The sequence below is a fragment of the Schistocerca gregaria genome, chromosome 8 (assembly GCF_023897955.1).
Source record: "Schistocerca gregaria isolate iqSchGreg1 chromosome 8, iqSchGreg1.2, whole genome shotgun sequence".
Lineage (NCBI taxonomy): Eukaryota > Metazoa > Arthropoda > Insecta > Orthoptera > Acrididae > Schistocerca > Schistocerca gregaria.
This window is the reverse complement of record NC_064927.1, coordinates 458,326,142-458,398,230: the sequence shown is the minus strand read 5'-3', so window position 1 is coordinate 458,398,230 and position 72,089 is coordinate 458,326,142. Positions and strand designations below refer to the sequence as shown.

Sequence of the window (72,089 nt, the reverse complement as noted above, 5' to 3'; positions counted from 1 at the left end):
CAGACGATATGATCTTAACGACAGACCTGAATTGCAGCACAACTGGCGGGATTCAAACAGAGCAGGACCCTCTCGACAAGGTGAATTTGTAGAAGTTAGGTCTCCAAATCCCAATAACGACGCGCGTCAACAAAGACACAATAGGCAATGACTCATACCACTGGCAGCCACAAAACGTACTTATGAAACTGACGACGCAGCTGCCGTAGCTAGTAATTACGTAAAAATGGAAGGCATTAGGGACATATTACTCCAGGAACACGACGTAAAACATAACAACATTGCATATCCTGTGATTCACATTACTGTAAATGACGTAAAATTTACGGCAGTACTTGACTCAGGCAGTCCCATTTCTGTAATTAGTGAAACAGTTTTTAGCAAATGCAACAAATCGAACGATTGCCCCACACTTCCGTTACGTAAGATTAAATTACAAGGTGCATTCGTTGGAAAAAGTGTAGATGTACGCCAACAAACCAACTTAGAATTCTTTTGTCAAAGCCACAGCTTCTCTCTGAACTTTCTTATTGTTCCATTATTATCGACGGAAATTATACTGGGAGTAGACTTTGTGAATGAATACAAAGCAATGTTAAACTTTCACGATGCTGAACTAAGTTTAGAGAAAGGAGGTAAGTCAATAGCTTTGAAATTTGAAGAATGGCTCTCAAACCATGACGAGGAAATTAATCGGCTGTACCTTCTGTTAGACAACAGTACGGAATTTTCTACGGAACTAGACACTAACAATCACTCTGCAAGTACTGACAGGGATGATATCGACGGCATATTTGAAACTAATGAGTTAATTCAGAATAAAATTCAAACAATTGAGAATTGTAATGACACTGATAGGCAGGACCTTTTTGAGATTTTACAAGCACATTCCACAGTTTTTACCCACAAAACAGGAACAATCAAGGGATTTCAATACCAATTTCGTGTTCGTGAGCATACTAAATTTTGTGTTAGACCATACGTAATTCCAGCACATTATAGGGACCGTGTTAGAACGGAAATACAATCTATACTTGACGAGGGCATTATTGAGCCTGCAGTAAGCTCATACAACAATCCATTACATGATGTTGAGAAGAAAAATGGATCGATCAGGCTTGTCTTAGATTCGAGACAAATCAATGCTATCATTATTCCTGAAACAGACTGGCCGCAAACGTTGGAAGAACTTCTCCAAAATTTTAATGGTGTATAAGTGTTGTCTTCCATTGATCTCAGATTCATCTTTTATCAGATCGAACTTCATCCAGAATGTAGAAAATATACAGCTTTCCTTTGTTTCGGCGTTTGTTATCAGTTTCGGAAACTTCCTTTTGGTTTGAACATTTCCTCGGCAGCATTCATTCGTGGGCTAAATTCCATATTACCTGAGCTCTTAAAACGTCACATCACCTTATATGTGGACGATATTCTGATAGCAGAAGCCTCATGGGAACAACATAATCGTATCCTCAACAGCGTGTTACATATTTTTGCAGAATCTGGAATTACAGTTAACTTGGAAAAGTCGGAATTCGGTAGAACAAAGGTGAAATTTTTGGGACATATTATTTCTTCTGAAGGCATTCAGCCGGATCCTGAAAAGTTAGAAGCAATCAGAGCCATTCCAGTTCCATCCCCAAAAAGCAAGTCCGCAGTTTTCTAGGTATCGTAAATTTTTACCGTCGTTTTCTGAATATGCAAATTCTAGTTACACCAAAACTTTGTACTCTCACTGGAAAAAATACTATTTGGAACTGGGACGAACAAGCACAGTTGGAATTCAATTCTTTGAAAGAATTGTTACTTAACGCGCCAATACTAGCTCATCCAGATCTCTCACAAGATTTTTGCCTTAGCAAGGATTCTTCTAAAGTCGGTCTTGATGCCCATTTATTTCAAGAAGCCACAGAAAATGACATTACTGTTCAGAAAACCATTGCTTTTGCTAGCCGAGTGCTAACAAAATCTGAAAAATAAAATATTCCGTTACTGAATTAGAAGCTTTAGCTATCGTTTGGGCATTTAACAAATTCCGTTTCTTTCTTTATGGTAAGCACGTAAAAGTATACAGTGATCATCGTGCATTACAATTTCTTATGTCTTCAAAATTAAATCATGACAGGTTAAAACGTTGGGCATTGATTCTGCAAGAATTCCACTTCACAATAGTCTACATTCCCGGCAAGGAGAACATTGTTGCGGACGCACTGTCTCGCGCACCGGCTGGGCTTGAGAAAAGTAACACAGAAGGTAACCTCGAGAAAAATTTCAGTATTCTTTACGTTCAGAAAGTCGCCTTTGAAAACTTCATCACCACATCTTTAAAGGACATTGCTCATGAACAAGATAAAGATCCGATCTGGAAAGACATCAAAAGCAAATGGCATGAAAAGACACACACCGATTCGGCATTATTATTTGGTTAGAAACAACATACTGTTCAAACGCTGCACTGTTGATGACAAGCTATGGGTACTTTGCATTCCTGACGATTTTGTTAATAAGCTCATTTGGTACATTCATTTCAGCTATGCACATTTTGGTCCACGAAAATGTTATCATATTCTTCGAACGACTTGTTATTTTAACAATATGGAAAAGAGAATTCGAGAGTCTTGTCTATTTGTAAACTTTGTCAAATGGCGAAACCATCTACTGTCTCGCATCGTGCTCCATTGTTTCCTATCATTCCTTCTAAATTAAAAGAATTTGCTGCTGTTGATCTCTTGGGACCGCTTGTCAGAACATCTAATGTATTTTCGTATGTTCTAGTCGCTGTTGAACTTACTTCAAAATTTGTTTCTTTCACTCCGTTACGTAAAGCCACTGGACGGTCTGTATCCAACGCCTTTGTTAAAAATTTCTTACGTGAAGTTGGACACGTTAGTAAAGTCATTTCAGATAACGGTCCGCAACTCAGATCTGATGTTTGGTCACGCATGCTTCGTAACCATAAAATCAAATCTGTTTTTATTTCATTGTACTCACCACATTGTAACCCGTCTGAACGGATTATGAAAGAAATCAATAAGCTTTGCGGACTTTATTGTCACAGAAAGCATCAGTATTGGGACAGATATTTACACTTATTTCAAAACGTGCTGAATGAAATGCCTCATGACTTCACTGCTTTACCACCTGTTCTTGTACTGAAGAATAAAGAACCACCGAACAGAATCAGAGAGTTTGTACCTTTTCCAAATACACGTAAACTTCGACACAAAGACGTAATTGATTTGGCTATTAAAAATATAAATTCTGCTGCAGACAAAAGGAGAAAATTACACGGTAAAGCAAACGCAAAGAAATTATATATTGGTCAGAAAGTTCTCATTAAAGCTCATTCATTGTCACATAAGAAGAAACACTTGAGTCACAAATTCTTTCTAGTTGACAATGGACCTTACAGAATCCGACGTATACCACGTGATAATTGCGTTGAAGTTGAAACTCTGCGTACTAGGAAGAGTAAAGGTTTACACCACACTTCACATGTAAAACCGATTATTGAAAGTTAATCTGCTTTTTGACTTTGTATTTGCCATATAACTTTTCACTTCACATTACTAGTATGCTTTGTCAGACTTATAATCTGTTAACATGCAACAATGTTTGAAGTTAAATATCCAATCAAGGACCAAGAGAACTTATTTAAACAGAAATTACGAATGCATTGTTATAGTGAACAGACGACACAGTGTTATTGTGTGTGTGTACGTTCTTGCTTGTTAGTGGCACGATTACGTAACGACTATAAGGCTCACATACGTAGAACATTTACCAGTACTGCTAATGAGATTTTAATACAACATTTTGGTTTACTTGAAAATACATTCTGGATTTAAAGTACTTTCTGTGAGATACCAGATGACACAATGGTTAGTTTATGTGACAGCTACACGATTTTATCACGACGCTATTAATGAGTGACTATTTACAATGTTGCTTTTGCGGTTTATGTATTTTATATCTGCACAGTTTTTCTGAATTCTTCTGGAAAGTAAAACATGTTTTAGTAGTAACTTTTGTGGTATACCTACAAGGAGACAGCCTTTTCCGTAGCACAACAATACGTTATAGTACAGTACTTTCTTCATCATGGCAATAAGCGTAGTAACTACGATACCTATACGCAAAGCATTTCACTTTTGTTTATCATGAGGTAAGTACATTGACTTCTGCAGAACTTAGCTTTCGGAGGACGATAACTACGACACTTCCACAGAGATTATCTTACATCAAAACGCACAGTTTAGCGCTACAGTACACGTATTTGAGTGATTAATTTTGTACTTAAAACATTTATTTTTAAAGATATTTGAAGTACAATGATACAAAGGTTTTCCGTGATACACTTCATTCCATTGCTGTAATCTGTAACACCTGAGGATATAATTACATTAATCCTCAGGGGGGGGGGGGGGGGGGGGGGGTACACGCCTACTTTGTGTACCATGTGTTTGGCAAGCACAAGGAGCCCTAGCTAATATGGTATTTACTTATACAACTTTACACATCGATACCATATTTCTCTAACACAGAATTACACAGCTATCTGATCATCTAACTGGGAGAGACAAACATTTATTTTACTACATCAGTGACAGATGTTTACCTAATTACACTGTTGGATAACTTCACACTTATGAAATTGTATTTTGTCCTTTGTGAAATGTTCATATTTTTTTGGAACCATTGGGATACTATGAGAGCTTTGAATGATCTATTTGGTATGGGATCATGATTTTAAAGTACGTTTGAGGTAGATGACACTTCTGACATGAGCAGAGAATTTTTTTAGGTTTTGAAATTATTGGAGGAAGCTATGACGTTTTTGAGATTTGACTGAGGTGTTATGATGTTATTATTACGATGACGATGTGTATTATGCTGTTGCGGTATGTTTATGATCAATATGCTGATGCTATATGAGTTATTTGATTATGCTACATATCTGTTATGATGAAATATTGAAGACGTGTCTACGAATAAGGTAAGGAATAATGAGTAGTGGTTAGGGACTCTGGTTCGTGAAAAAGGTTGTTGGAAACCAAGAATCGTACTTTAAGAGTTATGAAATGTATGTAAATGCGTGAATGTATTACAATGCCAACGAAAATTTTTTGGACACTGTTATATTTATAGGATTTTATTTTCTACACATTTGTAACGCAAATTCTTGACCTGTGAAATATTTTATATGAGACTGCCACTGTAGCGGAAACTGCTGTCGTAAATATTTCGGTAAGAAAGTTAAGTGACCACCTTCACGTAATGCGTCGTGGGCACCCAGCTGCATGACAGACGCCTGGAAAAAAGCCATTAGTGTGTGCCTTTCTGAGCCACAGGTGGAGAAAAAAAAAGGCCATTATCCTCGCTATTGACATTCCTTTGTAGAAAGCATCGTAAATACGACACCCTCAAACTTGAAAACATGATTACACTGTAGAGTTCTTAATTTATGATATTTACTAAAATGCCTAATGAAAAGTTGTGAAACATTTCACACCTATTGTCTTGCTAGTTGAAAAATTGTTTACTGCATTATGAAATGCCATATGGCTAGTGAATGACGTTTCACGCCTTGCTTTGCCTATTTTGTTTAATATCTAGTCTCTAGCTGCACTGCAGCATTGGTTAAAATAAGATATTATAGATGTACTAATATAAATATTTTCTGTCCACAGATCCAGTTTATAATAATAATAATGTGACATACTTCCAAAAAAATGAGGGAGCACAAAAAGACATTTCCCTTCACAGGAACTTCATGTATAATTTTCTTTTCAAGTACTTGGTAATTTCTTTTGTAGAATAACTTCTGGTGCACCACTTTAGTAACATAGACATTAAGATGTGAATATACATTTCCATTATATGCATTGTTACCTTTAGTGTAAAATTTTTTCTGCTTGAGCTTTGTCATGTTTAGGTATAAGTTATAGCATTTGCTGCTGGTATTTGCCAATCATAGTGCTACTAAATTTCACTTTGTATTACTCTGTTAAGCTATTTTTACTACTGATCTATTTTTCTTGTTGCTATTCATTGCTTCATATTAGTTGTAATGTTGCATTTGCTTTTCTAAGTCCTATATTGCTGTTTTTTTGCCAATTTGCATTTTTTGTCATTGGTGTTTGTGTTAATTGTTTTGTGCTGCTGCATTGCGTCGTCCCTTAGTTTAGCATCTGAGCTCAGTAGATTTAAGTTAGCTTAAGAGGGGGTAGACTATATAAGAGAATGAGTTGCGATGTTGGAAGAAGTGCATTGAGAAATTAGACGAAAAAAGTACAGAAAGCAGGTATAGGTAGGATTTTCTTGGAAATAAATGATGAGGTAAGATAATGAAAAATAAATAATGAGGTAAGAAATATGTCAACATATAAATACACAAAGCATGCTTGGATAAGATTTTTTTGGTAGAAACAAATGTTGAAATAAGACGCAAGATCTATGGAATGAAGTTTTGGGGTACCAAATGTTACACTGAAAACAAACCCTGCCCTTTCTTCTTGTGTTATCCCACTGTGTGTGTGTACCCTTGGGCATTTCTGTTCTTCCTATCTTCATGTATTTATCTGATGTGAGTTACGTTGTAGAATTTTTCTGATAATATGTTGTTTACTTCGTAAGGATGCTTAGACATTATTTATTATGTTTTGTTTTAATGCTCATGTGTGAAGTTGATGTTTCAAAAGTTATTCTGATCGTTTATGTATTTACTTATGTCATAATTCCTGTAACACTGATGTATATGTTAATTTCTATTGTTTTGTAAAGCCTGTATTACTACAAATGTTATCTGTATTGTTATGTTCTTTAATGATGTATTTCGTACCTTTGTTATTGTATTCTCATGTTATAAAATTGTAATTGACACCAGTTCATTAAATTAAGTAACTTATTAATTACATTTCACTGCTCAAGTTTCTGTTGGTCATACTATATGAACAATATGTGAGACAGGGACTAATAATGTTTGCACGTGTGTTAATAATTCAGCAAGGTACTGGATAACAGCATTGCTGATTCTAAGGACATTTCAAACAAATTCTTTGGGAGTGGACAAGTGGTGGTTTATGGACTTCCTATATTCTCTGCAAGACTCTTCAATAGTGATTGTGCACCTGCACAGTTGCAAAAGATGGCTGCTGGCCGTCTCTACAAGGATTACGGTGGGTCTGCACCTTTGATGACCCACCAATACCATTATTTCTACAAGGACTGCAGTGGGTCAGCATCTTTGATGAGCCACCAATACCATTATTTTCACAAGGACTGCAATGGGTCTGCACCTCTGGTGGCCCACCAGTAACATAATCTCTACCAGGACTACAATGGGTCTACTCTGTGTTGACCTACCTACCAATATTCTTCAAAACTTCGACTGACTCTGCTGTGAGTTTGCTCTGTTGTGGCCCATTACCTGTTTGCACGTCAACAGTCAGCACTGTCTTTCTGTTGGAAGGACAACACTACTTCTTCCGGACTGCATGGAAATCCACTACTTCTGTGTGCATTTTCTTTTACTACTCAGACTTTGAGAAAACACTGCAATTTTACTTTGATGAATGATCAGGACTGTGAGAAAATTTTAGCTTTTGACCAACATTGTATCGATAAATGTGTGCATTTCATTTCTTTGTTATTGTAATTATGAAAAAAAATTTCAAATCTGTATTGGCCACTGCCCAAAAATATTTGTAAATTTTTTGTGGGGAGCATGGGCGCTATGAAAGTAGGCTGTTTAGGTTTTTTATTGGTAACGCCGCCGCCACATAGCGCTCTTATGAAAATCACTGGCTGTGCCGTGTGCAGTCTGTGGCTGGTTTGCATTGTTGTCTGCCATTGTAGTGTTGGGCAGCAGCAGCTGGACACTAACAGCGCGTAGCGTTGCGCAGTTGGAGGGATTTTTGATAGTCAGATTGCGTTGCGCTATAAAAATAATATGTGCCAGTTTAAGCACAGTCTTGCACATTTTTTCTAAGGGGACGTTTCACATGAATACGTAATAAAAAATGGGGGTTGTTTGTTCTTGTGGTCTTCAGTCCTGAGACTGGTTTGATGCAGCTCTCCATGCTACTCTATCCTGCGCAAGCTTCTTCATCTCCCAGTATCTACTGCAACCTACATCCTTCTGAATCTGCTTAGTGTATTCATCTCTTGGTCTCCCTCTACGACTTTTACCCTGCTCGCTGCCCTCCAATGTTAAATTGGAGATCCCTTGATGCCTCAGAACATGTCCTATCAACCGATCCCTTCTTCTGGTCAAGTTGTGCCACAAACTTCTCTTCTCCCCAATCCTATTCAATACTTCCTAATTAATTATGTGATCTACCCATCTAATCTTCAGCATTCTTCTGTAGCACCACATTTCGAAAGCTTCTATTCTCTTCTTGTCCAAACGATTTGTAATCCATGTTTCACTTCCATACATGGCTACACTCCATACAAATACTTTCAGAAATGACTTCCTGACACTTAAATCTATACTCGATGTGAACAAATTTCTCTTTTTCAGAAACGCTTTCCTTGCCATTACCAGTCTACATTTTATATCCTCTCTACTGCGACCATCATCAGTTATTTTGCTCCCCAAATAGCAAAACTCCTCTACTATTTCCTAATCTAATTCCCTCAGCATCACCCGACTTAATTCGACTACATTCCATTATCCTCGTTTTGATTTTGTTGATGTTCATCTTATATCCTCCTTTCAAGACACTGTCCATTCCATTCAACTGCTCTTGCAAGTCCTTTGTTGTCTCTGACAGAATTACAATGTCATCAGCGAACCTCAAAGTTTATATTTCTTCTCCATGGATTTTAATGCCTACTCCGAATTTTTCTTTTGTTTCCTCTACTACTTGCTCAAAATACAGATTGAATAACGTCGAGGAGAGGCTACAACCCTGTCTTGCTCCCTTCCCAACCACTGCTTCCCTTGCATGTCCCTCGACTCTTATAACTGCCATCTGGTTTTTGTACAAATTGTAAACAGCCTTTTGCTGCCTGTATTTTACCCCTGAAAGAGAGTATTCCAGTCAACATTGTCAATAGCTTTCTCTAAGTCTACAAATGCTAGAAACGAATTTTGCCTTTCCTTAATCTTTCTTCTAAGATAAGTCGTAAGGTCAGTATTGCCTCACATGTTCCAGTGTTTCTACGGAATTCAAACTGATCTCCCCCGAGGTCGGATTCTACTAGTTTTTCCATTCGTCTGTAAAGAAGTCGTGTTAGTATTTTGCAGCTGTGGCTTATTAAACTGATTGTTTGGTAATTTTCACACCTGTCAACATCTGCTTTCTTTGAGATTGGAATTATTATATTCTTCTTGAAGTCCATAATATTGTCCTCAAATACATCGCCCTTGTACAGACCCTCTATATACTCCTTCCACCTTTCTGCTTTCCCTTCTTTGCTTAGAACTGGGTTTCCATCTGAGCCCTTGTTGTTCATACAAGTGGTTCTCTTCTCTCCAAAGGTCTCTTTAATTTTCCTGTAGGCAGTATCTATCTTACCCCTTGTGAGATAAGCCTCTACATCCTTACATTTGTTCTCTAACCATCCCTGCTTAGCCATTTTGCACTTCCTGTCGATCTCATTTTTGAGACGTTTGTATTCCTTTTTGCCTGCTTCAGTTACTGCATTCTAATATTTTCTCCTTTCATCAATTAAATTCAGTATTTCTTCCGTTACCCAAGGATTTCTACTAGCCCTCGTCTTTTTACCTACTTGATCCTCTGCTGCCTTCACTACTTCATCCCTCAAAGCTACTCATTCTTTTTCTACTGTATTTCTTTGCCCCATTCCTGTCAATTGTTCCCTTATGCCCCCGCCCTGAAACTCTATAAAACCTCTGGTCCTTTCAGTTTATCCAGGTCCCATCTCCTTAATTTCCCACCTTTTTGCAGTTTCTTCAGTTTTAATCTACACAATAGATTGTGGTCAGAGTCCACATCTGCCCTGGAAATGTCTTACAATTTAAAACCTGGTTCCTAAATCTTTGTCTTACCATTATATAATCTATCTGATACCTTTTAGTATCTCCAGGGTTCTTCCATGTATGCAACCTTCTTTCATGATTCTTAAACCAAGTGTTAGCTATGACTAAGTTGTGCTCCATGCAAAATTCTACCAAACGGCTTCCTCTTTCGTTTCTTAGCTCCAATCCATATTCACCTACTATGTTTCCCTCTCTCCCTTTTCCTACACTCGAATTCCAGTCACCCATGACTATTAAACTTTCGTCTCCCTTCACTATCTGAATAATTTCTTTAATTTCATCATACTTTTCTGCAATTTCTTCGTCATCTTCAGAGCTAGTTGGCATATAAACTTGTACTAGTGTATAGGTGTGGGCTTCGTATCTATCTTGGCCACAATAATGCGTTCACTATGCTGTTTTTAGTAGCTTACCCGCATTCCTATATTCCTATTCATTATTAAACCTACTCCTGCATTACCCCTATTTGATTTTGTGTTTATAACCCTGTAGTCACCTGACCAGAAGTCTTGTTCCTCCTGCCACCGAACTTCACTAATTGCGTTTGACCTATGGCAGCGCCATCTAGCGGGCCAACGATAGCGCCATCTTGTTACCCCCTTCAAGCTACACGAGTTTCGTTTTTTGTAGTTTTTTCGTTTGATGTTTATTTCGTGAAATATTTGGCCTGGTCACTATAATTGGATCACCCAGTGTATGAGTAAAACAAGGTGCTAATCCATAAAATTTCTGGAATGCAGTCGCATGAACTTCATTTGCTCTTTTTCTAGTATTTATGCCACATATCTTCCACCGATCTTCCGAGAGAGTGGACTGAAACCAGAGTACATCACAACACTTTTCCCTCGTTTTAAACCATAGAAAACACAAGTGCCAGAGACATTCATCGGCGACAAAAAGTATGAGGCAACTGAATCTATGCAGTTCGATCCGTGTTGGGATATCGATATTTCATTATCAGCTGCATTGTCGTTACGTCTTTGCGTATTTATTAGGGGAAAGGTCGTAAACCATGATTTGTCTCGCTTAAAAACGCTATCTTCGTTAATGAGATTCTTCGATAAACGAAATTCTATTGTTTCTTTTAGCACGAGTTCAAAAAATATGAAGTCGACGCTAGATTTTCGACCCATTTTCATACCGCATAGAGCGACCCGTGTCGATTAAGTTAGATGCCGGAGTCGATTTATTGGTTTGTAAGAGTCAGCTATCACTACGATGTACCATGCGTATTTCTTGGTTTGTACGAGTCGTCGCCCGGTAGACGAAAAGCCTCACTTGCAGTGGATCTTGTAACACTTAGCCTTGCGGAGCTTCAAGTCACCTTTGGCAGAACCCATAACTGCTGTTTACTTCGGTGGAGGGCGAAATGTCACTTCCAAGAAAGCCATGGATTTAAATATTTCTATGTCTTCTTCTTCGTCAACGAGCGACGCGGTCCTAAGGGATTCGCACACAGGATTGCCTCTCTGCGACGGATATGGCTGGTCTTCAGGTTTTCCGTCGCGGTTGGAGCAGATTTCCACCTTGGCTCCTCCGGAGACCCAGAGTTATTTTAGATTTGACTAATTTTAAGAAACATAGTACACTAGATTTTACATTCCAATCTCTGTTTTTTAATATTTTGGATGTGCATCATGGTTTTACCGTCGTTACGCTGATGGCTCCAAACAAGAGATTTTCCTTGGCTGTTCTGCAGTGTTCCCTGATCATGCTACCCGGATTCGCCTCCCTGATGAATATACCGTTTCCGCAGCGGAGCTCCACGCGATTCTGAAGACACTGGAGCAGATGGATCGTGTTCAGGGCAATCGATTTCTCCTCTGCTCCGATTCTCTTAGTGCTTTACAATCAATTCAGAATCTGTACCAACTGAGGAGATGGTCCACCTGATATATCACCAAGTGTACTTGCTCCAACGGCGGGGTAAGGAGGTATCCTTCTGCTGGGTGCCTGGTCATGTAGGAATATGAGGCAATGAACAGGCCGATCGGGCTGCCAAGGAGGCCTGCAGAGAGGATGTGGTCCAGTGTCCTATTCCCTTGCAGTCTCTCATCTCTGCACTCCACAAGAAGTCGAGTTGTGGGAGGAAGAATGGCTGGCGGTGACGGCCAATAAATTGCGGTTGGTGATGTCAACAACTCGGCCGTGGCGTTCCTCCTGCCGGTTGCTCAGGCGGTAGGAAGTAACCCTCACACGTCTTCGGACAGGGCACTGTCCTCTCACACACAGCTTTATATTACGGCTGGAGGATTCCCCGTTTCGTGATGCTTGTGGTGTGCACATCTCTGTCCGGCACATTTTAACAGACTGCATTTTATACCGTGATGCAAGGGCAGAAGCGCAAGTTACTGGGGATCTGCCCTGTGTTTTAGCTAATGGTGAGACGTGTGTGTCTACGATTTTAAAGTTTTGTGATGTGTCTGGACTCTGGCCTAAACTTTTATGCTGGAGGTTTTAGTGCATTGCAAAGTGGCTGACTCCTCCCTTTTTTTCTTGCTGTCAGCCAGCCACTTCTATCTGATACATTGTTTTAGCTCCCTCTTCCGCTTTGTTCTTGTGTTGTTCATGTTTTACTGCTGACCGCATGCTTAGTCCCTCTTTTCGGTGTGGGTAGGCACATATTTTTCCACCCTTGTTACCTGTTTTATCTTACTGTTCTGAGTATTTTCTTGACAGCCGTCTCAATGTGCTACTGAGCGAGCGCTGAAGACCTTGCCGTCATGCGCCCATACAACGCTCTCCATCATCATCTTCATCGTCATCATCATCATCTTCGTTCTTTATGTCCACCTTATGTTTTATTTGTGGAGCTTCACGTATTTGCTGCGGGAGAACACCCACTTGCCTCGAATACTCTCTTTAAGTGTAGAAGCTTATCCTGCAGACTGTTCTCATCAACAATGCATTGTGCTCTCTGAACTAAAGTTCTGAAGACACCCGTCTTCTGGGAAGTTTGGCGGCAACGATGTGCATAGAAGTATCAGTCTGTACGAATCGGGTTCCGACAAAACATGTGTCTCAGGGCCAACAATCTTTACGATGAAGCCAAACATCCGAAAACGAAATGCATCCCTCATTTCGATTTCCGTTGTAAATTGAATTTTTTCTTGGATGCAACTTAGGTGGCTAAAAATTTTTGTAATTTATCCCCATCATGCTGCCACACTATGAATGAATCCGTGAAAAGCTTCACGGTTCATATAAAGGAGGCTGTGGCCACAGAGTCCGATTTCTCGTAATCGATGCTGAAATTGATGACGGGATGATCAGATAAATCTTAGCTCATACGAAAGCTCAGAAACAGTAGTTCCCTACATCTACATTTACATCTACACTACTACTTTGCAGTTCACATTTAAGTGCTTGGCGGAAAGTTTATAGAAAAGCTTTCAAACTATTGTTCTACCATTCCACTCTCGAACAGTGTCCATGAGAAGCGGGCACTAAAACTTTTCCGTAAATATTGTTATTTCTGTTATTTTATTATTATGATCATTTCTACCTATGTAGGTGGGCATCAACAAAATATTTTTGCGAGGTAATAGTTGGTGCCCGAAGTTTCGTAAATTGAACTCTCCCAATGAAATACGCTTTTGTTATCATATCTGTATCATTCTCTCCCCTACGTCTATATATAAAAAGAAATGTCCTGATTGACAAAGTGACTCATCATCGCCCAGCCCAAACCTCCAAGGATAGAAACCTGAAATATGGATATATGGAGAGTGTGTTGAACTTATACTGTAGGCATAGTGTAAGAAGTGATTTTCCGAAATTCCGCTCCTAAGGGGGTGAAATAGAGAATGAAAAGTTTTTTGGTAACATGTCTCTTTTAAAACAATTTTGAAGCTATAACTACGAAAATTTATGTTCAGTTTCCCTGTCACAAATAAGGAAATACGTGATGTTTGAAGCTTTCCCGGCGTACTGATTGTTCCATAAAAACACGGGAGAACTGCCGGATATCAGTAACTTCCTGCCACGATATTTCGGCGCAGTCTTCTGTAGTACTACAGTGGCACTCACCTGAAGATGGCCAGAAGACCCTGCGCCGAAATATCGTGGCAGGAAGTTACTGATATCCGGCAGTTCTCCCGTGTTTTTGTGGAACAAGGAAATACGTATTTAGCATTTCTTTTAAATTCAACCACTAAGAGATTAAATAGTGGGTGAAAGCTCTTTTTTTGGAAATTAGTCATTTTTAAAAAAACTCCTAAAGCATTTTATAGCTACAACTATGAAATTTAGTAACTGAAATCCTGCCCGGAAATGAAAAAAATACTTTACGTGTTTCGGTATTTAGTATTTTTGGAAATTCAGTCCCCAAATAGGTCATGGAAATTCTTATGAAAATACATCATTATAAAAGTATTTTTAAAAGCTAAGTCCAAGAAAATTTGTATCTAGCTTTTCGGTTAGAAATAAAAAATGCGTGTTCCAGCGTTTATGGATTCCAGCACGCAAGGTGGTAATATACAAGATTTTTATGAAAATACTTGATTACGTAAGGATTTTTGAAACTAAGTCTTTGAAAATTTGTATTTGTGTTCTTGGTTACAACTGAGAAAACACGTTTTGTTGGAATTTATACCCAAAGAGGGTGCTACAGGAGATCAATTTTTTTTTGAAAATATTTCATTATATTAAAACGTTTATGAAGATAAGTCTGTGAAAAGTGGTATTTGACTTCTAAAGAAAGGTGTGTTAGGGATGAATGTTTCTATCGAAATATCACCACAATAACCCAAAAGGCAGGAGTAACTAAGACCACCGACATCAGCTACCAGAATCACTTCCTGTTCGAAGAACATTCGGAAAAGACAATGCTTCTACGGCCTTAATTAACGTGAACAACATAAAAATTCCATTAAAGAAAAACAATATAAATTTCTGCCTACCATAAGGTCTACACGAGCGAATCAGCAAGCGCTAAGCTGGTTTCGCAGTAATGCAAAACAAGCTGCCCTTCTTTGAATTTTTTCGAAGTCCTGCGTCAAACCTATCTGATAATAATCCCGTACCGCACAGCAGTACTCCAGCAGAGGACGAACAGCGTTAGTGTAGGCCGTCTCACAAGTAAATCTGTTGCATCTTCTAAGTGTTCTGCCAATGAAACACAGTCTTTGGTTCACCTTCCCTACAAAACTGTATATCTGATGGTTGTAGCTTAAGCTGCTAATAATTATATTCCCCAGCTATTTAGTTGAACTGAGAGCTTATAGATTTGGGTGATTTATGATGTAACCAAAATTTAACCGCTTTCTTTTAGTATGACCTCACAATTTTCATCATTTAAGGTCAATTGCCGCTTTTCGCACCATACAGATATCTTGTCTAAGTCATTATGCAATTGGACTTGATCTCCTTATGAGTTTATTAGACTTTAAATGACAGCATCACTTGCAAAGGCCGCGATGGGTAGCCACGCGGTCTAGGGCGCCTTGCCACGGTTCGCGTGGCTCCACCCGTCGGAGGTTCGAATCCTCCCTCAGGCATGGAAGCATGGGTGTGTGTGTGTTGTCCTTAGCGTAAGTTAGTTTAAAATAGATTAAGTAGTGTGTTAGCCTAGGGACCGATGACTTCAGCAGTTTGGTCCCATAGGAACCTATCACAAATTTCCAAAATTCCCATCAGCAAACCACCAAAGATGCCTATTCAGATTATCTCCTAAATCAATTGTACATGGTGTTCTGGGTACAAATGCACATATTTCTAATGATAACGGAGGACAGTGCAATGAACCACATTACATGAGTATCTACTTTATTTGCAGGCTAGGCTATTACTAGTAGTATGTTTTTAGATCGCTTAGTACCTCCAAGGAAGGGTGACACAAACAAGCTATTAATGTTTACGTTCCCGAGGGAAGCATGTCAGATATTGAAATGTGGACTCATGGACACAAAACGGATAATCTGTCATTATACACTACTGGCCATTAAAATTGCTACACCACGAAGATGACGTGCTACAGATGCGAAACTTAACCGACAGGAAGAAGATGCTGTGATGTGCAAATGATTAGCTTTTCAGAGCATTCACAAAAGGTTAGCGCCGGTGGCAACACCTACAACCTGCTGACATGAGGAAAGTTTCCAACCGATTTCTCATACACAAACAGCAGTTGACCGGCGTTGCCTGGTGAAACGTAGTTGTGATGTCTCGTGTAAAGAGGAGAAATGCGTACCATCACGTTTCCGACTTTGTTAAAGGTCGGATTGCAGCCTATTGCGATTGCGGTTTACCGTATCGCGACATTGTTGCTCGCGTTGGTCGTGATCCAATGACTGTTAGCAGAATACGGAATCGGTGGGTTCAGGAGGGTAATACGGAACGCCGTGCTGGATCCCAACGGCCTCGTATCACTAGCAGTCGAGATGACAGGCACCTTATTCGCATGGCTGTAACAGATCGTGCAGCCAAGTCTCGGTCCCTGAGTCAACAGATGGGGACGTTTCCAAGACAACAACCATCTGCACGAACAGTTCGACGACATTTGCAGCAGGATGGACTATCAGCTCGGAGACCATGGCTGCGGTTACCCTTGATTCTGCATCACAGACAGGAGCGCCTGCGATGCTGTACTCAACGACGAACCTGGGTGCACGAATTGCAAAATATCATTTTTCGGATTAGTCCAGGTTCTCTTTACAGCATCATGATGGTCGCATCCGTCTTTCGCGACATTGCGGTGAACGCACCTTGTAAACGTGTATTCGTCATCGCCATACTGGCGTATTACCCGGCGTGATGGCATGGGGTGCCATTGGTCACACTTCTCGGTCACCTCTTGTTCGCATTGAGGGCACTTTGAACGGTGGACGTTACATTTCAGATGTGTTGCGACCCGTGGGTCTACCCTTCATTCTATCCCTGTGAAACCCTACATTTCAGCAGGATAATGCACGGCCGCATGTAGCAGGTCCTGTACGGGCCTTTCTGGATACTGAAAGTGTTCCACTGCTGCCTGAACAGCACATTCTCCAGATCTCTCACCGGTTGAAAATGTCTGGTCAATGGTGGCCGAGCAACTGGCTCGTCACAATACGCCAGTCACTACTCTTGATGAATTGCGGTATCGTGTTGAAGCTGCATGTACAGCTGTATCTGTACACTCCATCCAAGCTCTATTTGACTCAATGCCCAGGCGTATCGAGGCCAGAGGTGGTTGTTCTAGGTACTGATTTCTCAGGATCTATGCACCAAAACTGCGTGAAAATGTAATTACATGTCAGTCCTAGTATAATATATTTATCCAATGAATACCCTTTTATCATCTGCATTTTTTCTTGGTGTAGCAATTTTAATGTCCAGTAGTGTATAATGACAGGCGTAATCCACTTTACGTTGTAGTTCCAACCGTGCAGAAAACATCAGGTAGTAAATTTCGTGATGTGTTTGTGGGAAGATCGTCAGATGCAAAGAAAAAGCAACTAACATATTAAGGTAGCGATGATAGATTAGTAACTGCAGAGGAACTATAACAAATGGTGAACGCTCGAACACTTCTCGCGAATGCACTGAGAAAGGGAGGAATAAGAATGGGAACCATCCGCTGCCACACAACACAAGATGACTTGTGAGCCAAAGAAGCCACAGCGCGTGTATAATGTTCGACCTGTCAACCCAGCGACGATGCTGCGTTAATTCTACGGAGCGATTATCCTTGACACCAGTGCCAATGTCAGCTGCACAGCTGGTTCAGAGAATTCTGCTTGCGGCTGCGCCATGTCTTCCGCTGCCGAGGCCGCCAGTCCTGGAATGAGCCGCAGTGACGTCACGCCAGCCCGGCGGCCAGCGACATTAAGTAGTAACGCGTGCCCTCCAAAGCGCGGAGTCTGAAACCGGCCGCGGCGACGACGTGTGTTGCAGGAAGCGATCAGTTCCTCGAGAGCAACCGCGTCAGCCACTCGTCTGCTGAGACAGGACGCCGCCTACTGGGGCACTGGTTGCCTTCCGTAGAAAGGAGACGCAAGGCGGAAGATGTCGGTGCAAGGCAGGGAGGACGTGCGACACATCAGGGAGTGGCTGAAGCATCAGCTACACCTGCCGCAAATCACGGGTGAGTTCCGGCACTTTTACTCATTTGTTTAATCCGACCTGATTAGGGCCCTCATTGCCTCACTTACCTCAGACCGAGGTGTTACACATACAATAATATTTACATCACAGTTGCTTATGGGCGCTATAAGTTGTATGTGACTGGTCAGATATGTTCCGAAATGATTTGTCTAAACCAGGGTTCTCCAAACTACGGCCCGCGGGCCGAAACCGGCCCGCGTTAGCTGGCCAGACATCGCCGGTATCCGGCCCGCCAAATATTTGAGGTGGTACCTATACTGCCAACAATTGAGTTTCGAGGCCTATCGCGACCAATACAACGCGACATTGACTCTGCTACTCGCTGCAAGACTACATAACTAAACTTATTGTTGCCCCGCTTGAAATAACAATATTTGTTGTACATGGTTTCGAGCATAATTCAAAGGCGCATCACATGTTCCTCTAATTATTTTATTTATTTCTTGCAGACAAATAATTTCACAAAGCATTTGACAGATTTTCTCCTCAAGTTCTTTTTTTTTTATTTTTTTATTTTCAAGGCTTGATCAGAAAATAGGCTTGATCAGAAAATATGATCTTATTGACAAGTCATTTACTTCCCCAGCATCTTCTGCTCTCTCAGCGTCCTGAATTTATTAACTGATTCGAAGGAAACCAGTTTGACACTTAAATAGCACATCACTGGAGCCGGCCGCGGTGGTCTCGCGGTTCTAGGCGCGCGGTCCGGAACCGTGCGACTGCTACGGTCGCAGGTTCGAATCCTGCCTCGGGCATGGACGTGTGTGACGTCCTTAGGATAGTTATATTTAAGTAGTTCTAAGTTCTAGGGGACTGATGACCACAGCAGTTGAGTCCCATAGTGCTCAGAACCATTTGAACATCAGTGGAATTTTTTATGCGCGAAATAGCCAGGTTTTGAAAGGATAAACGATTTTGCCTTCCTGGTGTCTGCTGATCTCGAGATGTCATAAATTTAGTGTGTGAACCGATGGAAGCCAGTTTAAAAATCAAATATCACACCAACGCGAGTTTTATTATGCAAAATAGCTACCCACTGAAGAGATCAACTTTTTGACACCTCATTTGCCTTCCTGTCTTCTTCTGTTCTCGAAATATCCTGTATTTAGAACTTCTTTCTAAGAAAGCGTTTTTGACGATTAAATTTCACAACAATATAACTTTTTAAGCACTAAATAGCAGAGTATTGCGGGGATAAACTTTTTGATACTTAATGTACATAGCTAGCAGTAGCTGTTCGTGAAATATTTCTATTTTTCCCACAAATCACTACCTAAGTTTTTCTGAAGTTCCCAGTTTTCTTCAAGCTGTTCATTTTGATAACCTATTTGTCCGTTTCCCACTCTTAGTTTCGCTATGAAAACGGATGAAAACTTATGGGAAATCTTGTTTTTACTCCACTAACTTTTGAACAAAAATAGTAGTAATAGAATTAAAAATGCGGTAAAACAAGATACGTATGTTTGTGATGCTCCTTTGAGCAACAGTAATGACGAAGAAGTAATAGGAATAATACTACCGATGCTGCTACTGCTATTTCAACGACAACAACAATAACAATAATAGTGACAGTAAAAGATAGAAAACATATTAAGGTTGTAAAAAAGTGTGGTTTTCTGACCGTTCAAGTCGTGAGGACGTTCTGGGCTTTGGGAGACGAATATGCTGTGGAGGGAAAGGAGGGTAATTAGTTCTTATAGCCTAAGGAGTACGTACAGAACAAAGAGAGCCATATTAGTTATTTTAGTAGATATGAGATGCTTTTTGAAGCTGTAGGTTTTATCAGTTCTCTGATAACTCAGGGAGATCAGTTCAAATGGTTCAAATGGCTCTGAGCACAATGGGACTTAACTTCTGAAGTCATCAGTCCCCTAGAACTTAGAACTACTTAAACCTAACTAACCTAAGAACATCACATACATCCATGCCCGAGGCAGGATTCGAACCTGCGACCGTAGTGGTCGCACGGTTCCAGACTGAAGCGCCTAGAACCGCTCGGAGATCATTTCAGAGATGGCGCTTGCTACTGAAACATACTTAGAGAAGACAAAACTGAGTGATGAAGAAAAAAGGGTATTCCTCTGATGGGAAAGAGAGTTTCTCTTGTATTCTTCAGACAAGAACGTTAAGGTCGTCGAGAGGTATGAGGGCTGTATACTTTGGTAAGCTGGTAAAGGAGAGAGTGTGTGGAAGCCTTTGCGCCTGTCCATACATAACCAAGACATCTGTACGTGATGTGCTAAATTACAGTCAAAAACGGTAATGTCACAGATGTATGGTACGCACATTACAAGCGCTCCGAGCTTTCCTCAAAAATTTCTTTTTGGTGACATCGCTGAATTCAACAATTGGAAGTACAAGCGTTCGTTTCAGTTTTTCTTCCAGGTGAAAAGGAAGAGCTTTTTTTTATTTTTGTAGGGGCTGGAGAGATATACATGACTTTCTAGATAACTGTAGCTGTGTGCTCAGACCTACGTAGATTTCCATCTATTACTACACCTACACTTTTTGCAGAGGGAGAAAAATTTATATTTTTTCTATTTTGGATTGAAGACAATAGTGACTCCCGGAACTGATTCTTTAACTATCGATCATGTGCTTCAACTACAGAACAGTGCGTCAAGTACATAAGAAAAGAATAAAAAATAAAACGAAACTAGGATAATACACTGTCCAGTAACATTACTGTGACCGCTTGTCAAAGACCTGAGTAACTACCTTTTGCGGAGTGCTGTGATACGAGTAGGAAGAGAGTCGACGAGGTTCTGGAAGATATCGACAGAGATGTGGAGTCATGTCGACTCCAGCGCCGTGATCATCTGCGCCAGGTTTTACGGTTGAGAATTCTCAGTGCGAGCACTCCGATCGAAGGGGTCCCACAAATTCTCGATTGTGTTTTAGTTGTGGGAGTCTGGTGGCCAGGGCACAACGGTAAACTCACCCCGGTGTTCCCCGAACCACACACGAACACTGCAGGCCGTGTGACCGGTTACATTGTCCTGCTTGTACACTACTGAACATTAAAATTGCTACACCACGAAGATGACATGCTACAGACGCGAAATTTAACCGACAGGAAGAAGATGCTGTGATATGCAAATGATTAGCTTTTCAGAGCATTCACACAAGGTTGGCGCCGGTGGCGACAACTACAACGTGCTGACACGAGGAAAGTGTCCAACCGATTTCTCATACACAAACAGCAGTTGACCGGCGTTGCCTTGTGAAACGTTGTTGTGATGCCTCGTGTAAGGAGGAGAAATGCGTACCATCACGTTTCCGACTTTGTTAAAGGTCGGATTGTAGCCTATCGCGATTGCGGTTTATCGTATCGCGACATTGCTGCTCGCGTTGGTCGTGATCCAATGACTGTCAGCAGAATACGGAATCGGTGGGTTCAGGAGGGTAATACGGAACGCCGTGCTGGATCCCAACGGCCTCGTATCACTAGCAGTCGAGATGACAGGCACCTTATCCGCATGGCTGTAACAGATCGTGCAGTAACTGAGTCAACAGATGGGGACGTTTGCAAGACAACAACCATCTGCACGAACAGTTCGACGACATTTGCAGCAGGATGGACTATCAGCTCGGAGACCATGGCTGCGGTTACCCTTGATTATGCATCACAGACAGGAGCGCCTGCGATGGTGTACTCAACGACGAACCTGGGTGCACGAATGGCGCGACCGCTACGGTCGCAGGTTCGAATCCTGTCTCGGGCATGGATGTATGTGATGTCCTTAGGTTAGTTAGGTTTACGTAGCTCTAAGTTCTGGGGGACTGATGACCGCAGTTGTTAAGTCCCATGGTGCTCAGAGCCAATTGAACCATTTTGCACGAATGGCAAAATGTCATTTTTTCGGATCAATCCAGCATCTGTTTACAGCAGCCCGGTGAACGCACATTGAAAGCGTATATTCGTCATCGCCATAATGGCATACCACCCGGCGTGATAGTATGTGGTGCCATTGGTTACACGTCTCGGTCACCTCTTGTTCGCACTGACGACACTTTGAACAGTGGACGTTACATTTCAGATGTGTTACGACCCGTGGCTCTACCCGTCATTCTATCCGTGCAGGATAGTGCACGACCGCATGTTGCAGGTCCTGTATGGGATACAGAAAATGTTCGACTGCTGCCCTGGACAGCACATTCTCCAGATCTCTCACCAATTGAAAACGTCTGGTCAGTGGCGGCCAAGCAACTGGCTCGTCACAATACGCCAATCACAACTCTTGATGAACTGTGGTGTCGTGTTGAAGTTGCATGGGCAGCTGTACCTGTACACGCCATCCAAGCTCTGTTTGACTCAATGCCCAGGCGTGTCTAGGTCGTTACTACGGCCAGAGGTAGTTGTTCTGGGTACTGATTTCTCAGGATCTATGCACCAAAATTGCGTGAAAACGTAACCACTTGACAGTTCTAGTATAATATATTTGTCCAATGAGTACCCATTTATCATCTGCATTTCTTCTTGGAGTAGCAATTTCAGTGGCTAGTAGTGTCGATGCCATCGCGTTGAGGGAAAAAAAACTGCATGTAAGAGCGGAAATGGTATCCAAGGATAGATGCATACCAGTGTTTAACAGTTCTGCCGGCCAGAATGACGAGCTCACACACCGAATGCCACGAAAACATTCCCCAGGCCATCAAGCTCATTCCTCGGGCCTAGACAATTTGCTTTCAGACGTTTTATACTGTAGATGCCAACGGCAATCTGTCCGATGGAGCATAAAAAGTGATTCATCTAATAACGCCACCTGTCGCCAACAATGGACTTCCAGTTGCGATACCGGCGTGCAGATTATATCCTTCGTTGCGCCGCGGGGATTAGCCGAGCGGTCTTGGGCGCTACAGTCGTGGACTGTGCGGCTGATCCCGGCGGAGGTTCGAGACCTCCCTCGGGCATGGGCGTGTGTGTTTGTCCTTACGATAATTTAGATTAAGTAGTGTGTAAGCTTAGGGACTGATGACCTTAGAAGTCCCATAAGATTTCACACACATTTCACGTATCATTCTACATCTACATCTACATCCATACTCCGCAAGCCACCTCACGGTGTGTGGCGAAGGGTACCTTGAGCAACTCTATCGGTTCTCCCTTCCCAGTCTCGTATTGTTCGTCGAAAGGAGGATTGTCGGTATGCTTCTGTGTGGGCTCTAATATCTCTGATTTTATCTTCATGGTCTCTTCGCGAGATATACGTAGGAGGGAGCAATATACTGCTTGACTCCTCGGTGAAGGTATGTTCTCGAAACTTTAACAAAAGCCCGTACCGAGCTACTGAGCGTCTCTCCTGCAGAGTCTTCCACTGGAGTTGATCTATCATCTCCGTAACGCTTTCTCAATTACTAAATCATCCTGTAACGAAGCGCGCAACTCTCCGTTGGATCTTCTCTATCTCTTCTATCAACCCTATCTGGTACGGAACCCACACTGCTGAGCAGTATTCAAGCAGTGGGCGAACGAGCTCACTGTAACCTACTTCCTTTGTTTTCGGATTGCATTTCCTTAGAATTCTTCCAATGAATATCAGTCTGGCATCTGCTTCACCGACGACCAACATTATATAATCATTCCATTTTAAATCACTCCTAATGCCTACTCCCAGATAATATATGGAATTAAGTGCTTCCAGTTGCCTACCTGCTATTTTGTAGCTAAATGATAAGGGATCTATATTTCTGTGTATTCGCATCACATTACACTTTGCACCATTAAGATTCAATTGCCAATCCCTGCACCATGCATCAATTCGCTGCAGATCCTCCTGCATTTCAGTACCATTTTCCATTGTTACAACCTCTCGATACACCACAGCATCATCTGCAAAAAGCCTCAGTAAACTTCTGATGTCATCCACAAGGTTATTTATGTATATTGTGAATAGGAACGGTCCTATGACACTCCCCTGCGGCACACCTGAAATCACTCTTGCTTTGAAAGACTTATCTCCATTCAGAATGATATACTGCCTTCTGTTATCTAGGAACTCTTCAATCCAATCACACAATTGGTCTGATAGTCCATATGCTCTTACTTTGTTTATTAAACGACTGTGGGGAACTGTATCGAACGCCTTGCGGAAGTCAAGAAACACGGCATCTACCTGTGAACCCGTGTCTATGGCCCTCTGAGTCTCGTGGACGAATAGCGCGAGCTGGGCTTCACACGACGTCTTTTTCGAAACCCATGCTGATTCCTGCAGAGTAGATTTCTAGTCTCCATAAAAGTCATTATACTCGAACATAATACGTGTTCCAAAATTCTACAACTGATCGACGTTAGAGATATAGGGCTATAGTACTGCACATCTGTTCGACGTTCCTTCTTGAAAACGGGGATGACCTGCGCTCTTTTCCAATCCTTTGGAACGCTACGCTCTTCTAGAGACCTACGGTACACCGCTGCAAGAAGGGGGGCAAGTTCCTTCGCGTACTCTGTGTAAAATCGAACTGGTATCCCATCAGGTCCAGCGGCCTTTCCTCTTTTGAGCGATTTTAATTGTTTCTCTATCCATCTATCGTCTATTTCGATATCTACCACTTTGCCATCTGTGCGACAATCTAGAGAAAACAACGTTGGAAAAGACATTTAGTATTTCGGTCTTTTAGTCTGTTGTGCTCTGTTTCAGTACCATTTTGGTCACAGAGTGTCTGGACATTTTCTTTTCATCCACCTACCGCTTTGACATGAGACCAAAATTTCTTAGGATTTTCTGCCAAGTCAGTACATAGAACTTTACTTTCGAATTCATTGAACGCCTCTCGCATAGCCCTCCTCACACTACATTTCGCTTCGCGTAATTTTTGTTTGTCTGCAAGGCTTTGGCTATGTTTATGTTTGCTGTGGAGTTCCCTTTTCTAACTCGGTTGTTATACCACGGTGGCTCTTTTCCATCTCTTACGATCTTGCTTGGCCGATGAGCAGGCTCCTGGTACAGGGGCCCACACGCAGCAGCGTTCGCTAAACGGTCTTTAAGGAGACATTGTTGTTAGCCCCGTGGTTCATCTCTGCTGGCCAGTTGCTCAACGGCTCCACGACTATTTGCCGTACATGTCTCCACGGCCGCCGTTCACCCGTCATCTATGGCCCGTGGTGCACTATACCTGCCTTGGTGACGAATTGGATAGCGCCATTTTGGCATGCACTGCATTCTTCAACTACGGCAGCACGTGAACAGTTTACGAAATTAGCCGTCTCGGAAATGCTTCCATCCTTGGCCCGAAAGCCAGTGATCGTGCAATTTTCGACGTCAGACAAATCGCCGCTTCTGAGCATTACAGCAACGACTGCACTGTTTTCCGCATTTCTCCAACACGCTTTATATACGCTACACTTCTAGTGGTGCCACCTACCTCCTGTGAGCGATTGTTGCTAGTTGACGTCGAACATAGGTGTGGTGTGCGTACTGTAAGACCTTCGGTACACACACCATCAGATTATTTGACTTGTCGCTCTAACGAAGTAGGCGAGTGTCAGTAATATGTCTCGTGGTCTTATCGTGATGCGTTTATCTTCTGCCATTAGGTCAGACGATAGAAATGCCACTTGCACGCTTAGATAGAAGATTGACGGTGACCAACTTTAAACAGAACTTGATTAATTTTCACACACATTTCTTAAAATATTAACAGTCATAAACCTTACTTAACTTGATTCTGGATGCTATTTACAATGGGTACGTTAAACCTTATTATCACATATCTCTGGTACTAGACAAAGTGTCTATACATTTATCTTCATGGCTCTGTACAGGAATATGATAATATTATTAGGCGCAGACTGAAACTTGACTATAGACTGGTACAGACTAATGCAGACTGGTGCAGACTGGTGCAGACAAATGCAGACTTACTAAATAGAGGTCTGTACACTCGTTATAATACCTCGCGCGTTCAGGTATCACTGCGCGAGTGTGATCCGCGAGCAGAAAAGGTTCTACGTTAGCAGCAATCTCAATGGCTGCGTTACATATTAATACGCGGATCGGCGGAAGCAGAATTTGGTCCGTCACTAAGACAGCGCCATCTCGTAGTGCGGAGACGGACGAGCGCTGCGCCAGCGCTGTTGTGCTTAGTGGGGCGCGCTCTAGTGGGAAAGTTGTGTACGCGCTGACTACGCGGAACTATGTACACAACAATAGGCGGTGGTCACATTTACGTGACAGAACCATGTACTAATAAATACGAGGACTGTCTAAAAAGTATCCTACCTCTGGCCAGAAAAAATATTTCCAATACCTGACGGAGTTGGGACGCTAATCCCCTTACAAAGGAGGCCCCTTGTACTTGCACACACTTATCCCACCGATCCTTCCACTGCTGGAAACATATCTGGAAGTCTTTTTTTGGACTGGTGTTCAGCTCCGTCGTCGTGTTGCGCATTATCTCTTCTCTACTCTCAAAACGGGATCCTTTCAGTGGCGTTTTCAATTTGGGAAACAACCAGAAGTCACAAGGAGCCATGTCTGGAGAGTAGGGAGGTTGGCGAACGGCTGTAATTCCATATTTGACCAAGAAATTTTGGATCAAGTGGGATGAATGTGTGGGGTCTTTGTCGTGGTGCATTTGCCAGTTTTTCGCCGTCCACATGTCTGGCCTTTTGCGCCGAACTGCGTCACGAAGTTGCCGGAGAACATCTTGATAGTAGGTGCTGCAGTCTGGAACCGCGCGACCGCTACGGTCGCAGGTTCGAATCCTGCTTCCGGCTTGGATGTATGTGATGTCCTTAGGTTAGTTAGGTTTAAGTAGTTCTAAGTTCTAGGGGACTGATGACCTCATAAGTTAAGTCCCATAGTCCTCTGAGCCATTTGAACCATCTTGATAGTACTCCTTTGTCACTGTTGTCCTTCCGGTGCGCATTCGTGATGCACAGTTCCACGAACGTGAAAGGAGGCAGTCAGCATCACCTTGATTTTGCTTCGCACCTGCGACGCTTTCTTCGGCCTTGAAGACTCGGGATGCTTCCATTGCGAAGACTGTTTCTGGATCGGACCCGTACACCCATGACTCATCTCCAGTTATCACGGTGTTCAGAAACCCAGGACCAGTGTTGGTGGTGTCCAGATGGTCCTATGCAACGTCAAAACGGAAGTCTTTTTTGTTCCGGCGACAACATCTTGGGCACGAATTTCGCAGCCACTCGGTGCATGTTCAAATCATCGCGCAAAATTACATGTGCAGAATATTTACTCACTCCTACCTCTCGGGCAATCCCCCGCACCGCCAAACGACGGTCTGCCATCACCCAATTTTGCACCCTCTCAACAACAGCTGCACTCCGAGTAGTTTAGGGCCTGCCAGAACGCTGCTAACTCTCCGCTCTCCATTTTTGAATCGGTTGAACCACTCCTTAATTTGTGTTACACCCATCGCATCTTCTCCAAACACCTGCTGAATCTTACGAATTGTTTCGCTTTGAGAATCACCAAGCTTTTGACAAAATTTGATGCAGTATCTTCGCTCAACACGTTCAGTCATCGTGAGAGAATAGGTAATGCGACGAATACGTTGAGTAGCACCTCACTCAGCGACCGACAGGCAGCGACTGACGCGCTAAAAGGCGGGGACAAAATTCACGCATGCACATAAATGTCTCTTCCTTTACTGTGTACAGTGGCACAGCGCTATCGTCTCTATTTTGCGCGGGAAAATCCAAGGTCGTATACTTAGACATCGTACCATCAAGTTACAGCAAGTGAACATTCAGTTTGCTTATTAATATCACAGGTCCATCAGAACCCTACGTTCAGGGATATTAACCGTGCAGTAGCCTTTGGAGAGAGCTGTCGTTCCAGTCCCTTCGAAATGTTCTTATTGGAATTCCCTCAATAAGGCGTTCTGGTACTTCCCCCATTGAACCACAGTCACATCTGAGCTCTGTACAGCATTCCATGCGTCTGAGGTGGCTACAGGATTTTCTTTATACAGCATGGTTGGTTAACTTGAATCTCCAGGCCACGTCCGCCAAACATGGTCCTGCGCTATTCTAAATCGCAAGGAGTGAGCTGGTGTACGCTGTTGAGACCCCATACAGTATTTCTAGATTTATCATGACGTTTTGAAGGTGAGAAGGAATGTACTGACTGGAAAGTCGCTGTGGACTGATCAACAGCACATCTTACATCATCCTCGGTCAGTTGCCTACTGTCGCCCGAGACGTGGGATGCTATATTAAATAAGGCAAGAAGCCAGGGAACCTGTGTCGAGTGCCTGTGTCAACTCGTGCTGTGTCGCACAGCTGGGCATCAATCTTGACCTGACTGCATCTAGACCTCAGAGGAGCATAGTATCCGCCAATAGTGGCACTGCGCTGCTGCATGTAATTTGTCTGTTTGTGCTCCGCAGCGTGTTCCAGTCAACTTCCTAATAATGTTGTTTCTAGTATTCATTTTTGTTGTCCGCTTATATCAATATGTTGTTAAATACTGGAAACCTATGGAGTTTTGTGTCCAGATATTTTGGATGAGGATTGCGGTTTATCCGTGCTGCGCCGGCGTCGGTACTTTAATTCTTATCGTCTTCTTTGTTTCTCGACCTCTTTTTTCAGCTGTCGCTGTTATAAAAGTTATATAGCTTAAATAACGTATTTTGGGCCTGTAATGAGAGTCTTATTAAGAACAAACGCGTTTGCTATATTTTAAAATATTTTCTGTGTGGTCACTGTAACAATATTGTTGTTTCTTACGACTTTGTTTGCTAGATCATGAAAAAAGTTACTATATAAACAGTATCAATTATTATCTTTACTCAATTTTTTTTTCCTACCTCACTCTTGCATTCTTCTACACATAATTGGTACAGTTTTGATGACAGAACATTAACTAACACTAAATATATTCGTGTTTTTGTGCTCTGGAGAGCCAATGATATCTTGCTATTGCGTGTGCTTTGTTTTACAGTTATGGGATGCATTTGTCTCTTCTTTGTTCTGGTAGCAGCGGGAGCGTCTGCTATTACTCTGTTTGTGTGTGTTTTGATCTTTTTTACGTAAATGGGGACGATTGTCCTTGTAGTTGTGTGAGGGAGCTTACATGTCTCATCTACTGTGTGTATCAATCATTGTTTTGCCATGGTACATTGGGGGGGGGGGGGGGATCTAGGGTGAGGATGTTCCCTAGTTTGTCGTATTATTGTATGGTGTCTAGGAGGCTTGTTTTTTGTCTACGATATGTTCTATTAGTTTAAATCGCATTTGTTTAGTGATGTTTGTCTGGTATTTATTATGTGCTTCACCTCTATTGTTACTTTTCAGATTTGGAAGTTCCCTTGTAGGGTCAGGAGATGTTTCTTGTTACTGAATCTGACTATTTTCATGTCCTTTTCTACTGTGGTAGGGTGATGCTTTTCTTGCCGGAGGTGTTCTGAAAGTGCTGAATGTCTGGTACCATATTTCCATGCTCCTTTACGTTCTTTATAACTTATTCGCATCCCGCAGTAGCAAAACAAAACGTACGAAATGGCAAGATGGCAGTGGTTCCTCACAACACAACAAAGTGAATATATTCAGTGTTAGTGCAAGTGCTGTGTGCAAAAATCTTCCACATAAGTGTGGAAGAACACGAAGAATGACGTAAGCAGCGAAAAGACCGTGAGCAAATAGGGTAATTAGTACTGTTTGTAGTAGTACCTTAAAACATGAGAATTGTTCATGATCCAGCAAACAAAATTGCAAGAGCAAACCATATTGTTACCGTGACAATTGAAGATGCTTTAGAATGAAACGAAGCGCGTTTGGTCTTACTGAGACATTCATTACAGTCGCAAAATATGGTATTATGCCTATATAACTTGTGTACTTTGATTATGGTGTTATAGTAGAACATATTGTCGGTATATTTGCTCTGGCAATGTTGCAATCTTTTGCTCATTCGAGGCCCGTGTACTACTTGACCGCGGTATTATTGCACTAGGTCTCCCGTGGCCGTTACCGAAAGCATACGATTACAGGAAACAAGTGCTGTGTTGATTAAGGAAAACGCATAGCAATGTGAATGCTTTGAGGATACTTGCGTGTTATTAAATGATTCAGCCTGGCTTTCTGAAACATCGCGACAGGAACTCACGGCAAGCCGAGGGAATCGCGCTCACTCCCAGGTGCAATAATACGGTATTCTTCAAGGGAATATCTAATATGCAGTACTCGGTGGCTACTGTTAGCTCGCGGGGACATTTTCTGTATCCTGTGGTAACATTCCCGTTTTCTAACCTGGACTGCTGCTGCGAGCTCAGACCGCGCTCACAGCAACAACTGCTTGTTTCTCCTGCACTGCTGCCTCTGTCAGTCAAGAATTATACACTGCCAGCCTCATGGTTTGTATACGCATTAGGCTATACTTTCCGTGAGTGAATCACACATTTTTTTTGTTAACGTGAATAATTTGATTACACATTGATATTAAGCTAGGTTCGTTCTAATGATAGGGTGTTTGGGCAAAAAGCAAAAATCTTTTACTGTGCTGTGCAAGTCATTTGGAAAGAAGGGGAACGCCGAACGTCACTTCCAAACGTTCACTCGGTCTTAGAAAAGGATTGCTCATTGGCGTCTGTTCCAGGGAAAGAAGAGGCAAGGCAGCTAAAATCCAAATTTAATGTTCAACAATCAGCTTTTTTAAAAAACATTAAAGAACAATAAAGCAGTAACTGAGGCGTTATTCCGAGATTTAAAAAAAACTTGCATAGAACAAGAAATTATACAGGGTGGTCCATTGATCGTGACCGGGCCAAATATCTCACCAAATAAGCGTCAAACGAAAAATCTACAAAGAACGAAACTTGTCTAACTTGAAGAGGGAAACCAGAAGGCTCTAAGGTTGCCCCGTTAGGTGGCGAATCCATAGGTCAAACGGATATCAACTGCGTTTTTTAAATAGGAACCCCCATTTTTAACATATTCGTCTAGTAGTAAAGAAATATAAATGTTTTAGTTGGACCCCTTTTTTTCGCTTTGTGATAGATGGCGCTGTAATAGTCACAAACATATGGTTCACCATTTTAGACGAACAGTTGGTAACAGGTAGGTTTCTTTAAAATTAAAATAAATAAAGTAGGTACGTTTGAAAATTTTATTTCGGTTGCTCCAATGTGATACATGTACCTTTGTGAACTTATCATTTCTGCGAATGCATGCTGTTACAGCGTGATTACTTGTAAATACCAGATTAATGTAATAATCCTCAAAATTACGTCCGTCAACCTCAATGCATTTGGCAATACGTGTAACGACATTCCTCTCAACAGCGAGTAGTTCGCCTTCCGTAATGTTCACACATGCATTGACAATGTGCTGGTGCATGTTGTCAGGCGTTGTCGGTGGACCACGATAGCAAATATCCTTCAACTTTCCCCACTGAAAGAAATTCGGTGACGTCAGATCTGGTGAACATGCGGGCAATGGTATGGTGCTTCGACGACCAATCCAACTGTCATGAAATATGATATTCAATACCGCTTCAACCGCACGGGAGCTGTGTTGGAAGTACATCGCCATTCTGTCATGCAGTGAAACATCTTGTAGTAACATCGGTAGAACATTACGTAGGAATTTAGCATACACTGCACCATTTAGACTGCCATCGATAAAATGGGGCCAATTATCCTTCCTCCCATAGTGCCACACCATACATTAACGCTCCAAGGTCGCCGATGTTCCACTTGTCTCAGCCATCGTGGATTTTCCGTTGCTCAATAGTGCATATTATGCCGGTTTACGTTACCGCTGTTGGTGAATGACGCTTCGTCACTTAATAGAACGCGTGCAAAAAAATCTGTCATCGTCCTGTAATTTCTCTTGTGCCCAGTGGCAGAACTGTACACGACATTCAAAGTCGTCGCATGAAATTCCTGGTGCATAGAAATATGGTACGGGTGCAATAGATGTTGATGTAGCATTCTCGACACCGACCTTTTTGAGATTCCAGATTCTCGCGCAGTGTGTCTGCTACTGCTGTGCGGATTAGCAGCGACAGCAGCTAGAACACCTACTTGGACATCATCATTTGTTGCAGGTCGTGGTCGACGTTTCACATGTGGTTGACCACTTCCTGTTTCCTTAAATAACGTAACTATCCGGCGAACGGTCCGAACACTTTGATGATGTCCAGGATACCGAACAGCATACCTAGCACACGCCCGTTGGGCGTTTTAATCACAATAGCCATACATCAACACGATATCGACCTTTTCCGCAATTGGTAAACGGTCCATTTTAACACAGGTAATGTATCACGAAGCAAATACCGTCCGCACTGGTGGAATGTTACGTGATACCACGCACTTATACGTTTGTTACTATTACAGCGCCATCTATCACAAAGCGAAAAATGTGGTCCAACTAAAGCATTCATATTTCTTTACGTACTACACGTATGTGTAATAAAAATTGGGGGTCCCTATTTAAAAAAAAACGCAGTTGATATCCGTTTCACCTATGGCAGCGCCATCTAGTGGGCCAACCATAGCGCCATCTGGTTTTCCCCTTCAAGCTAAACGAGTTTCGTTCTTTGTAGTTTTTTCGTTTGATGCTTATTTCGTGAGATATTTGTCCCGGTCACAATCAATGGACCACCCTGCATAAAGACAACGCTTTATCAAACCCACATATTAAGAAACTGCTGATTCATTATTTCATAATTTCAAAAATAAGATTTAATTCAAATACATTTCTTTTTTACTAGAAATGTGACTTTTCAGGCAACAAAATATTAAGATTTCTTTAAAAAAATTTATTCCTGTCCTAGTTTCTTTCAACAGGTCGAAGTAGGATCTAAAAACGCCACAATAGGTCAGAAGTTTCATAAGGTTGGCGACCGCTGGTCAGAAGTGTCCTTTTATTTGTCGCGCCCTTTTTTGAAGAATAGCACTGCACTGTGCTTTTGGAACTCGATTCGCATTTAGGAGCAGTTGGTTTCAAACTTCCATCCGGTCATTCAGGGTCAGATTTTCAGTCCTTTCCCTAATCTCTTCAATGTAACGCAGAGCTGGTTTTAGTACAAAACGGTATGCATGATTTGTGTCCGAATCTTCGACCAATCCGCCGTCTCTAATGACCTCGATGTCGCCGGAAAGTTAAAAGCTTGTCTTCCTGCTTTTCAAGCTTTCTTGTTCCCGTCGTAATTAAGACGGGGAAAAATTACTCTCTGTACGTCTTCATCTGTTACGCAAACTCTCCTATCTCGTTCAGCATTTTGTGTAGCTGGAGATGTTGAGAACTTTGATTACACATTCATTACGCAGTCCACCAAAACTGTTTATCTGTGCTCAAATCAAACGTAAACAGCCCCGTACTAACAACAAATATTCTAATATCCCCATTACAAAGTTGGGTAAATATAATTCGTTTCATACGCTCCTTTTTGTGTGGTACGTCATGTGTCATGTGCAATATTTCATTTAAAAAATCTTCCACGTATCAGCAGACCAATGACGGAGTTGTTTGTCGCACTTCAAACGACGTTATGCATCCGTTCTCGTAAAACTGAGGACGCGAGCACGAACATAAAAACAGACACTAATGACATCTCAACGAAACGTACCATTACGGATATCGCCGAGAGCGATGAAACGAAGGTTCAGCGTGTAAGTTGACAAGAATGTCCGTGTAATTTAATAGGCTGTCAGAAAAAGGATAGGTTTAGTATTTCCCAAACGTTTCCAATACGGAAAAACATCGCTAATAGTGGACGTGTTCTCTTATAAGCCTCGGTGATGGGTTGCGTGGAGTTATGGTTCCTCCATACAAGCCCCGTTCAAACTCCATTTACGTGGTTGAGGAACCAAAGTGTCTACGATAGTGTTGCATAGTGGCTTTGCATACACAATATGACCCAAATCTTAGCTGTCAAAGTTCCTTCAAAGAGCGTGGCAAGTATTGATAAGTCAGCTTTTTGAACTTTAATTTTTTAAATAGAGAAACAAAATACAAAATATATCGCACCTTCCCGCTTGAGGTGTAGGAAAGGATGTCAGGCATCCAAACCATCTGCGTTGTGTAAACAAAGCAGTCAGTCAGTATGTAGCCCAAATCCGCTATCTTGAGAGTTTTCTAATCTACCCGAATGACCTCAATTTCATAAACTGGCGACATGTTCAGAAGTATCCAAATGACCTGAATACATAAACTGAGGCCATGTTCTATAGTGTCCTAACGATCTAAATTATATAAACTGGCCAGATGTTCAAAATTATTTGAATGAGCTGAATTGCATGAATTGGTGACATGTTCAAAAGTATCCGAACGACCTGAATTGTAGAAATTGATCCTGTGTTCAAAAATTATCCAAACGACCTGAACTGCATAAACTGCTGCCATTTTCAAAAGTATACGAACGATCTGAACTCCATAAATTGGCATCATGTGCAAAAGTATTTGAACAACCTGAACTGCTCAAACGAAACAGCCAATCAGTGTTTAACTCTAGAGCTGCCATCTTCACCATATTTAAAAAGATCTGACCGACCTGAATGTCATAACTTGTATCTCAAAAATATGTAAAGATGTTGACAATTCTGATATAACTTCAGTATTTCAACATCTAAAATGTCTGTATTATTTTTCAAACATAAGTGAAAATGTTGACAATAGTGGTTTAAGTCACATTGTGTACACTTCTAAAATGTCTGCGTTATTTAGAAGAAAATACGTGAGTTTCATCAGCCACACACACACACACACACACACACACACACACACACACACACACACACGCACATGGTTTATGTTAAGTGTTACAATGTCATTTCCACGTCTAAAATGTCTGCGTTATTTATCAAAAATGTATAAAGTAATTGACAATACTGGTGTAACTTGCAGTATTTCTGCGTCTAGAAATAATGTATTCTTTATCAAAATACGTGAGCTTCATCATCAAAGCACACACACACACACACACACACACACACACACACACACACACACAAATTGTCAGCTTCTAGTCTTAGAATATGATTTGAGTCCTGAATGACTATTTCTTGGAAATCATTTTAGCCAACATGTGTTTTGCACAGTAACAGAAGAATAAAGCAAACAATTTAGATGTGGAAATATTTAATTTTTGGGCTCCATTGTACCTTGCATCATGTGTGGTACAAAGATCGAACTTTGCTTGGTGCCAACTGCAGCTTAAGCTGTGAATTAGATCCGTAGTGTTACGTGTGTTTTGATAAATAATTCAGATATTTTATTTGTAGAAATACTGTTAAGTTCACCAGTATCGTAAATATATTTTCGTATTTTTTACAAATACAACAGACATTTTATATGTGAAAATAGCATTTTCTAACTTGAAGTAAACATTGTGTAATTTAGACATGGAAATGATGTAAGTTCAAGCAGTATTTTCAGTATCTATTTATTTTTGACAAATAATGTGGGTGTATCAGATATGGAAATGACACTGTGACACTTGAGAGTTGATGATGATGATATTTGGTTTTTGGGGCGTACAACTGCGTTGTTATCAGCGCCTGTACAAATTCCCAATCTTTGTCACTGTCCAGCCTCGCCACGTTCTAAAATGATGATGAAATAAGCAGGACAGCACAAACACTCAGTCTCTGGATGGAGAAAATCCTCAACCTGGCCAGGAATCGAGGAATCGAACCCGAGGCCCTGTGATCCAGACGAAGCAACGCCATCCCCTGGAACAGGGGCTGCGGACGACATTTGTTATGAATACTGTGTGTGTGGAATTGGGGGGGGGGGGGAGCTGGATTTGCGAGAGGGGGGGGGGAAGGGGGCGCTTGAATGTCTCGCTGATAAATCTCATGTATTTTATGTAAGTACTACATACATTTTAGGCCTTAAAATATATACACTCCTGGAAATGGAAAAAAGAACACATTGACACCAGTGTGTCAGACCCACCATACTTGCTCCGGACACTGCGAGAGGGCTGTACAAGCAATGATCACACGCACGGCACAGCGGACACACCAGGAACCGCGGTGTTGGCCGTCGAATGGCGCTAGCTGTGCAGCATTTGTGCACCGCCGCCGTCAGTATCAGCCAGTTTGCCGTGGCATACGGAGCTCCATCGCAGTCTTTAACACTGGTAGCATGCCGCGACAGCGTGCACGTGAACCGTATGTGCAGTTGACGGACTTTGAGCGAGGGCGTATAGTGGGCATGCGGGAGGCCGGGTGGACGTACCGCCGAATTGCTCAACACGTGGGGCGTGAGGTCTCCACAGTACATCGATGTTGTCGCCAGTGGTCGGCAGAAGGTGCACGTGCCCGTCGACCTGGGACCGGACCGCAGCGACGCACGGATGCACGCCAAGACCGTAGGATCCTACGCAGTGCCGTAGGGGATCGCACCGCCACTTCCCAGCAAATTAGGGACACTGTTGCTCCTGGGGTATCGGCGAGGACCATTCGCAACCGTCTCCATGAAGCTGGGCTACGGTCCCACACACCGTTAGGCCGTCTTCCGCTCACGCCCCAACATCGTGCAGCCCGCCTCCAGTGGTGTCGTGACAGGCGTGAATGGAGGGACGAATGGAGACGTGTCGTCTTCAGCGATGAGAGTCGCTTCTGCCTTGGTGCCAATGATGGTCGTATGCGTGTTTGGCGCCGTGCAGGTGAGCGCCACATCAGGACTGCATACGACCGAGGCACACAGGGCCAACACCCGGCATCATGGTGTGGGGAGCGATCTCCTACACTGGCCGTACACCTCTGATGATCGGCGAGGGGACACTGAATAGTGCACGGTACATCCAAACCGTCATCGAACCCATCGTTCTACCATTCCTAGACCGGCAAGGGAACTTGCTGTTCCAACAGGACAATGCACGTCCGCATGTATCCCGTGCCACCCAACGTGCTCTAGAAGGTGTAAGTCAACTACCCTGGCCAGCAAGATCTCCAGATCTGTCCCCCATTGAGCATGTTTGGGACTAGATGAAGCGTCGTCTCACGCGGTCTGCACGTCCAGCACGAATTGAGGCGCCAGGTGGAAATGGCATGGCAAGCCGTTCCACAGGACTACATCCAGCATCTCTACGATCGTCTCCATGGGAGAATAGCAGCCTGCATTGCTGCGAAAGGTGGATATACACTGTACTAGTGCCGACATTGTGCATGCTCTGTTGCCTGTGCCTATGTGGCTGTGGTTCTGTCAGTGTGATCATATGATGTATCTGACCCCAGGAATGTGTCAATAAAGTTTCCCCTTCCTGGGACAATGAATTCACGGTGTTCTTATTTCAATTTACAGGAGTGTAGTTCACGACCAGTTAACAAACTACCTAACTACAAACAACCTGCGAGACGAATGTCAATCAGGTTTCGTATAAAAATCTACAAGAAAACATCAGAATCTCTCCATGCCCTAGAGAAAAAAAAGAGCTCTTTCCTCTTGCTCTGAAAAAGAAACTTGTACAAATTACAGCGATGATATCCTGCAAGGTCATTCTCAGAAAAGCACACTGCACCAGGAACCGGGTATGACTGCCTGTACTCGTTATATCTGTCACTGTCCGAATCTTTGGTCGTATTTCAACGTCATATACGCAGCTGCTTTGGCTGCTTGCCAACAAGCGCAGTTTTCCATACCCTCTGTCTTCTCTACGGTCTTCTCAACGTACACTGTCCCCTGTATCTTCTCAACGTACACTGTCCCATGTATCTGTCCTCGACCTTAACGCTCTTGTCTCAACAATGAAGAGGAAACACCCATTCCCATCAGAGAAAAATCCTTCGTGTCACCCCATCCTCCAGCCACTTTCGGGGAAGTCCCGACTCTGGAAGAACCTCCTGCATTACATTTGAGAACTGAATGACATCTCCAGCTTCAGAAACCAGTTAATGACTTATCTACTGAAGCAACAATAATGACGACCATTGCCCCTGTATACATTCTTTACCCCTGTACTTTCTTCTTTCCAAGCAGATCGTCCTCATTTAGCAGTAATCGTAGCTAGTACAGTCTCCTTAAATTTTCTTCTTCCAGAACTAGCCAATATCTGAAATCGTCTATTTTGTACAGCTATAAACTCCTTTTATATCTGCCACTCTCATTATTGTTATTATTATTGTCATGACAATTATTATTATTATTATTCTCATTATCAGTAGTAGAAGTACAGCTAGTATTAACTTCACTACTTCACTCTCAATATTATTTTCTCACTTTGTCTTTATAGACACTCACACCATTTTAACACTATTTCTCATATCAAAATTGTTATTTCTTAGGCAAGTATCGTGAAAAAAAAGCACTATATGTTTGAAACCTTTGTCCGGTGTCAGACGGTGGGAGACGGCCAAGCAGGTCAGGTTGAATAAATAAATAAGCATATAAACAGATGAGGAGATACAGTAAGTTTCACCAGTAATTTCAACATTTTTACGAATTTTTGATAAACAATATAGACATTTAGATATGGAAATAACATTGTGACACTTGACATAGACATTATGTGTGTGTGTGTGTGTGTGTGTGTGTGTGTGTGTGGGTGGTGGGTGGGTGGGTGGGTGTGGGTGTGTGTTTCAGATGAATCTTAGATATTTTTCATAAATAATACAGACATTATAGATGTAGAAGTACCATTGTGATACTTGATCTAAACGTTGTGTGTGTGTGTTATATATATGTGTGTGTGTCTGTGTCTGTGTGTGTGTTGCTGATGAAGCTCACGTATTTGTAGTAAATCATACAGACGTTTTACATACAGAAATACTGTGAATTACACCAGTATTATCAAAATCTTTATGTATTTATGAAAGACAATTTACGTAGTTCGAATGCTTTGGACCATGGCACTAATTTACACAATTCTGATCGCTAGGATAGTTTTGAGCATGACCAAGACTATGGCTCTGAGGCTGTCTACTGATTGGCCGTTCCGTTTATGCAGTTCAAGTCGTTTATGCAGAGTTACAAGTACGTCAAAGATCATAGTGACGAAAGAAAGAATACACATAAGAACATCATTGCAATATAAACATATCGATGTATCAAAGTGCCTCTACATTAATGAAATCAAATCTGAATGTTGTCTCAGAAATACGGTAAATACTTTACAGAAACACAGTAAAATATTGCTGGTATCGAGATGTTCAGGTGAGGTGCCGTAGTGGTTATATAATTCAAGTACCTTTACAAGCTGGACACGAATTTCTAAGACAGCTCTCCCACATTTTACGAGTTGAAATGAACGACGTAAAAAGAATCCTGTTGGGCAATTATAGTTATCCTCCAGTAAGCTGTCAAAACGCCAACGGCCTTGCCGCCGTGGTAGCAACGGTTCCCCATCAGATTACCGAAGTTAAGCGCTGTCAGGCTGGGCTTGCACTTGGATGGGTGACCATCCGGTCTGCCGAGCGCTGTTGGCAAGGGGGGTGCACTCAACCCTTGTGAGGCAAATTGAGGAGCCACTGGATTGAGGAGTAGCGGTTCCGGTCTCGTAAACTGAGATACGACCGGGAGAGCGGTGTGCTGACCACATGCCCTTCCATATTCAAATCCAGTGACGCCTAAGGTCTGAGAATGACACGGCGACCGGTCGGTACCGTTGGGCTTTCTTGGCCTGTTCGGGAAGAGTTTAGTTTAGTTTTAAGCTGTCAAAACATGCCTGTATCTCCTCAGAATAAATATGTAAACTGTTTCTCGGAGTGATTAGAGATACTTCATGTTCTAGCTATCTACTGAATTAAGGTAGTAGTTTTTGCTGAAGTCGGGTCGCTTAGAAATAGTTTCCTAGCCTGACAGCGACTGTGCAAGTATTTTGGAGTAGGATCGAGCACGGGTGGGGAGAAATTCGAAACGGCAGCTCTGGCAAGGTAAGCTACGTGGTGACGCGGTAGCTGTCTAGAACGCTCGGCAGTATAAACTCAAATTAACATTAAAATAATTTAGATATACTTGCTTCATCTGTCAATGATCTCCTCCACATGCCCATTATACAGGGTGAGTCGCGTAAGACGTAACACCCCCTTTATTCCAGAGGCGATTGCACGTATCGGCATGCGGTTTTCGGCGAATCATAGCGGACTATGGGGCACATACTTTGGTACATACACAATATTCACAACATTTATATTGTCAGAGATAATGAGGCAAGTATACGTTTTTTAAATGGGACGCTACACTTTTTTACCATCATTCGAACGCTCTGGAAAAGACGCGTATAGTGATGTAGCGCATGTTGCTAATGTGATTCAAACTTTGCTTAAAAGACGCTGGGAAATATTGTACGATTGAAGCTCGAGGCGGTCGGAAGCAGCTCCAGACCGTAAACACCCCTCGCGCGACCCGCGGGCCGAGTTGCCGTGCTCTTTGCAGCAAATGGTTCAAATGGCTCTGAACACTATGGGACTTAACATCTATGGTCATCAGGCCCATAGAACTTAGAACTACTTAAACCTAACTAACCTAATGACGTCACACAACACCCAGTCATCACGAGGCAGAGAAACTCTATGCAGCATGCATGGCCTGCGCTACATAGGTAAATCCTTATCCGCCCTCTTTTAAGCAAAGTTTGAATCACGATAGCAACATGCGTTACATCACTATACGTGTCTTTTCTAGAGCGTTCGAATGATGGTAAAAAAGTATAGCGTCCCATTTAAAAAACATATACTTGCCTCATTATCTCGGACAATACAAACATTGTGATTATTGTGCATGTACCAAAGTATGTGCCCCATAGTCCGCTATCATTCACCGAAAACCGCATGCCGATACGTGCAATCGCCTCTGGAATAAAGGGGGTGTTACGTCTTACACGACTCACCCTGTATAATGGGCATATGGAGGAGATCATTGACAGATGAAGCAAGTATATCTAAATTATTTTGTTGTTAATCTGAGTTTGTACTGCTGTTTTTATGAGTGTTGTGGAGAAGAAACACAGGGTCAGTATGTAGTTGTGATATAAAATTTATTTTAGTCCCATTTTTTCTTGTTATTTAGGAATATAGTTTGTTTTAGGCGTTATGAGTTCGTGGAAGTTTCAAGGCGTTGTATTTTGTCTAGGAAAAAATACGAATTTGCCTGCAAATATATCGCATGGAAATGGTTGAAAACTGTAATATTAGTGGTTCCACCTCTTTAAAACAATTGATTGTTTACCTGCCAATTTCGTCTTACATTTCTTGCCTACTATAATGATGCAGATTAATTTCGTGAAAAATTTTACATTTAAATGCAAAAGCACAACCATGTCCTTCAAACGATTTCTTCTTGAATTCGTTGCTTACCAAGACAATCAGTGTTAAGTGTGAGAAAAATTTTAAAATTATATTTTATTCATATTGCTGGAGCTCAAAGGGTTACGAGGAAATTGTGTGCATGTCTTCACGAAGCGTAACTTGCGGCTCGCAAATTACCTAGAATACATTTATCCAGTATTTGATAACGAGAGCACTTAATGTCTTCCAACTTTAAACAAAATTTCAAACCTTTCCTAAACATTCTCTCTCATACAGCCCGACAAAATAATGAAATTATATAATTGAACGACACATTGTCCAGTAAAAAAACTAGCTTTTCAGAAAAATCTGAAAAATATCTATGGTTCTTAATATCTACATCAACATAAATCTGTTGTATAAATTTTTTGTGTACATGGAACGTATTAAACAATTTCTCAAGTAGCACAGCAAAGATACCTTTTTAAGTGCCAAACCTGTGGACCTTGGTGGTCAAGTACATGGTCCACCTTGACTTGTAAACCTTTTCCCGAGTATTGTGTCTACACGGTCTGGAAAACTCGGTGTAAAGTGTAACGCGTCATCATGTTGAATCCGTATTTCTTCACTAATTTCTCCGAAAAACTCCACCAGAATTTCTTGCAGCAAAACTGTACACCTATGACACGTTGGACGAGGAGGAAGAAACTACGTTACTATCAAATTGCTATTAATACAAGTGAGTGTGTAGCGCGAGCATTTACTTTATTGTAAGCGTGGTTGTATTTACTGGGAAACTACGAAAGAAATATTAATATTAGCAAATTAACTGAAAACATGAGCCGCCTTCTTTTTCATTGTATCCTGCAAATATACCGTTTACTGACACATGTTTCCAATTAGATATTTGTGTCCTAGATCTCTCTAAAGCTGTAGAAGTGTAAAAGAATTGTGAGGCAGCCTCTGTACCTCTGTTCTGTGAAGAAATGGGATTTCTGCTGTTGCAAGCCAGAAATTTGATAGTTCATCCTCTGTACCATTCGATGTCTCACTGAATGATCTCTTAGCACTGAACGATAAGTCATGGATATCTTGCAGGTAGAGATTTGCCCATGTGAGTAAGGCTTCCCTTGATAACCCCACAGGTCTCCTGTCAAACGGGTATCCTATTACTTTGTATGGCATTCGTTTCGCCCCTTTTGCCTTGGACTGAACTTACGTGGAAGTGGGTTGCCTACCAGTTGCAGCAACCGAAAAACGCCGTCCAAACAGGCCAGGAAGGCCCAACAACACTGACCGGTCGCCGTGTCATCCTCAACCTACAGGCGTCACTGGATGCAGATATGGAGGGGCATGTAGTCAACATATCGCTATCCCGGCCGTATGTCAGTTTAGGAGACCAGAGCCTCTACTTCTCAATCAAGTGGCTCCTCAGTTTGCCTCACAAGGGTTGAGTGCACCCCGCTTGCAAACAGCGTTCGGCAGACCAGATGGTCACCCATCCAAATGCTAGCCCAGCCCGACAGCGCTTAACTTCGGTGTTCTGACGGGAACTTGTGTTACTACTGCTGCAAAGCAGTTGGCAGTTGCAGGAGCCAGTCTGTGCAATACAAAGTGTAGACGCGCCTGTTGATCCCTGACACGTACGAAGATGGGCCAGAATGTTACCTCGTGTACAAATAGTTAAGCTGGACGTAGTGGTGAGCAAGTGAAGTAGACTTCACGCCACAAGTATACCGATCACAGAGTCGCTGCATCTTGCACACACTGTAGGGGATCTTCTAGTGTGTGTGTGTGTGTGTGTGTGTGTGTGTGAGAGAGAGAGAGAGAGAGAGAGAGAGAGAGAGAGAGAGAGAGAGGATGGGAGCAGTATCCAAAATGGATGAAGACTGGCTCTGCCCTGTTCACTTTTTAAGTTTATTCGGGTTACCAGTATCGACCTATTTTTGAGATCCGACATCTAATTGCTGCGAGGTTCAGCTCTTCTACAGGGCGAAGATTCAGGCGTTTGGCATAGTTTTAACTGTTTGTTCACTCTGCTGAAGAGCTGCCCTCCGCAGTAGTTAATTATTGGATCTGAGGATGACCTGAAACAAAGGTCGAAAGGAGTTATGCAGATGAACCTAAAAAAGTAACCTGAACGGTGTCTGTCTTCCTTCATCGTACACTCTACGAAAAAATAACGACGCATAACAAAAGAATTATCGAATGGGACGGAAATCGCTAGATGCGATGTAAATGAGCAGACAAACAAGAAAAACTTGGATGGTTTTTTCAAGAAAAACAGCTTCACAAATTGAGCCACTTCTGTGGCTAATGTAAGCAGTTACTCGCCTTGACATTGATTGATGGAGTTGGTGGATGTTCTCCTGACGGATATTGTTCCAAATTCGGTCCAAATGTAGCGTTAGATCGTCAGAATTTCGGGCTGGTTGCAGGGTCCTGACCATAAGACTCGGAACGTAGTTTTGGAGAGATGTGGCTACCTTGCTGGCCAAGGTACGGTTTGGCAAGCTACAGAAACTCTCACCGAATGTGTGTTCAAATGTGTGTGAATTCCTAAGGGACCAAACTGCGAGGTCATCGGTCCCTAGACTTACACACTACTTAAACTAACTAATGCTAAGAACAGCACACATACCCATGCCCGAGGGAGGATTCGAGCCTCCGGCAGGAGGGGCCGCGCAATCCGTGACATGGCGCCTCAAACCGCGCGTCCACTCCGCGCGGACCGAATGTGAGCAGGCATTATCTAGCTGAAATATGTTTCGCTGTGTTGTTAGAGTGCCGGTGCCGTGGTTGACAACCAAATGGAAAGGAAGTGACACTCCACACCATCACTCCTTGTAGTCAGGGCGTATGGTGACAGTTGGTTAATGCACTACTGTCTTGGGCGTCTCTAGACACGTCTTCGCTGGTTATCTGGAATCCTTTCGAAGCGGTACTCATCTCAGAAGACAATTCTGCTCCAGTCGATGAGATTACAGGCCGATGACGTGTCTGCAGACGCCTCGGACAGCGGTGGGATACCCAACTAACTGTCGCCCTCCATACGGCCCGACAGCGGTGTGATGGTCGTAAGTGCCATTTCTTTTCATATCAGGAACCATTTATTTGTCATCCCCGTCTCTCTTACAATACAGCTATTCGTCCGGCTCTTACATTTTAGCAAGATAATGCCCGCACGCACTCGGCGAGAGTTTCTTCTGTCTTAGTGCCTGCCGAACCCTACTTTAGTCAGCACGTTCGCCGGATCTCTCCCAAACTGAGGACACTTGAAGCATTCTGAGCAGGACCCTCCAATCTGCTCGGGATTTTGACGATCTAAGGCGTCAGTTGGACAGAATTTGGCATGAGAATATCCAACAGCTCTATACAATTCTATCCATTAGTGCAAATCCGAATAGTTGCGTGCATGAGGGCCAGAGGTAGACTAACGCGTTCTTGACTTTCTCAATTTGTGAAGCTCTCTTTCTTTCGAGTATGATCCAATTTTTCTGAAATGTCTGTGAATGTACATCATATCTATCGATTTCCATTCCATTCTACATCTACATCTACATGGATACTCTGCAAATCACATTTCAGTGCCTGACTGAGTGTTCATCGAACCACCTTCACAATTCTTTATTATTCCAATCTCGTATAGCGCGCGGAATGAATGAACGCCTATATCTTTCCGTACGAGCTCCGATTTCCATCATTTTGACGTGGTGATCGTTCCTTCCTATGTAGGTCAGTGTTAACAAAATATTTTCGCATTCGGTGGAGACAGTTGGTGATTGGAATTTCGTGAGAAGATTTTGTCGCAGCGTAAAACGCCTCTCTTTTAATGATGTCCAACCCAAATCCTGTATCATTTCTGTGACACTCTCTCTCATATTTCGCGATGATACAAAACGATGTAGTCTGTCAGTCCTACCTGGTAAGGATCCCACACGCACACCGCGCAGCAGTATTCTAAAAGAGGACGGACAAGCATAGTGTAGACAGTCTCCTTAGAAGGTCTGTTACAGTTTCTAAGTTTCCTGCCAATAAAAGGCATTCTTTGGTTAGCCCTCCCCACAACAATTTCTATGTGTTCTTTCCCATTTAAGTTGTTAGTTATTGTAATATCTAGGTATTTACTTGAATTTACGGCTTTTAGATTATCCTATCGTGTAACCGAAGTTTAACGAGTTCCTTTTAGCACTCATGTGCATGACCTCACACGTTTCGTTATTTAGGGTCAACTGCCAATTTTCGCACCATTCAGATATATTTTTTCAATCGTTTTTCAATTCGTTTTGGTCTTCTGATGACTTTATTAGCCGATAAGCGACAGCGTCATCTGCAAACAAGACGGCTGCCCAGATTGTCTCCCAAATCGTTTATTTAGATAAGTAACAGCAAAGGGCCTATAACACTGCCTTGGGGAACGCCAAAAATCACTTCTGTTTTACTCGATGACTTTCCGTCAGTTACTACGAACTGTCACCTCTCTGACAGGAAATCACAAATCCAGTCACATAACAAAGGCGATATTCCATAAGCAAGCAATTCCACTACGGGCCACTTGTGTGGTGCAGTGTCAGAAGCCTTCCGGAAATCCAGGAATAAGGAACAGACCTGAAATCCCTTGTCAATAGCACTCAACACTTCATGTAAATAAAGAGCTAGTTGTGTTTCACAGGAACGATGTTTTCTAAACCCATGTTGACTGTGTGTCAATAGACCGTTTTCTTCAAGGTAATTCATAATGTTCGAACATAATATATGTTCTAAAATCCTGCTGCATATCGACGTTAACGATATGGGCCTGTAATTTAGTGGATTACTCCTACTACCTTTCTTCATTATTGGTGTGACGTGTGCATCTCTTTGGGTACGGATCTTTCGTCGAGCGAACGGTTGTATATGATTGTTAAGTATGGAGCTAATTCATCAGCATACTCCGAAAGGAACCTAATTGGTATACAGTCTGTGAGTTCCTTCGTGGTGCGTCGTTAACTTTTTTATTTTTATCTTCATTTATTTTTTATCTTACAGCGTGGTGAAAGTTCTTTACGGTATTCTCAGGCGTTATGTCATCGGTTATGAAAGATCCAAAATTTCTAGCGTTTAATTATGTTATCGTACAGTGATTCTCTATGCAATATTTGTATATGTTATTTTTTCTGATCCGGCAGACGAGAAAATAATGCTCTTCCTGCACAGCTGCCATTACAGCCTCGAGAGAACGAAGAGCACCATTGACACGTACTTCTCGCTCAAAACAACAGCCCCGGAATTCTTTAGCGAAAGAAATCCTGAGAACGAAGAACTGAGGCGAACTGCGAAGATCATGTAAGTACCGCACACATCATTAAATGGTTTAATTTAGAAAGACTGGATAATTGAGGAAATAATAGAATCAAATGATTTAGTTTCCACTAGAAAACTTCGGAACTACAGTGAACAATCTGAAAGAATGAAGTGATCAGGATCTAGTCTCGAAAGTGGATCTTCGTCTTTCGCGGCCAACGTTATATTTACTTAGCTATCCGAGTTCGCCAAATGATAACACTAAAAATAATCAAACCAGGTCAGAAATATTGCCGGACTGGAGACTTCACTTGGTAAAACTTCGACGATGGGAAGCAAAGCCGCGCGGGATTAGCCGAACGGTCTGGGGCGCTGCAGTCATGGACTGTGCGGCTGGTCCCGTCGGAGGTTCGAGTCCTCCCTCTGGCACGGGTGTGTTTGTCCTTACCATAATTTAGGTTAAGCAGTTTGTAAGCTTAGGGACTGATGACCTTAGCAGTTAAGTCCCATAAGATTTCACAGACATATGAACTTTTTTTTTTTGGGGGGGGGGGGGGGAGCAAATTTTTCGGTTTCGGTTCTCTGCGAAGCATAGAGGATTAGTCATATTTGGACGTTGCAAATAAGGTACACGTAGATCATCACATCAGCCGATGTTTAAAAAGTGCTTTCATTTTCATTACCGATCGTTTTCAGCAAACATCAAAAGGGTGCTTCTAAGGATCTTCTTATAAAATAACTTTTCTGCTACAAATAACTTTTTTTTAATTTGTGAAAAAAATAGTGACTGGTAGCCGAAAAGTTATTTACAAACAAGTCTACAGTATTATGTGAGAGAGACACACTTTAAGATACGATGGGACTTCTAAAAGTAAGTTACACATTATCATGGCAGACCAAGTAACTACACTCCTGGAAATTGAAATAAGAACACCGTGAATTCATTGTCCCAGGAAGGGGAAACTTTATTGACACATTCCTGGGGTCAGATACATCACATGATCACACTGACAGAACCACAGGCACATAGACACAGGCAAAAGAGCATGCACAATGTCGGCACTAGTACAGTGTATATCCACCTTTCGCAGCAATGCAGGCTGCTATTTTCCCATGGAGACGATCGTAGAGATGCTGGATGTAGTCCTGTGGAACGGCTTGCCATGCCATTTCCACCTGGCGCCTCAGTTGGACCAGCGTTCGTGCTGGACGTGCAGACGGCGTGAGACGACGCTTCATCCAGTCCCAAACATGCTCAATGGGGGACAGATCTGGAGATCTTGCTGGCCAGGGTAGTTGACTTACACCTTCTAGAGCACGTTGGGTGGCACGGGATACATGCGGACGTGCATTGTCCTGTTGGAACAGCAAGTTCCCTTGCCGGTCTAGGAATGGTAGAACGATGGGTTCGATGACGGTTTGGATGTACCGTGCACTATTCAGTGTCCCCTCGACGATCACCAGAGGTGTACGGCCAGTGTAGGAGATCGCTCCCCACACCATGATGCCGGGTGTTGGCCCTGTGTGCCTCGGTTGTATGCAGTCCTGATTGTGGCGCTCACCTGCACGGCGCCAAACACGCATACGACCATCATTGGCGCCAAGGCAGAAGCGACTCTCATCGCTGAAGACGACACGTCTCCATTCGTCCCTCCATTCACGCCTGTCGCGACACCACTGGAGGCGGGCTGCACGATGTTGGGGCGTGAGCGGAAGACGGCCTAACGGTGTGCAGGACCGTAGCCCAGCTTCATGGAGACGGTTGCGAATGGTCCTCGCCGATACCCCAGGAGCAACAGTGTCCCTAATTTGCTGGGAAGTGGCGGTGCGGTCCCCTACGGCACTGCGTAGGATCCTACGGTCTTGGCGTGCATCCGTGCGTCGCTGCGGTCCGGTCCCAGGTCTACGGGCACGTGCACCTTCCGCCGACCACTGGCGACAACATCGATGTACTGTGGTGACCTCACGCCCCACGTGTTGAGTAATTCGGCGGTACGTCCACCCGGCCTCCCGCATGCCCACTATACGCCCTCGCTCAAAGTCCGTCAACTGCACATACGGTTCACGTCCACGCTGTCGCGGCATACTACCAGTGTTAAAGACTGCGATGGAGCTCCGTATGCCACGGCAAACTGGCTGACACTGACGGCGGCGGTGCACAAATGCTGCGCAGCTAGCGCCATTCGACGGCCAACACCGCGGTTCCTGGTGTGTCCGTTGTGCCGTGCGTGTGATCATTGCTTGTACAGCCCTCTCGCAGTTTCCGGAGCAAGTATGGTGGATCTGACACACCGGTGTCAATGTGTTCTTTTTTCCATTTCCAGGAGTGTATTAATGAATGTTGCACTGCTCTTTAGAGTAACATAGATTCATGACACTATTTTCCATCAGTCAATTATCTGTAAACAACGGTCGACTGGTTCTACCAATCTTTCGATTCCTCGACTTCAGAAATCAGTTCCTTGTTCACGGAGCCATACCGGAACCAGTGTGTGAACGTCCTCAGGGTCGGAAAATCTGCGATTGCCGCGGAATCGGTTCCTCGCCTGCGTGGACATTGTTGTCTGTGGGTGCTGTCTACGACCTTCCTTCACGATGAACATCGCCCACGGGTGAGCTGCCACGGTCAAATTGTTTGGACCATTTCACTGCAGCTAGACGCGAGACTGCATTTGGTACATACAGCGACAGTAATTCACGATGAATCTGTGTGTTATTTAAACGTATTTCCCACAAGAATCGTATTCTCTGGTGTATTTCAATTCTGGAGTACGTTTCTAGTTGCCTCGCCATTTCACACCCATACTGTGACGAATTTGTCGTCATTACCACAGCAGAACTATGTCTGCAGGGAAACTATAACATGTACTGCAATGTCTTCTAACAACGACCCACTTTTGTTGCGCGATGGCCCTTGTGTGGGACTACATCGTAGCTTACACAGGATACAAGTAAACTGCAGATGGAAATCCATGTCCGAAACCATCATTCACCAAGGTAACAGTGTACTGCATTCATAGGAGACGAGGCCTGTCTACATAGCAACTAACCCCTTCTTCTCCATTGGGATCGTAGCAGTTGGTCGCGATCAGTGAATAACAAACAACACAGCTAAAAATGTTCCGCCAACTGTCCATCAGCGTACATTTTCTGCTGAACTGGTGGTCTAGTGGCAGGCGCCTGCACATATAACTTACACGCTCTGTAGCGTCGTTGGATGACGTTCCAATCCTCGATTTGTTCCTCAAGTCACCCTCTACAACCCCTCTAAGTTTATCGCAACATTTATGGTACACCCTGTATATATTTTAAAACTAATTACGCAACCTGTGGAAGGTAAAGCCTTACTTCATCGATTATGCACCATCTTGTACCTTAAAGTGGTAGAAGACCTTCCTACATGGACCATGTGACATCTGCAAAGGAACTGAATTTCTGTAATGCCTTAACAATTTTACCTAGCTTGAATATGGAAATTTGTGTTACATTTCAATAGCTTCTATTTCAAAATTAACAAACAGCTGGTTTTTGATTGTGCTTTCGCGTAATTTTGTTTCAGTTTTTGACTATGGGGATGGGATGGAGTAGTAATATAACAAGAAGACTGTTAAATGCAGTATCGGCAAGATTTTCTCGACTACTGCACGTTTAAATTTCAATAGATGATTTATTCCTGGATCCGTTACCATGTCGTACTTTGGAACACTTTAACACATTTATAAAAACCTAATTTTGCTGGAGTAATTTTTGTAATTTCAGGAAAATACTGCAGCATATTAGAAGTGAATGCTGTCAGTTAAAAACAGAATAAGAAAATATAAACTTGTATTGCAAACGTGGCTGTAGGCGAAGATCTTGATTCGTAATGGCTGCAGGATCAAAATATGTTCAGACATAGCGGAAATCGCAAAAATCGCAAATACCTCATATATATATATATATATATATATATATATATATATATATATATATATATATATATATATATATATATATTTGCAGTGCATCTGCACCGATCAAATGGTGCCCTCACCTTATATATATGTGTAAGGTGAGGGCACCATTTGATCAGTGCAGATGCACACCACACTCAAACGCGAAATGCCGCGATTAATGAGTGAGGGGCACTACATGAATAGTGTCTGGATAAGTTGAGAATTGGGTCTGACAGGAGGCGTGTTAGGATAGTCCGTACAGTGTCGGGATAGTCCGTACAGTGTCGGGATAGTCGGTACAGTGTCGGGATAGTCCGTGCAATGACCACTGTGCCCAGGTGGTGCAGTGGTCAGCGCATCTGCCTAGGAACCAGGCGATCTGGGTTCGAATCCCAGTCGGGAACAAATTTTCAACTTTCCCATCGGTTTAAATCAATGTCCACTAGCAGCTAATATTATTAATGCCATTCGGTCTGAAAAGTATTCCACGGGACAAGCCTCTGCCCTGGTTTTCATTTCATTTTTGCTCTCTTGTTTCTACTACATAAATGCTAGCAGAACTCCTTCATAAATTAATGCCTCGGTGAGGCTAAATGTTCTGAGCTGAAGCTGTTACAAGAATTTTATTACCGCATTGTACTGTAATACATAATGTATGACATGTCGTATATTCTCGAAAATCTACTGTCTTTCAATCATATTAAGGGACAACCTTCATTTAAAACGAAACATAGTATGATCATATTGTCCGCCCCCGGTAGCTGAGTGGTCAGATTTTCTCCGCTCAGGGACTGGGTGTTGTGTTGTCCTAATCATCATCGTTTCAGCCCCATCGACGCGCAGGTCGCCGAAGTGGTGTCAAATCGAAAGACTTGCACCAGGCGAACGGTCTACCCGACGGGAGGCCCTCGTCACACGACATTTCATTTCATTTCATGATCATATTAAGAAGTATAATAATTGTAATAGCAACCAGAGAGTCCTACAGTGTTCCTACTACAAAAAATAATAACGGGAGATAGTGAAAAGTAGAAGCTAGCGAAGCTGTGGCATTCGTAGCTTTACCTTTTAATGGAGCACATCAATATGAGCATACGCCATCTCATTAAAAGAATCTGGTCAGCAATCAGTGGCCGTTAATATGGGGTGTGTTCACCCTTTGCCTTTATGACGTCTTGATCTGTTCTGGGGATACTTTTCAAAGTCTCTGGATGCTTGTAGAGAAACTGGAGCCAATTCTTCCTAGAGAGCGGAAACCAGAGAAGACACTGATTGCGGTCTGGAGCGAAATTGACGTTCTAACTGACCAAGAAGTGTTCATTTGGTTCAGGCTGGAACTTTGGGCAAGTCAGTCAGTTTCATAAATGTTACTGTCCACAAACGAATTCTCACAGAGACAGCTTTGTGACAGGGTACATTGTCCCCGAACTGTTCCTGTAATGCACGCAGTAGACAAAGCTGGTGTGGCCGTGCGGTTCTAGGCGCTTCAGTCTGGAACCGCGTGACCGCTACGGTCGCAGGTTCGAATCCTGCCTCGGGAATGGATGTGTGTGATGTCCTTAGGTTATTTAGGTTTAAGTAGTTCTAAGTTCTAGGGGACTGATGACCATAGATGTTAAAACCCATAGTGCTCAGAGCCATTTGAACACAAAGCTGTGAAAAGTGTCCGTATCTTTCCGCATCAACACCGTACCGTAATACCACCTCCTCCGTGCGTAGCTGTTGGCACTACACATGTTGTCAGGTAATGTTCTCCAGGCGTTCACCAAGTCCTTCCATCCGACTGCCACAGGGTACAGCGTCATTCATCACCACCAGTCACTCGTTTCCAGTCGTTCATTGTCGAGTGGCGTCGCCCTGTACGTCACCACAAGCGTCGCTTATTATTTATGCCAGCTGGGCTGCTGTTAGCTCTTTGAAACTCACGAGTGGTACCTTATGTCGATTTTATGCGAGTTTTTGTTTTTACAACCGCCCTCCACAGTGCTCGAAAGTACCTGTCCGTCAGTAGATCAGGTCATCACATCATCGACAGTGTACTTGGCCAGCTTTAGATGATTTGAAATGCTCGTGATGGATTTGGTACTCGGGAACTCCAAAGACTAGTCCACGTTCAGATCCACTGAGCTCTCTTGACCGATACTTTCCCCTGTTGCTTCTTCTCTGCTGGGAACACAATACTCCCCGCATCCTTTTATACTGGCGCATTCGCCTCTCGTGACATCTAGCGGTCGATTCTGCATTCTGTGTAGGAGTCCGGATTTTTTTGATAAGATTCTGCATCGCATGGTACAATAAAAACTACCCTCTGCCATACACTAGGCAAATTTTCTTGTTCTTAATCACGATAACAACCAGAATGACTAGCTTATTTTAACACAAGAAAATTTTAGTTGAGTGTGGCAACAAACTTCTGTCTTGGCTTAACAGGTTTTGTCTCACAGAATGTAGATGTAGACTTTACTCAGTTAACCATAAAATTGAGGAAAAATAACAGACGTTTGATACCTATAAAGGTTTGTTCAATAAACGTTATATTTTTCGCTTTGTACATTCCTAGGCCATGGCACCATCATACTAAGCTAAAAACGGAACAAATATCCTAGAAAAAGGTGCTAAAGACACAAATAGTAGTCGTAATTCTCTCAGCAAAGGACCTGGAAGAGCAGCTGAACGGAATGGACATGGTCTTGAAAGGAGATTATACGATGAACATCAACAAAAGCAAAACGAGGATAATGGAATGTAGTCGAATTAAATTGGATGATGCTGCGGGAATTAGATTAGGAAATGACACGCTCAAAGTAGTAAATGAGTTTTGCTATTTGGGGAGCAAAATAACTGATGATGATCGAAGTAGAGAGAATATAAAATGTAGGCTGCCAATGGCAAGGAAAGCGTTTCTGAAGAAGAGAAATTTGTTAACATCGAGTATAGATTTAAGTGTCAGGAAGTCATTTCTGAAAGTATTTGTATCGAGTGTAGCCATGTATGGAAGTGAAACGTGGACGATAAATAGTTTAGACAACATAAATAGTTTAGTCAAGAAGAGAATAGAAGCTTTCAAAATGTGGTGCTACAGAAAAATGCTGAAGATTAGATAGGTAGATCACATAACTAATGAGGAGGTATTGAATAGAACTGGAGAGAAGATAAATTTGTGGCACAACTTGACTAGAAGAAGGGATCGGTTGGTAGGGCATATTCTGAGGCATCAAGGAATCACCAATTTAGCACTGGAGGGCAGCATGGAGGGTAAAAATCGTAGAGGGAGACCAAGAGGTGAATACGCTAAAGAAATTCAGAAGGATGTAGGTTGCAGTAGGTACTGAGAGTTAAAGAATCTTGCACAGGATAGAGTGGCATGGAGAGCTGCATCAAACCAGTCTCTGGACTGAAGACCGTAACAACAACAATTCTGTCACAAGTGATACACCCGTCTGTAAAGCAGTCTTACTAAAATTTGTATAAATAATTGACTGATATAATTAATGCTGTTACCAAAAATTAAAAAAATGTTATTTCTGTTTTTTAGTTTTCACTACTCTTTTACAGCGAGTATTGTGTGGCTTGACTTCTACTGGTAGATGTGACGTTTAACTGCGCCATGAAAACAATCTGTCTTTGCAGACAAGTCAGCCCGTTCCCACAGAAGACTCCAGAAGGCTACCGAATAATTTTCGGGCGGCTGCTCAACACAGACCCTAGCCAGTTCGATCTTGCTTCTGCCATCAAGTACCTGTTTATGGTCATCGACGCAGTGCTTAAGGAAGATGGTCTGATCCCTGGGTTTATAATTGTTTACGATATGACGGGAGTCTCCGTCGGTCATCTGACGCGGATCAACATCGCCACAGTCAAGAAGTACTTCATGTATGTTCAGGTAAAATAGTGGTTCAGACACCATGCTGAAAGTTCTTTAGTCGAGATGTACCAATAATCATCTGCACTTGTGTTTTTATGTGTATGCACGGAGGTCTATTTGACATACATGATTCCATTCTGCGCCGTCGCTTTGAAACGTCCCCTTTGGAAAATTATAAATTACTGTGCTTGTAAACGTCATACGTTATTTGATTTTCAAACAGCTGAGCAAAACTGAACGTACTCAGACATTTCTCTCTTTACTTATTCTGATCAACAGTAAACTGACACACAATATATATATATATATATATATATATATATATATATATATATATATATATAGTTCATGACATCCAGTCTTACAAATTTCGTTTTTCTGGCGGACACACATCCAGATCGTCCGCTCTCAAAATTCTGCCAGCTCTCTCCCCACATCCACCATGCTGACGGCTCACCTCCAACTGCGCAACGCTATGTGTTCACATCCAACTGTCCAACACTGCAATAGCAAATATTCCAACAATGCAAACCAGCCACAGACTGCACACAGCACAGTCAGTGGTTTTAATACAGAGCGCTGCGTGACGTTACCAACATAAAAACCTAAACGGCCTACTTACATAGAAAACCTAAACAGCCTACTTACAGCTTTCCTTGATGAAATACAGTAGTAGTGTGCAGAGCGTCTCCAGAACTTGATTTTGACATTTTACACGGAAAGTCAAAGAGGGAAATATACGAGGGGCGTTCAGTAGGTAATGCAACACTTTTTTCTCCGCCAGTATCGCTTGAAAAAATACGACATTTGGTGTGGGACATCGTGGAATATTCCCGCTTCAGCATCTGTAGTGCCATGAAGTTCCGATAGGTGATGGCGCTATGCGTGGCCTTCAAAATGGTGCCTGTAACGAAGGTGCGTTCCAAGCAGAGAGCTTTCATTGAGTTTCTTTTGGCGGAAAACAAGAGTATCGCAGATATTCATAGGCACCTGCAGAATGTCTACAGAGACTTGGCAGAGAAGAAAAGCATGGAAAGTCGTTGGTCGAGGCGTGTGTCGCGCAAATATGTCCGGTCTTCGGCGTGTCGTCCAGTCGCATACAGCTGTGGCTCCTGCAATGTTAGAACGTGTGGACACTCTCGATCGATGTAATAGACGGATCCCCATCAAACACGAGGCTGTTCAAACGGACGTCTGTATTCTCAGTGCTGATACAATCGTCCACCAGTTGGAGTACTCAAAGCTGTGTGTCTACTGGCTTCCTAGCTGCCAGAAGACTATAAAGGGGAACGAAGGACAGTCTGTATGGATTTGCTTGCATCGTAGGAGGCGATCGTGACATTTTTTTCTCGAACATCGCCACAGGCGATGAAATATCGGTTCATCACTTCGAACGGGAAACAAAACGTCAGTCCATGGAACAGCGCAACACCATCTCTCCTCCAAAGAAAAATTTCAAACCCCACTCTCTCGGACGGTAAAATCGTGGTGACGCTCTTCTGGGAGTCTGAATGTGTTATTTCGTTTGACGTCTTCTTTCATGGTGCCACGATCAACTCTGATGTGTATTGTAGTACCCTAAGGCAGTTGAAGAAACGACTGCACTGTGTTCGTCGCCGTAAAAAGAAAACGAATTTCTCCTCCTTCACAACGAAAGGCCACACACAAGTCTCTGTAGCCCGAAACGAGCTCACAAAACGTCTTTGGACTGCACTCGTTCATCGACCCTACAGCTCGGATCTCGTACCTTCCGACTTCATCTGTTGGGCCCAATAAAGGATGCACTCCGTGGGAAGCAGTACGTGGATGATGGGGAGGTTACTGAAGGAACAAGATGTTGGTTTTGAGGTGGACCTGTATAGGGTTACCTTGCGGTCATACAGGCCTTACCAGAAATGTGGCGTAAGGCCGTCACATTGAACGGAGATTATGTTGAAAAATAGTGTTTTGTAGACAAATGATTGGGAAATATAGGTTATAGGAATCCTCTATAAAACCAACTTGCTTTCAAAAAAAACCAGTTGCGTTACTTACTGAACGCACTTTGCATATTGGTCTTCTCTAATTGAGCAAAGTAAGGAGTGAATATTGGCACTGATCTATTCTCCAGCCAGTTATCTCGACTCTGGAGAAATACAAAAGTGAAATAAAGATTAATAAAATTCTTAAGAGTAAGAAGACCTTATCAAAACATTTCGTATTTTGATAACTACTTACAGTGTATGTATTCATATAGCCCTTTGCCATAATCAGTATTTCTGTCTTCTCACAAAACAGAGGAAACAATAAAACACTAGGACCTAATTCAATATCGACAAAGACTTCGAGGGACATCACTGTAGAAATGAATCGATACATGGGCAAACATGTGTTCAACAGAATGAGATTTTCACTCTGCAGCGGAGTGTGCGTTGATACGGAACTTCCTGGCAGATTAAAACTGTGTGCCGGACAGAGACTCCAACTCGGGGCCTTTGCCTTTCGCGGACAAGTGCTCTACCAACTGAGCTACCCAAGCACGACTCACGCCCGCTCCTCACAGCTTTAGTTCTGCCAGTAACTAGTCTCCTACCTTACAAACTTCACAGAAGCTCTCCTGCGAAGTGTGCTAGTTCTGTAAGGTTTCGCAAGAGAGCTGTGAAGTTTGGAAGATAGGAGACGAGGTACTGGCAGAACTATAGCTATGAGGACGAGCCGTGAGTCGTTCATGGGTAGCTCAGATGGTAAAGCACTTGCGCACGAAAGGCAAAGGCCCCGAGTTCGAGTCTAGGTCCGGCACAAAGTTTTAATATGCCAGGAAGTTTCAAGTGTTTAACAACTTGCCAGAGCCTATCCTGTCAATCCCATAAAGGTATCGACAAGTAATACAATATTTAGAAAGCTTAATATGGTGTTTTTAATGCTTCGGGTATTCTATCAGTCTCCTCGCGCTTGAACACAACGCACAGATCTTTCGTAAAACCATTTTGTTTTGTTTGAACAAACGACCGTAAACAATAGATGTGCATTTGACCCGTCGGTTGTGAGCAGGCAGTGTTAAGTAGTGGATCTACGAACGTAGTTTGTCCACTCTGTATAAAAGTGGCAATGGAGTCACAGCTCTAAATCAAGTGTTCAAGACATTCACCAAAATGTTTTAAATAAGACAAAAATGTTTGAGAAACCTGTTCTGCACACCTTGACTCTTTCTTTGGGATGTTCAACTTGCACGTCGCATTGGCTTCAGTGTCGGTTATGTCGCCGAAGCGTTCACCTTTCTTGTCAGTTTCTGTGCTCTGGCGTTTTGTGGTAGGTTCATACTGATAACACGAAGCCTCGTCAACTGTGACGATTTTCTTTTCAGACAAGAACAGTCCGCATTTTGCACTTCAGTCAGTTCGTAGCAGGCGTCAACGCGTCGTTTTATTCGGAAGTCAAGGTGTGCAGAACAGGTTTCTCAAACACTTTTGTCTTCTTTAAAACATTTTGGTGAATGTCTTGAGCACTTGAGTGAGAGAAGTGACTCCATTGTCACTTTTATGCAAGGTCGACAAACTACGTTCGTAGATCCACTGCTTAACACTGCCTACTCACAACCGACGGGGCAAATGCGCATCTATTGTTTACAATTGTTTGTTCAAGCGGCCACCGTAATTACTGCGCTCACATCCCTTATAGGCCAGGAACAAAATCAGTTTCAGAACTTTTTGGACGGACATAGTAGTATCACTCCTGTGCTACGGTGACTTCAGATCACACATATACTACTGTTGGTTCGGATCCGACCATAGGGGGGGATAAGTGAATATGTGTACGTACCTTATCGACTGAAGAGGACGTGCTCTTGGACGACAGCATGAAGCGCCCTCTAGGTTATCCGTGGCGCGAAATATACACTCCTGGAAATTGAAATGAGAACACCGTGAATTCATTGTCCCAGGAAGGGGAAACTTTATTGACACATTCCTGGGGTCAGATACATTACATGATCACACTGACAGAACCACAGGCACATAGACACAGGCAACAGAGCATGCACAATGTCGGCACTAGTACAGTGTATATCCACCTTTCGCAGCAATGCAGGCTGCTATTTTCCCATGGAGACGATCGTAGAGATGCTGGATGTAGTCCTGTGGAACGGCTTGCCATGCCATTTCCACCTGGCGCCTCAGTTGGACCAGCGTTCGTGCTGGACGTGCAGACCGCGTGAGACGACGCTTCATCCAGGCCCAAACATGCTCAATGGGGGACAGATCCGGAGATCTTGCTGGCCAGGGTAGTTGACTTACACCTTCTAGAGTACGTTGGGTGGCACGGGATACATGCGGACGTGCATTGTCCTGTTGGAACAGCAAGTTCCCTTGCCGGTCTAGGAATGGTAGAACGATGGGTTCGATGACGGTTTGGATGTACCGTGCACTATTCAGTGTCCCCTCGACGATCACCAGAGGTGTACGGCCAGTGTAGGAGATCGCTCCCCACACCATGATGCCGGGTGTTGGCCCTGTGTGCCTCGGTCGTATGCAGTCCTGATTGTGGCGCTCACCTGCACGGCGCCAAACACGCATACGACCATCATTGGCGCCAAGGCAGAAGCGACTCTCATCGCTGAAGACGACACGTCTCCATTCGTCCCTCCATTCACGCCTGTCGCGACACCACTGGAGGCGGGCTGCACGATGTTGGGGCGTGAGCGGAAGACGGCCTAACGGTGTGCGGGACCGTAGCCCAGCTTCATGGAGACGGTTGCGAATGGTCCTCGCCGATACCCCAGGAGCAACAGTGTCCCTAATTTGCTGGGAAGTGGCGGTGCGGTCCCCTACGGCACTGCGTAGGATCCTACGGTCTTGGCGTGCATCCGTGCGTCGCTGCGGTCCGGTCCCAGGTCGACGGGCACGTGCACCTTCCGCCGACCACTGGCGACAACATCGATGTACTGTGGAGACCTCACGCCCCACGTGTTGAGCAATTCGGCGGTACGTCCACCCGGCCTCCCGCATGCCCACTATACGCCCTCGCTCAAAGTCCGTCAACTGCACATACCGTTCACGTGCACGCTGTCGCGGCATACTACCAGTGTTAAAGACTGCGATGGAGCTCCGTATGCCACGGCAAACTGGCTGACACTGACGGCGGCGGTGCACAAATGCTGCGCAGCTAGCGCCATTCGACGGCCAACACCGCGGTTGCTGGTGTGTCCGCTGTACCGTGCGTGTGATCATTGCTTGTACAGCCCTCTCGCAGTGTCCGGAGCAAGTATGGTGGGTCTGACACACGGGTGTCAATGTGTTCTTTTTTCCATTTCCAGGAGTGTATCTTTGAACTGGGTCGCATACGACCCTCCGTAGTAGAGAAGGTTTAAATGTCACGTAGGTCATGTGGCGGAGAGCTTGCTATTAGGCAACTCCTTCTACTCCATGGAAGATCATAATCTTTACAAAACTTCGAAAATTTCCTTTTTCTGGTTGACACACGTCCAGATCGTCCGCTCTCAAAATTCTGCCAGCTCTCTCCCCACATCCACCATGCTGGCGGCTCACCTCCAACTGCGCAACGCTATGTGTTCACATCCAACTGTCCAACACTACAATAGCAAATATTCCAACAATGCAAACCAGCCACAGACTGCACACAGCACAGTCAGTGGTTTTAATACAGAGCGCTGCGTGACGTTACCAACATAAAAACCTAAACGGCCTACTTACATAAAAAACCTAAACAGCCTACTTACAGCTTTCCTTGATGAAATACAGTAGTAGTGTGCAGAGCGTCTCCAGAACTTGATTTTGACATTCTACATGGAAAGTCAAAGAGGGAAATACACGAGGGGCGTTCAGTAGGTAATATAACTCCATGGAAGATCATAATCTTTACAAAACTTCGAAAATTTTATTTTTTAGTTTATTTTGTATTTTAATTAGAATTGGCACTGTTATACAATAATCTTTCGTAATGTTAAGTCGTATAATCGTTTTGCAATTAAGTTAAATGAAATGGACACATTAAACTTCTCTGCACATCTCAGAGACCACACTCCCTGGGACCCATGGAATGCGAGTAACATAATGTAAAATGCAATGTAAAAATAAACCCTATACAAGTCTTCGATGTGTGGATCGGTGGCTAAATTGGCAAGTGCTGAACTACAAATCCAAAGGTTCATAGTTCACTTCTCAGCTGGTCCTATGATTTTTTTTCTCTCACTAAACGCTTTTATCACTTCTGGCAACGATTGGGTAATATGAAAATTGCTAAGTTCTGTCATCATTCACGTTAATATGTGGATACCACTAGCTGGGTAACTCAGTTTGAAGGTCAGAGGAAGATGAGTGACATTCCTCCTCCAATACGATGATAACTGCAAACTGTCTTATCGTTTGAGGATGGCTTTGCCTTTGTAAATGTCCTCTGAAACTCTGTATTCAACTTACTTTCGGATCCGAAACACAAGGTTAGATTAACACATTACAGCATGCATATCCGTGAACAGCGTGAAGTGAAAATTTCTATTGGCAGCCTTGTGGAAGCTGTTCTCCGCGAGTTTCGCAGCACAGATATAGGGCCATAGAAAAGTTTCATATGAAATGAAATGTACGTTGTTTACTTCTTTTCCCGCTGTGGTCTGCAAGAACCATGGATTGTGTTTCATGTAATATAATACTAAAGTACATCGTAACAATAAATCTTGCAAATGTTAGCACTATTTCCACATATTACAATAAAATATCACTGCGAGGTCATTCTAAAATGTCTTATAGGTAACCTGTGTCGTTATTCTCGTTCAAGAACGCGTTAAGAATATTTGAAATTTAATTTAGTGTGGTTGCTGAGTATGTCTTCTAATACTGTCGTTTGTGTTTATTGCAGGAAGCAATTCCACTACGTAGGAAAGGAATCCACGTAATAAATGTGAATTCTGTCATCACCAGTATTATGAGTATAATTAAGCCGTTTATGAGTCAGGAGCATATGCAAGCGGTAAGGTTTTAGCTTACACAATAATTCTGTGCCACAAATGTTCCGATATTAAAAGAAATATTGATAATGCAAGATTGTTAATTAGCCTACTCACTGAGAAATATAACTGTAATCAGTATAACTATGCAGTTTAGATGAACAGCAGATGGATAAAGTGGTGGATTTTCTGAAAATTGTGTCAGACGACAATCTAAAATCTTTCTAATTCTTACACGTTCTTTACAAATAATAGAATCTATCTTTCACTGAAGATAGACAGCCATAAATGTAGTTTACATGTTCAGTTTATCAGAGTCTGCAACAGTCTACATTTCGACTCCTTCCACCGACCCAAGGATTATCTCACATGATAGATCCAACATAAGACGATGTGAGACTAAATGAACTAATATGAAAATGATGTTATCATAGGAAATAATTTATCTGAATAACAAAGGAAAATAGCTAGGAAAAGAAAATTTAATGTTTTACTTTGCTTTTCAGCTACATTTTCACACATCGAACAACTTCGAAGAATTTTACAAGCATGTACCACAAAGATTATTGCCAAAGGACTTCAGTGGAGAAATGAACTCCTGTGATTCCCTTCACAGTAAGTACAGAAACCTTCCAGTGGATAATTTTTCAAATTTTCTTCCTTGTCAGTGATGTTCCATGGCTGTAATGCATTGTTGAATATTAGCTGATATCGTTATGTTTATTTTTATAGGTGAAACAATAAAAAAACTAGAAAGCTACAAGGATTGGTTCCATGAGGAAGAGTCCCTAAAGTCAGATGAAAATAAACGTGACATCAGAAGTGTGAATTTGAATAACGGCTACAGTACAGTTGGGTCATTCAAAAAATTAAATATAGACTGAAATTCACAGCTTACACGAATTATGCGCAGCTTCTGACTCCACTCTGCTATTTGTGTACTTTCGTAACAAAAGCTTCTTTGTATCCAGAATGAAACTGCTTTGTACAGTAGAACATGACTTAATGGAATTTATTGGCAGAAATACTGCAATCATTCATCATTGTTTCTCATCACTTGTGTAAATATTATTTTAAATAAGGTGTCTTGAACTAAGATACATTCTGCAAATTCTCTGGTTCCTATCCAACATATGATTAAGATTTTAAATTCTAACTGTTAAATAGAGAAGAACACTATAACATCTGCTGTAGTTCATCAGGCAATATAGTTTCAGAGATGTGCTTTCTGTAGACAGAAATTATTTTGTGCATACTGGTATCAGTAAGTTATCTTTGTAAGAAGCAGGGTTTTTACACCAAATATACACATTGTTATCCTTCCTTTCTGCAAATGAAAAAATTCCCTGCATTTGAAAACTACAGACAGTGCATCAATCTTATGGCTATACTTTTGACAGTTACAGAAATGCTTTATAGAATATCAGTAACAATTGTGGTAAATATCTTAGTTTTTACGTGTTAATCTATGGTTTCTTTGTGGGATCTCACTGTGCACTGATAGAATTAATAAGTCATAAGCGAGAGATTTATTGTTAAAGCCAAAGAAATTGACTGTCACAAAAATTATATCTACTCTCAAGACGAAAGAGAGACTGAAGAGGAAATATGATCAGTCGCCTTTTTGTGCCTGCTAATTTCAATAGAAGACACACTGTGATTTTTATTGTTCCTTGTGTCACTTGTCAAATTCTCCCGCAAGAGAAAAAAAAAGTAGACAGAAAAAGACCACAGTGTGCAGATGATTTGAAAGGTACATTTGTATGTGCTTTTTGTGTGTTCCTGCAGTTCTATTGCCTTGTTAGGCCAATACAATTACCTCCAAAATGGGGATTGCCTACCAAAAATTAATGGAATTCAGGAAACTATTTTAACCATAAAAGTAGGGATCTGATGTCAAAAATCTGATTGCACTAATTTCTGAATGGAGCATCAGCCTTAATGAAAAGAAACGATACACGTTTCGAACTTTATCTGTATTTTTTTTCAAATTTCTCTGAAAGTAAGTGTTTTATCGAAAAAGCCAAGATTTCCAGATATATAGGACGTTAGATTCTGCTATAGATACGCTACGTCAGAAAGTGGTAATGTTCATTCGTTTTTAAAACACTCGTTTCGACGCTGTAAAACGTACAGCATCTGAGAATTGGTCATATTGCCGCAAAAATTTTATAAGAGAAAAGTTGTAAAGCATCAAATTCTGTTTTCAGAAAGACAAAACAAGTGACAAAAAAAACCTGGCAGGTAAGTACTTATCGTCATTATTCACTCGTATGTAAAACACAACGTTACCTAGCAATATAACTTTCTAATTTTCATTAAATGAGTTTCTCCTACATTCACATTTTTATTTTTGTTACTATTACATGATCCATAAGCTACAGGTTATAAAGATAATAGTTTTAAAAACAATGAAATTAGCAGAATAATATGATATAGCGGACAAAAGATTTGTTTACACGAGTGGTAGTGAAAATAAATGTGTTAGGCTTGTAGTTCCTTTAAGAGGAATGAAAAAATATAATTCAATTAAAAATAAACTGATATACATGTGATTGTATAAAACTGTGTATCAATAATACAATAAAACAAAGTAGGTAAAAAGACGAGGGCTAGTAGAAATCCTTGGGTAACAGAAGAAATATTGTATTTAACTGATGAAAGGAGAAAATATAAAAATGCAGTAAATGAAGCAGGCAAAAAGGAATACCAACGTCTCAAAAATGAGATCGGCAGCAAGTGCAAATGTAAGGATGTAGAGGCTTATCTCTCTAGGGGTAAGATAGATACTGCCTACAGGAAAATTAAAGAGACCTTTGGAGAAAAGAGAACCACTTGTATGAACATCAAGAGCTCAGATGGAAACCCAGTTCTAAGAAAAGAATGGAAAGCAGAAAGGTGGAAGGAGTATATAGAGGGTCTATACAAGGGCGATGTACTTGAGGACAATATTATGGAAATGGAAGAGGATGTGGATGAAGATGAAATGGAAGATACGATACTGCGTGAAGAGTTTGACAGAGCACTGAAAGACCTGAGCCGCAACAAGGCCCCCGGAGTAGACAACATTCCATTGGAACTACTGACGGCCTTGGGAGAGCCAGTTCTGACAAAACTCTACCATCTGGTGAACAAGATGTATGAAACAGGCGAAATACCCGCAGACTTCAAGAAGAATATAATAATTCCAATCCCAAAGAAAGCAGGTGTTGACAGATGTGAAAATTACCGAAAAATCAGTTTAATAAGCCACAGCTTCTACATACTAACACGAATTCTTTACAGACGAATGGAAAAACTAGTAGAAGCCGACCTCGGGGAAGATCAGTTTGGATTCCTTAGAAATGTTGGAACATGTGAAGCAATACTGACCTTACGACTTATCTTAGAAGAAAGATTAAGGAAAGGCAAACCTACGTTTCTAGCATTTGTAGACTTAGAGAAAGCTTTTGACAATGTTGACTGGAATACTCTCTACCAAATTCTAAAGGTGGCAGGGGTAAAATACAGGGAGCGAAAGGCTATTTACAATTTGTACAAAAACCAGATGGCACTTATAAGAGTCGAGGGACATGAAAGGGACGCAGTTGTTGGGAAGGGAGTAAGACAGGGTTGTAGCCTCTCCCCGATGTTATTCAATCTCTATATAGAGCAAGCAGTAAAGAAAACAAAAGAAAAATTCGGGGTGGGTATTAAAATCCATGGAGAAGAAATAAAAACTTTGAGGTTCGCCGACGACATCGTAATTCTGTCAGAGACAGCAAAGGACTTGGAAGAGCAGTTGAATGGAATGGATAGTGTCTTGAAAGGAGGATATAAGATGAACACCAACAAAAGCAAAACGAGGATAATGGAATGTAGTCGAATTAAGTCGGGTAATGCTGAGGGAATTAGATTAGGAAATGAGACACTTAAAGTAGTAAAGGAGTTTTGCTATTTGGGGAGCAAAATATTTGATGATGGTCGAAGTAGAGAGGATATAAAATGTAGACTGCCAATGGCAAGGAAAGCGTTTCTGAAGAAGAGAAATTTGTTAACATCGAGTATAGATTTAAGTGTCAGGAAGTCATTTCTGAAATTATTTGTATGGAGTGTAGCCATGTAGGGAAGTGAAACATGGACGATAAATAGTTTGGACAAGAAGAGAATAGAAGCTTTCGAAATGTGGTGCTACAGAAGAATGCTGAAGATTAGATGGGTAGATCACATAACTAATGAGGAAGTATTGAATCGGATTGGGGAGAAGAGAAGTTTGTGGCACAACTTGACCAGAAGAAGGGATTGGTTCGTAGGACATGTTCTGAGGCATCAAAGGATCACCAATTTAGTATTGGAGGGCAATGTGGAGGGTAAAAATCGTAGAGGGAGACCAAGAGATGAATACACTAAGCAGATTCAGAAGGATGTAGGTTGCACTAGGTACTGGGAGATGAAGAAGACTGCACAGGATAGAGTAGCATGGAGAGCTGCATCAAACCAGTCTCAGGACTGAAGACCACAAAAACAACAACAACAACCTTCACTTAGAATAAAATATTACTGTTTAGCTTTTTCTCATTTCAGAGCAGTACTTCTCTACACACTTGGAGGATGAGGGTCTAATTAACATCAATTCTATCAGAATGAATATCAGAATGAAGAACTATCTGCTGTTATGAAACGTCCCAGCGGATTAACTCTAATTCTCCCATTCCCCCAATATACATATCCTCACTTGGATTTCTTCTTCTTTCTTCCAAATTTATCAGTGTCACAGTCATCAACACCAATAATAAGACGTCAGTTGGAACAAAGATGCAAGATTGAGCTCTGGTGAAGTTAGAGCTCAATTTCGAGAAATATCCTTTTTTCAGAATTCTAGATAGATATGGTCCAGTTCTAAGGGTTTTCTGTACAAAGGTGAATAGTTCCGCAGAATTTTGCGAAGAAAACAATAGTAATCGGAAAAATATTACCTTGTAAAAAATGATTTGCCATTTGTGAAAAAGAAGTATGATCACAATTCTGAATGTATTCCAAGAGTTTTGCAGAAAACCCTAATGACTTTTTTAAGAAAACAGTTTATGAGATACTTGCAATAATGAGGGGCATTTTCACTTCACAAAGTGTACAAAATCGCTTTAGAATTCTGATGTCAGTTGTGGATAGCACCCCAAGAGTTCTATCGAAAACTCTAACGACATTTTGTTGTGCAGGTAATAGTGTATGAAGTAATTGCAATAGTGAGGGACTTACTTTCACGACATAAAAAACAAATTTGTATAACAGCTTTGATTACCGTTCTGAACAGCTCCCCAAGAGTTCTACCGAAAATGGTCAGTTAAAAACTCGGAAAACATCATCTTCGGGTAGCAGAACAGTGTGATTCCCAAGTCGTTAGCTACCTCTGCAAGTTTACATGCACTATCGCTCAAAAGTTTTTGGACATTTGTGGTTTTGAGGAATAAATGCAAATTAGAGCCAGGAATGTTAGGTACACTTCTAAGTCATATTTGTAACAATGTTTTATCGAAACTAAATACACGCAGTCAAATTCTACTCTCCTCAAAGTAGCCTCCTTCGGCTTTAATCACTGCTCTGCGTACGCGAGAAGCTTCATCGGGGTTTCCTCGATGATATGCTGTCATTCCTCTTGTAGTCTGGTCCATTGGTGATGAACGTTGGTAATAAGCCTTGATTTAACTACTACATCCAAGCGATACCAGTGCAGTTCAATAGGACCACAGTCGGGGGATTGGGGCGGCCAATCATATTTTTCAGATCCTTCTTTTTTTCTAAACGTGCCAAATACGCTTTATACAGTTTTGAAAAGTGTTTTGGGTCGTTATCTTGCTGTAGGACGAATTTATTGAGAATCAAACATCTTCCACGTGGTTTTGCACGATACTGAAAGTGATGGTGATCCCCTTTCTTCATTGTTCCGTTTATTTGTACAAGATCACCAGATTTACCGGCTCCAAAACATCTCCAGACTGTGAGGGAACCCCTTAACTGCTTTAATGCTGGAGATATACACTGGTGTAACATTCGTTCATCTGGCAACCTGTTAGCAAACTTGTATCAGCTTGTGCCAAAGACCTCAAATTTGGATTCTTCGGTGAAAAGTACCTTTCTCCACTGATTTACTGCCCAATTTTCATGTTTTCTTGCACAGTGTAGCCTCTTCTGCCTATCAATAGCTGTCACTAATAGTTTCTTATCCTTCACACACCCATTGAGGTGTCTTTCGCAGTACTTACACCCACAGCTTTTTCGTATTACGGTTGACTTCTGCACATAAAACGGGCACTGTTTTGAACGATCACGTTTATTATGTGACTACCGTATATTTGTCATCACTTTTTATGTGACTTTTGGCCTAACCTTTCGAGTTCGGTCCATATGCTGGCCTGTATTGTCACATAGTAAGACCGGCTGCACGTTAAGACATAATTACTTAACGTTTTCTGTTGATAGCTCCTTTCTTCAACTCATTATCAATGTTTACACTAAGCAATCACTGAAGTTCACATTTTACTATCCCGTGCATAACTAAATTCCACTTCCGCGTAAGAGTGTTTAGAGATTTGTTGACGTCTTATGAACGCCATCTAGTGAGGAAAGATTATACGGGGTGTACATAAAGTCTGAGAACACTTTCAATTATTTATGGCACAAGAACCAAACATTGTACAGATCTCATACAGATGGCATTTTGGAGAGAAACTCTTAAAGTTTTCTTTCATGCATGCCGCCACAGCATAGTTCGGTAATTTGCCGAATGGAAACATGGCGAGTTCAGGTGCGCAGTGAGCTTTCTGTGTGTTGGAGTTCGACAAAAACAAGTGTGCTACAGCTGTTCAACGGATGTTTAGAACCAAGTACGTTAAGACGCCACCAACAAGGAAGGCCACTTACCACTGATGCAACAAATTCGTTACGACGGGTTGCTCGTGCCCGGCAAAGAGAAGCGGACTGTCACAGTCGAAGATGCCATGGTGGCCATGGTGACAAGAATTCGATTTCCGTGTTGACGTCTGCCGGGTCACTCATGGGTTAGCATATCGAATGTTTGTAAAAAAAAAAAAAAAAAAAAAAAAAAAAAAAAAAACAACTTGCAGAGTTTTTCTCTTCAAAATGCAATATGTATGACATCTGTACAATGTTTATTTCTTGTGCAATAAATAATTGAAAGTGTTCCCAGACTTTATGTACACCCTGTAAAATGCCACCACAATACAAAATCCGCGGCATGCAGTACTTGGAACCTGAACAGCATGACAACGGAAATTTATGTTTTGAACGATTTCATTTTTAGAAAGGTGGAACACTAGTCTTAAACGTTATGTTCAACATGACACTAGGGAAACAATATAGTTATTCGAAAACTTTTGAGTGATAGTGTAGTGTTTCATCATCTAATTTAAGTTTGCTATTTGAAGTTAAAGTGAGGCTTAGGTATATTTTGCAGCGTACTTAATGATCGCGGTAACACAATTTAATTTGCAATGTAAGGTGTTCTAGACTCTGAGGTATATGGAGATTCTGAGGTGAGAACTCACGGTATTCTTTTAATTTATTTATCGGAGATAGCAGAAACTCATTTTCGCGAGTGTAAGGCGATCATGAGCACACACCAGCTCCAGGATATTTATTAAACATAATAATTTTATGGAATGCTGTTGAAAGAAAAAGCAACGACTTTTATGACATGTGTTTAAGGCTTAGTCGTTAAGAAGTAAGGACGTAAGGATTATAAACAACAATACCTGTATTACTCCTGCTCGTTTGAACAGTTTGGTTATGCTCGTTTACTCGGTGCTTTTGTGCAGTTGTCGCTCTAATATAATTGATATCTGTGAATCGTAACACCCATTAGAATGTACAATCTACCAGAATTGAAAAGTGTACTAGGCTTGAAAGAATTTAAAACGATGGATGACATAGGCCTCTTTTCACTCCAACTCATCTTGTCTAACAAAAACTTTTTTTCCGCGAAATTCTGTAGAGCTATTCAAATTTTGTACAGAGGACTCTAGAACTATAGCATACCTATAAAGAACTTTAAAAATGTATATTTCTCGAAAGTCTGGTACCAAATAAAAAGGTCTTAGGATTGTCGTTTGCAGAGTTTGCAAATTGTGGTACACTTATTGTCGTTTTTCTTGCAGGTTTTTTCCTGCTGGTTTTCAACAGTTCCGCGTGTGGAGTAAAAGTTTTTCAGTATTCCGCAGGTACTGCTTATTTAGTAGTGAGAGCTGGCTAGAGGTCGAATTTTGAAGCCTTCTGGCCCCACTGTAGTGGATCTAGAGGTTCTTTTACCAAGTTCTCAATTACAAATAAGTCCTTAGGGAATGCTGCCAACCAGCTGCTTCTGTAGGAGTCAAATGCTGGTTGGTTTGTTGATCTGGGGGACGGGACCAAACAGCGAGGTCATCGGTTCTATCGAATTAGCGAAGGATGGGGAAGGAAGTTAGCCGTGCCCTTGCAAAGGAACCATCCTGGCATTTGCCTGAAGCGATTTAGGGAAACCACGGAAAACCTAACTGAGGATAGTCAGACACGGTTTGAACCGTCGTCCTCACGAAAGCGAGTCCAGCGTGCTAACCGTTGGGCCACCTCGCTCGGTATAGGAGTTAGAGGCGAAGTTGAGTGATGTCTTTGACACACATTTTTCAAAGATTTTACAGCACAGCATATCTAATGGCTTTGTTTCATCTTCGCAGTACAAGCGCCATTATGAACAACTCTCCAGCCTCATCAGCAGTAGGAGTGAGGTTGCTGAATATCTCTGTTGCTTTCTGTAGGCTCTTTTTTGGTGCTCATTCTCTTGAGGAACTTCACTGGTCCTCTGTCGAAAAACAAAGTCGTATTGCAGCCACTGAAGGCACGTAGGAACAGAATGATGTGTTTGAATATTTGAGACGATTGCAATTTTAAGGTGCTATAACTACACTACAGCGTCTTGTTTGCCTTTGTCTGGCTTCAGTTGAAAAATGTGGGGGAAAAAGGGACTGAAACGACAGAAACAGGAGAAAATCGGTGTCCTCCTGTAAAGGCACTGCTATTTGCGGGAGAAATTTTTTCTTTTTTTCCTTTCTTTTCTTTCTTTCTATTTCATATCTATATTTATGTTTCTGATGATATAGCATAGTGTTTATTTGTCCTGCGATTGTTAATATGTTTTTAAATTAATTTTTTACAGGAGCAAATACGTTTCTATTCTTTATTGAGTAGGTAAAATATTTTGATTCTTTGTTTATCATTCGCTGAAAATGTTTATTGTGATTAAAATAGTTTGTGCAATTGAAAATATACTGAGATACTGGATAAATAGAACGAGAGTGATCTGGGAGTATCGATAGTGACGGTCGAAGAGTGTGTAGACAGAGGCTGTGTTAGATGGAGGAGGCGCGAACGAGTATGGTGTGCTATCTTCGTTGGTTTTCTTTCAATTCGGTGCAAATGAAACTCGTTAATAGTGATATATGTTTCTGTTTTTCCGTACCGCATTCTGAAAATGTTAATTGTGCACGGAGAAGTTAGACTGTGTAAAACCGTCAACTGAATTGGGTCGTGTAACTACGATAATACAGCCGTGTACGGACGACATTGTAATTACGGGTTTTGAGGTGAACTGTGACACGTTGTGGCTGAGAGCAGAGTAACTAATTGTTAACTGTGCCACAGGCGTGTTAAAAATTGTGTACCATGAACGTGCTGATTTCCGCCAAGCGTGGTGATTTCGCGGTCGTGGTTTTCGAGTAATAAATGAACTGTAATTAAGCGTCGGAAAACTTTTAAACTGTGTAACGGACAGTGTTACCTCAAATCTCGTGTTTTATATACGTGAAATCATGTACACACGCCAGCCTGAGTGTTGGTAACAACAACAATAACAAAGTATAATCTGCCAGTGGCCTATAATACGCCACTTACGCCAACTTCGCTGGATGGAGATCATTTGCTACATGAGAAAATCATCAGTAGTCTTCATTCAATCAACGGAGCTGGTACAACAACGCCGCCTGTACCGACAAGCTGCTGTACCATCATCTTGAACATCACAACACACTGTCGTCATATCAACACATCAGCAACGAAAAGATAAGCCGCAATGCTTTGCGCTCTCCCTATTGAAAGACTAAACAGTAATTCAGCGGATGAACTTGTAAATTCACTTACTTCCATTTAAAACCCATGATTTTGTTTAACTTTGCCTATGGTAATAGAACTGCTGTCTCTGAACAGTTAGCTTTCATTGTAGGTATTGTTGACCTGCGATTATTTATAAGAAGTTTTCATTCAATTAAACTATATTTCATTTCAAATTAATCCTGCTGCTTTTGCATGTATTTTTGTGCGCCTTTTGGAGGGAAGTATTATAAATGTGAGTGTAGTACTTAATTCAAAAGTGAGTGGTCATAGTTTAGTGTGAGATAACGTTCGCGCTCGTAAATCGCTGTGTCCGCCATTATTTTCTGGGCAATGACCAATAGGATTAAAGCTACTTATTTGCTATCGGTGCAAGCTTTGCGACGAGGGCAAAACTGAATGTGACAGCTCTCAGACTATGCAGGCTGTTTACATCGTACTCATTAGTCATGTTACCACACTCTCATGAGTAGAAACATCAAGTTCTGTTGATTACAGGGGCTAAGTGTAGAGAAGTAAAGCCTAAACCTTAAGCGTTTACTGGTTTATTACTATAAATGTGTGGGAAGACTATTTCATTCCAGGATGTTTTGTTCCACACAATTCGGAAGTAAAACAAGTTCTTTTGGGGCGATATAATCAGACACATTCTCGATAGGGCTATTTACACAAGTCTTTGTATAAACACAGGTCTGT

The 72,089-nt window shown here is 42.1% G+C and overlaps 1 protein-coding gene across 1 annotated transcript; it reads left to right on the top strand.

Annotated features, from left to right (window-relative positions):
• Positions 1–17,843: 17,843 nt before the first annotated feature.
• Positions 17,844–62,582, top strand: LOC126284747 (alpha-tocopherol transfer protein-like). The gene is made up of 6 exons (XM_049983890.1): positions 17,844–18,074; positions 46,408–46,564; positions 54,088–54,340; positions 61,172–61,282; positions 61,766–61,874; positions 61,992–62,582. Exons 1-6 carry the CDS (start codon positions 17,996–17,998, stop codon positions 62,141–62,143), a joined length of 861 nt encoding a protein of 286 aa, XP_049839847.1. The 5' UTR covers positions 17,844–17,995; the 3' UTR covers positions 62,144–62,582.
• Positions 62,583–72,089: the final 9,507 nt, after the last annotated feature.

Excerpts from the sequence above, each read along its gene's own strand:
- LOC126284747 (XM_049983890.1), top strand. The coding sequence starts at position 17,996 with ATGTCGGTGCAAGGCAGGGAGGACGTGCGACACATCAGGGAGTGGCTG. Across the intron at positions 61,283-61,765 it reads GTCAGGAGCATATGCAAGCG|CTACATTTTCACACATCGAA; the intron begins GTAAGGTTTTAG and ends TTTGCTTTTCAG. Across the intron at positions 61,875-61,991 it reads CTCCTGTGATTCCCTTCACA|GTGAAACAATAAAAAAACTA; the intron begins GTAAGTACAGAA and ends TTATTTTTATAG.